Source organism: Triticum urartu, chromosome 7 (assembly GCF_003073215.2).
Source record: "Triticum urartu cultivar G1812 chromosome 7, Tu2.1, whole genome shotgun sequence".
Taxonomy (NCBI): Eukaryota; Viridiplantae; Streptophyta; class Magnoliopsida; order Poales; family Poaceae; genus Triticum; species Triticum urartu.
In genome coordinates, this window is record NC_053028.1 from 133,231,285 (window position 1) to 133,303,373 (window position 72,089).

The following is a 72,089-nucleotide window of genomic DNA, read 5'->3' on the forward strand; positions in this document are numbered from 1 at the left end:
TCCGAGGTCGGATCTTTCCCAAGGGAGGGGAGATGATGCGGAGCATCCTATGGACATCACCATGTCAAGAGTCCGTTTGGCAAGTGACATATGTGACATCTACTTCACATACACAAAGGTGAATCATCTCCTTTACACGTGCTCACTTGACCCCTTCGAGGATGGTATACTACTTGACACTTCTCCCATGTGCATGCATAGGTATTGTCGGAACACTACGGACGGTGAGGAGGAGTGCGAGTGCAAGTGTACAACTACACCATCCGCGAGGGAAGCGTGGAAACGAAGAGGCAAGAAGAAGAGCTGCCGAAGAAGCTCCAGCGAGCGGACGTCTGGACGACACCAGACAACCGACCCCTCCCAGCGAGCGGACGTCCGGCCCCCACCGGACGACCGGTACATCTACACCCGAGCCAATTCAGCGGAAGACCGACGACACCGGACGACCGCCAGCCACCGGATGTCCGGTGCCACCTCAACCGAGCCAAAGTGAGCAGAAGTCCGGCAACTACCGGATGTCCGGAAGCCCACGAGCCACCGGACGACCGGTCCCTAGCGGACGTTCGGTACCTGTCTGCGTACAGAGATCGGGCATGAAGCCCATGGATCCCTCTCCCACTTACCCCTTGGTGGACCTAGACTATATATACTCCTCCACCTCCTCCTAGTTAGGGTTAGCGTTGGTTTAGCTCATTTGAGAGATAGAGCTACGCTCATCCATATCAGATCTCCTCCGTGCGAGAGACTGCGGCCTCTTCGGAGAAGATCCCTTTGGATTCAAGCCCCCTTTCTAAGGGAAGACCCCCCCGTGGATTCAAGACCTCCTCACGGAGAAGACCGGCTACCTATGTATCATCCCTAGTTGATTGTGGATCGTGTATCTTCTCTTATGTATTCGAGGATCTAGCGCATGTGTGATCATTTCTTGTTGGTTGAGTGATTCTCTCGTGTTTCCCCTCATGATTTCCCTCGTTTTCCCCTCGTGTTCCTCGTGTTCTTCGCGGGATCCGCTCCTTTCGTGAAAGATCGGGCGATTAGGGTTCTACCCTACATCAACGAGACATAGTGACAATGCCAACAATTTGCACAAAACAGGTCCAGGGCCCACAAAACAAAACAAAACATGATAGGAGTAGGTTTTGACTATTCTCTATTCACCTGACATGGTCAAGCACACTTTCATAGTACATTGACATGATGTGTGAGTGGTGCATGCACGGAAGATAATCTGCTCTCCAACGGCCTGTCTCGACGAACGAAAAGACAACGCCCCGCTAGCGAGCACGAGACAGAAAACTGAGTTTGCACGAATCTTACATAGTTGAGATCCAATGGCTCAGAGATTAGATGTGACATAGTTACTTTTTCATGGAAATACGTGTCGCATTCATATAATAAAGAACAAAGTACAAGTCACGTAAAGACCGACATGACAAAACTGAAAAGATAGCAAAATATCTCTGAGCTTGATACCAACACCCATCACCTGCCTCCGGTACCACCATAGCAGCCATCGAAGAAAAGAATGATGAATCACCTCCTCACCCGAGCTCAACGCGGCTTCATCGCTGATATGCAGCTTTGCAGACCTTCAAGGTGGCTCATCAAAAATGAAGCCTTTGCCATTGAGCGAACCAGAACGGGTGATGTAGGGTGGAAATCTATATGGCCGATCTTTCACGAAAGGAGCGGATCCCGTGAAGAACATGAAAAACACTAGGGAAAATCATAAAGGGGAACACAAGAGAAACACTGAAACCAACAAGTATGATCACACATGTGCTAGATCCATGAACACAAAGGGAGATACATGATCCACGATCAACAAAGGACGATACACGGTAACCGGTTCTTCTCCAAAGGAGGTCTTGATGGGTCCACCCAAAAGAGGGTCTTGAATCCAAGGGGATCTTCTCCGAAGAGAGGCCGCGGTCTCTCTCGTGGAGTAGATCCGTAATGGATGAGCAAAGCTCTATCTCTAATGAGCTACTACTTTGCTAACCCTAGAAAAGAGGAGGAGGAGGTCTATATATAGTCTTAGGGGTCGAAGGGGTACATGGGCTGCGGCGCAACACGCAAACAACACACAGGCGTCGGACGTCTGGGAGTTACCGGTCGTCCGGATGCTCGCGAGGGTCCGGACGTCCGGTGCTCTTCGGACTTCCGTAGATTTGGCTCGGGTGGGCTTCGGTCAGACGTCCGTTCGGGGTTGGACGTCCGGGGCGTCGGTTGTTCGGAGGCCTTCGGAAATCCGGTGATTTGGCTCAGGTGTGGGGGCGCCGTTCGTCCGGAGAGGGCCGGTCGTCCGGTGCCTGGTGGTCGTCGGACGTCTAGAGTTTGCCGGTCGTCCGGAGCCTGGGAGTTTCAAGCAGTCCTTCTTGTCCATCGAGCATGGCGTCCACACCGTCTTGTCTGTTGTGTGTATCGGATCCGCGGCTTTCCTCCAAGTACCTGATCACACATAGGGTTTCCACTTGAGGTAGTAGCCAAGTCTCATGCATAGAAAGTGGTACTTCGGAGAGGAGTGAGTTCACCTTATGTTCGATAGCCTTGGCTCGTGCTCTTGTCATTGGTCCAAGTGGTGTCGTGGGAGACGTAGGTAGTTCCATGGCGATGACCTTGGGATGCTCCGCATCATCGCCCCCCCCCTTGGGAAAGATCCAACCTCGGATCGAATTCTTCATCACCATGGTAGGGCGAGAGATCCTTGACATTGAAGACGTCGCTCACGTTTTACTTGTCGCGCGGGAGGTCGATCTTGTAAGCGTTGTTGTTGTAGCATGCAAGCACCTTGAAAGGTACATCCGCTCGTGGTAGGAGTTTGGACTTGCGTTCAGTGGGGAAGCAGTCCTTGCGAAGGTGTAGCCACACAAGATCACCAATGTTGAATACCATGGGGTGCTTGTTGATGTTGAGCTTGGTCGCAAGTCGTTGTACCTGGCGCTCGATGGTGTGCCTTGTATCTTCATGCACCTTCTTAAGATGGTTCACACGTGCACTTGCGTCCATATTGATGCGCTCTTGTAGTGGTTGAGAAAGAATGTCCAATGGGGACAATGGGTTGAATCCATAGACGACCTCAAAGGGGGACTTGCCGGTAGTTGAGTGTCTTGCACGGTTGTAGGTTAACTCGGCGATAGGTAGTGAGGGAGTCCTGGATTAGGGGGTGTTCGGGTAGCCGGACTATACCTTCAGCCAGACTCCTGGACTATGAAGATACAAGATTGAAGACTTCGTCCCGTGTCCGGATGGGACTTTCCTTGGCGTGGAAGGCAAGCTTGGCGATGCGGATATTCAAGATCTCCCATGTAACCCTAACCCTATCCGGTGTCTATATAAACCGGAGGGTTGTAGTCCGTAGGCAATCAACTCCATACACAACAATCATACCATAGGCTAGCTTCTAGGGTTTAGCCTCCTTGATCTCGTAGTAGATCTACTCTTGTACTACCCATATCATCAATATTAATCAAGAAGGAGTAGGGTATTACCTCCATCGAGAGGGCCCGAACCTGGGTAAAAACATCTTGTCCCTTGTCTCCTGTTACCATCCGGCCTTGACGCACAGTTCGGGACCCCCTACCCGAGATCCGCCGGTTTTGACACCGACATTGGTGCTTTCATTGAGAGTTCCTCTGTGCTGTCACAATCAGGAAGGATGCCTCCTCCCATCTTTAAAGACGGCGCCGTTGCTAAGGGAGCCTTGGCTGTTGGCCAAACCCTCCGGCTAGGTGGTTTCCTCATGACCGCCTGTTCGGCTGTTGCGCCGACGGTGACCTCTCGGGTCATCAAAAGCAACCTACACGTCAGCTCGGAGCTCGTCGAGCAACTAGATCCAATGGAGCTCTCTTCCGTAAACGAGCTCTTGGATTGCATCGCCGCCCTGGGGGTCGCTACGGATTATGACCAGGTTGGGCTTAAACCCGATCTAAGAGAAATTAACTCTCCCCAAGTCACCCACCACGTTGCTGTGGTAGAGGCGCAGTGCGGCGACCCTTCATCTATTTTAAGGACTAGCTACGTCCGAATTCCCGACTCCTCCAAGCCGGATACCCGCGAAGAGGAGGATGTAACTCAAGACCTAAGCTTAGGATCAGGCAACGGGCTAGATTCGTTGGACAACATCCAAGAATCCGAACTTCAGAGTTCGGAAACTCTTCAGCCTCCGAATCTTGGATTGGGCGAGGTTTCAGATTCAACGACACCCGCCTACCCGAACATAAGCGATCTCTCCCAAATCAGGCAGAGGCCCGAGGAAACAGTACATCATTACTGGGCCAGATTCCTCCTGGTTATGAACAGGATAAAGGATTGCCGCGAGGGAGACGCAATCTCAATTTTCTGCAGTAATTGCATGGACGAGGGAATCCTTAACGCCGTAAGTCGTCGTGATATTACACGCTTCGCTGACTTGGCGTCCATAGTACAAAAATACTGTGCGATGGAAAGCGCCTGGAAAACCAAAATAAAGTTTTGGGATAATCCGGCCTTGAATAGTAATCCCGTCCGAACTAAGAGGGTGCACCCGGGATAAACACCAAAAAACCAAAACCCTCTACAGGGCATGGAACCGTACTGGAAAGGTGGCTTGATGGACCCTATAGAATTCACAATACAGAGGATGCCACACCAACTCACAGCCTTAGAGCATGTTGGATACTCCGGCAGGTGGCCAAAATTGGCGAGGACCTCTTAATTCTGGAGGCCGCAGAAAGCCAGCCCGAGGACACCAGTACCGTTCTCACACTCTTCGAGACTTTCGCATCAAACAATATGCGAAAAAGAACACTCCGCAGCCTCGCCGAAGTCTATCAAGTTGCAACAATAAATCCATGGAGCGACACTGCTATTACCTTCAACGCAAGTGATGAACCTAGATTCCGAACAGCCCGAGCACCAGCCACATTGGTCCTCAGTCCCATAGTGGATGGCTTTCGCCTCACCAAGGTGCTCATGGATGGAGGCAGCGGACTGAACCTCATTTATGAGGAAACCCTTCAAAAAATGGAAATAGACTGGAACCGCATCGAGCGAAGCAGCACAACCTTTAGAGGAATAATCCCCAGTCGGGAAGAATCACAGGAAAAATCACACTAGATGTGGTGTTCGGCACGCCGGATAATTACAGGTCCGAAGAAGTCACGTTTCAGGTGGCCCCGTTTAAGAGCGGATATGACGCTTTACTAGGGCAAGAAGCATTCACAATCTTCCAAGCAATACCCCATTACGGGTACATGAAGCTTAAGATGCCCGGGCCGAATGGAATTATCACTCTAGCTAGTGATCCGGACATAGCACTCCGCGCCGAAAACAAGACGGCCGCATTAGCCCTTGAGGCGCTATCCGAAGCCTTAGTGGCCGAGGAACTGACTGCGCTGCGCTCCACGGTTAACAGGGATGATGTGATACTCGATAAGAGATCCAAATCCACATCCTTCAAGCCAGCCGACGAAATAGTCAAATTCCAGGTCCATCCAACGGACCCCAATAAAACAGCTTCAATCGGGGCACGACTGAACCCTGATGCAGACGCCGCCCTACGAGAGTTCCTACGAGAGAACTGGGACATCTTCGCCTGGCACCCTTCAGACATGCCAGGGATCCCACGTAGGCTGGCCGAACACAGCTTAAATATCCTAAAAGGATTTAAACCTGTCAAACAAGCCCTTCGGCGTTTTTCCGAACCCAAGAGACAGGCTATGGGAGAGGAGCTAGCCAAGCTATTGGAGGCCGGATTCATCAGAGACATAAAACATCCGGACTGGCTAGCAAACCTAGTGATGGTGCCAAAGAAGGACAAATCCTGGCGCCTGTGTGTCGACTTTAAAGACCTTAACAAGGCTTGCCCAAAGGATCCCTTCCCCCTCCCCCGCATCGACCAAATTATCGATGCCACCGCAGGACACGATTTGTTGTGTTTCCTCGATGCATACTCCGGTTACCATCAAATCAAGATGGCAGAATCAGACCAAGATGCAACAACATTCATCACACCATACGGCCCATTCTGCTTCAACACAATGCCCTTCGGGCTAAAAAACGCCGGCGCAACATATTAGCGCATGATCCAGACATGTCTGGCAAATCAGATCAGCAAAACAGTGGAGGCGTATGTGGACGATGTGGTCGTCAAATCAAGACATGTCGAATCTCTAGTAGAAAACTTGAGGCTTACATTCGATAACCTCCGAAAATATGACATCAAGCTCAACCCGGAAAAATGCATCTTCGGCGTTCCATCCGGAAAGCTCTTGGGCTTCATTGTATCCGGTAGAGGAATTGAAGCAAATCCAGCCAAGATCCGAGCTTTGTCACAATTGGATATCCCAAAGGACCTCAAACAAATACAAAAATTAACCGGATGCATGGCGGCTTTAAGCCGCTTCATCTCCCGCTTGGGAGAAAAGGCACTACCCCTCTATCGCCTCCTTCGGCGCACCGAACACTTCGAGTGGACGGAGGCCGCCACGGCCGGACTTGATGAAATAAAATCCATATTGGCAACAAACCCAGTCCTGGCCGCGCCGAACACTGACGAACCAATGTTATTGTACATTGCAGCAACACATCAAGTTGTCAGCGCAGTACTCGTTGTCGAGCGGGAAACGGATGGACACAAATTCCCCCTTCAAAGGCCGATCTACTACGTATCCACCGTCCTCACTCCATGCAAATCACGGTACCCGCATTATCAAAAGATTGCATACGCGGTATTCATGGAATCCCGGAAGCTACGACACTACTTTCAAGAGTGTTCCATAACAGTAGCCTCGGAAGTACCACTCAATGATATTATCAACAACCGCGATGCAACGGGCCAGATTGCAAAATGGGCCATCGAGCTTCTCCCATTCGATATAACCTATAAGCCACGGCGAGCTATTAAATCGCAAGTTTTGGCCGACTTCGTCGCAGAATGGATGGAGGCCGAGCTCCCTAAAGAGTACGACACATATTCAAACTGGATTATGCATTTCGACGGCTCCAAAATGTTGGCTGGACTGGGGGCTGGCATCGTCCTGACGTCCCCCACAGGAGACACAGTCCAATATGTGCTCCAGATCATGTACATGGATTCCAACAATGCAGCCGAATATGAGGCCCTCCTACATGGCCTCCGGATAGCAGTATCCATGGGTATCCAGCGCCTAGAGGTACGCGGGGATTCAAACCTCGCGATATCCCAAATAAATGGAGACTTCGACGCCAAGGACCCAAATATGGCAGCTTACCGCAACGCCATCCTAAAAATGTTAGCTCGGTTCGAAGGGCTGGAGTTTCACCATATAGCCCGAGAAAACAATCAAGCAGCGGACGTCCTGGCACGCATCGGAGCAAGACGCGATGCAGTCCCCCCAACATCTTTTTGGAAAGATTGTTCAAGCCATCCGTAGCATGGGAGGGGGAACCCGCAAATAACAGCCCGGACCCAGCCGCACCACTCAACGCCGAACAATCTGACACAATTGGAGGCTCTGCCAATGAAATTACACCTTCAGCCCACGTAATAATGGCGGTCATCGCCCCGTGGAAAGAACCATTCCTAGCCTACCTTACTAGGCACGAACTCTCAGAAGACCAAAATGAGGCCCGCTGCATAGTGCGGCGATCTAAAGCCTATAGAGTCCATGAGGGAGAGCTTTATAAGAAAAGCACTACCGGAGTCCTTCAAAGGTGCATCTCCGAAGAGGAAGGGCGGAACCTTCTGGCTGAAATTCATGCCGGACTTGGTGGTCACCACGCCGCTGCTCGGTCCCTTGTTAGCAAGGCTTTCCGTACAGGCTTTTATTGGCCGACGGCCCGGGCAGACGCTCAGGACCTAGTCCAACGATGCGCTGGTTGCCAACTTTTTGCCAACCAAAGCCATATGCCACCCACCGCACTCCAAACTATACCCATCACCTGGCCTTTTGCGGTCTAGGGGCTTGACATGGTCGGACCCCTTAAAGGTGGGACCGATAGGAAAAAATACTTACTGGTCATGGTGGATAAATTCACCAAATGGATAGAAGCCAAGCCTGTTAAAACGGCCGAATCCGGACCTGTGATAGACTTCATATCCGGGGTTGTACACCGTTATGGCGTCCCCCACAGCATCATAACCGATAACGGTACAAACTTTACCGCCGACGAGGTAAAACTCTAGTGCAAAAACATGGGCATCAAGCTCGGTTATGCTTCCGTCTATCACCCACAAACCAACGGCCAGGTCGAACATGCAAATGGTCTTATCATGAGCGGCATTAAACCCAGACTGGTGCGGTCCCTCAAGGAATCTAACACGCACTGGGTAGAGGAGCTCGACTCCGTGCTATGGGGGCTGCGGACCATGCCAAATCGCACCACCGGACACACACCATTTTTATGGTCTACGGCGCAGAGGCAGTTCTGCCCTGCGACATAATTCATGACTCACCTAGAGTGCGCATGTACGAAGAAAGAGAAACCGAGCTCGATCGGCAGGACAACTTGGACGCCCTGGAGGAGGAGCGTGACGTGGCAAAAGCCCATTCCGCATTTTATCAACAGCAGGCCCGAAGATATCAAAGCAGAGAAGTACGGGCCAAAAATTACAATGTTGGCGAACTAGTTCTACGCCTGCCGGATAAGAAAAAGGACAAACTCAAGCCCAAGTGGGAAGGTCCATTCATAATCGACCAAGTCCTGACTGGCGGGGCGTACCGCCTGCGAGATGCGTCGCATAACCGACTCGAGCCGAACCCGTGGAACGCCACCCGTCTCCGAAGATTCTATGCCTAGCGCGGACTCTGTGTTTGTCTCCTTCCTCTGTCCATTTTTTGCATTTTTCTGTCTTACATTTCTCTCCTTCCCCTCTTTTCTTTTATAGCCCTTAAAGGCTCATCTAGTGATGCGCCACTCGCGCTCATTAAACCTGGGGGCTTCTTTAACAGAAGCTTATTTATACGGGCTTCACGCCCAACACATGCGTCAAACTTCCGCATGTACCCTTTTTTTCACCATTATATGCATCGATATGACTTAAGTTTTGGCCAAGCTGGGTTGCCTGGCTCCTGTGCTTACCCCTACGTTCCCGATTGTTCGGCTAGGCGGTAAAGGGAGCACCTCTGCGATTGTTACTGCTGGGTCAGCCGGATGTGTACCTCAGACTGGCTGAAGCCGAAAGCTAGCGTTCTTAAGGGAATATTCGGTCGGTGAGATAAAAGATGATCTTTTTACTCATTCTATGCGCCCCCAGATGCTTTTTTCTGCGTCTTTTTACGCAGTCCGGACATGCACTTTAGGGCATGCCTCCCAGCGAAAGGAACCCCTAACGGAACTATTCTCTCTGGAAGATGTTTCTTACTAACCATGTAATATAACATAACTAGTTGGGCACTTGTCTGATAAAGCACTAATGACCCCTACGCCTGGTCTCCACGCATACCACGGTTCTTATATAACGGCTATGGTATTCGGACACACTCCGGACCGTCAGGTCCCGAGGTTGAAGCGAAAAGGTCGGCAACGACAAACGATCTACAATCCGGCTAGAAGGCATAACACATGTCAATTCAAAATTACATAGTAATTCTGACTGATTGTATTCCTCTTCTATACCATCTAACAGGCTGTCTAATTTACAGTCCTGCTGGGAATACTTCGCGGCCAACTCTACTTGGCCGTATACTAAGCTCACATGGATCTCCTTCCCGTTAGGCCCCACTGGTCCGACCTCGGCCATGTGGTTTGGGCCAGACTTCGTAAAACGGGTCTTCACCATGGCCCAGGCTTCCCTAGCGCCTTGTCGGCAGGCCGATATCTTCCACAACTGGAAGCGCCGCCGAGCTCCCTACAGCTTCTCCGCAAGCTCTCCAAGGCCCTCGGGCATGGAGTGGGCAGGCCATAAGGCTTGGGCAACACCTCGCATCGCGTGCCGAATTCGCTCGTGCAGTTGCATGAGTTCGGGAAGAAGGTCACCCGTAGAACCGGGCATCTCCTCTGCAGGACGACCTGTGAGCATACCTACAGACATTACTCTGTTAGTCGACTTCCTTGCCGAACTCTTTTTTCAAAGTTCATTCAAGAACTTACTAAATATGCCGCGTCGAAGACGCTGATTCTCCTTCGTGGAGTCCGACAGCTGGCCACGAACATATTTAAGTTCGACGTCCAGTCTGGTGTTGGCATCCTGAAGATCATTCTTCTCTCGCCTCACCTTTGTCAACGTACTCTCACCGGCCTTTAGCCGGCGTAAGAGTTGTTGCTTTTCCGGATCGAGTCCGGCGCCATCTGCAACATGATTTGTCAGATTTGCACCCACACCGCACAATACTAATCTTTCAAAGTGTATCTTACCTGAGGGGGTCTCTTTGGACTCCCCTGCTGCGGCTAGTGCGGCCTCTAGTTGGGCCTTGCACTTTTCCAGCTCCTGTGACAGTACATTATTCTTCTCTATAAGAACCTAAATATTAAATGATCCTTAAATCAGTTGCTCTAACTGTTTCAAGTCTCGGGGGCTACGGGTATATATATATTTGACCAAAATTTTCTTACCCGTATGTCTTTTACATACTGCTCCGTGGCTCTAGCTAAACCATTTTGAGCGGCACGGAGGTACGCATCTCCCGAATTAAAGGCATCTAAAGCCTCTTGGGAGAAACAAGCGTCGCGTAGAACTGTCCGGCGACGCCTGTGGTTCATGGCACTCTCCACTTCAGAATTTGTGGCAGACAGCCAGTCCGCATCCTCTGTCGGAGGAGCATCCGGTGCGTGCCTTGTGCTCGCCTCCGCTTCCTGGCCAGACGTTGGAGCCTAGCTGGTGGAGGCGCGATTGGCAACCTCTCCGGATATAGTCCGGCGAGGTCTCTTCGTTCTGAAGATAGCACGAACGTTAATACGCCCGGACAGAATAACACCAGGGAAGCAGAGGGTGCGCTATACCTTTGCGCCGGCATCTCAGTCCAGACTACATTCCTTTTTGCCCCACGGGGCCCTGCGGCCCCTCGTTGGCTAGCCGCCGCAGGTTCGGCCTCCTGCCTCGGAAATCTCCCCTGCAAAACACGGTTGTCATCAGAAACACCGGAATACGTGAGAGTGGAATCTCTCTCAAGGGAATGAGACTCCGGTTTCTGTCACCTGGGAGGCCGGGATTAACCCTGGGTAATCAGCCGTGATGGCTACCAAGGTATTGTCCTGGCTTAGCTGATGGAACACCCCGTCGATAAGCTCCACCGATATGTCCGGATCCTCTTCGGAGTTCGGATCGAGGGACCGTTCTGGGTCCTCGGGTTGTGGAGGGCGGCTGTTTATATCCTTTACCACCTGTTGCAGTTCCTGCATTGAAGTCGTTAGACTACATATCTAACCGTGGGAGTACAAAACAAACGGGCAAGCACAGTTGTTCACTTACCCAACTTGGAGGATCGTACATAGTAAATCCGGCCTGCGGGTTGACGCGGAGGAATTCCTCCTTTTCTCCCTTGTACAAAGAGGATAAGATCTTTACTATGGCGGCAGCTGAAGCCGGCCCCTTACGACCGTAAGGGTGGCGTCATCCTCCCCGTTGAAATCCCACATGGGGTGGCCTCTATATTGAAGTGGCTGCACCCCCCGCATAATGCATGCGGCCATGACTCCAATCATGGTTAGTCCGGAATGAGCCAACAGTCTTATCTGGCCCATCAGGTAAAGGACGTCTCTGTCGCTTTCTCTCTGAGAGCTCCGCGGACGCCAGCTCAAGCGTTTCTTCAATGGAGCACTGTTGAACTCAGGGAGACCGACCCGGATAGGGTCCGGTAGCGGGACGTCATCTATATAAAACCATTCCGAAGGCTAGTCCTTGGACGCCTTCTTCGGGGTTCCGGATAGGTATCCGGTCCCGGCGATGCGCCATACTTCGGCTCCGCCCACTTGGTATATAGACCCCTCTTTAGAACGGGGCACCAGGCAGAATAACCTCTTCCACAGCGCGAAATGAGCCTCAATGCCTAAAAATAGCTCGCAAAGGGCGACGAAACCCGCAATATGCAATACGAAGGCGGGCGTGAGGTTGTGCAGCTGGAGGCCGTAGAACTCCAGAAGCCCACGGAGAAATGGGTGAATTGGAAATCCCAGTCCCCTTATTAGATAGGGGACGAGGCACACCCGCTCTCCTTTAGAAGGATTGGGGGTGCTCTCCGCTTGTTTTCCGCCATTATAGGTGGCGAGACTGGCTCGGACCGGGGCCATGTATGCCTGAGGGAGAAATCCCTTAGCCTGAAGTGACGCTAACTCGCTATGCGGGATGGTGCAACTCTCCCAGTCCCCGGGTTTGGGACCGGAGGGGCGAGGGGAGGAGCTGCGAGGCTGGTCATGTTGGAATGGACCTTTGCTGCAAGCGCTCTGATGATAACTCGCGGAACGGAGAAGATGTGGTTTGGACCTAAATCCCCATCCCGTTAAATAGGCGGCTCGTTTATACGGCTAGGGGTGTGGATGTAAAAACACCCCGGCTTTTCGCATTCGTTTGAACACGTGGAAGACGGCCATTATTGGGCGTGGAAGCCGAGGAGCACTACATTACAAAAATCGGACATTATTCCTACAGGTACACAAGATTTGGAGAGGAACCCGCCTTGCAATGCCGAACAATCTGCACGCCGGACTCATCATCATTGAAGCCTGGTTCGGGGACTACTAAGGGAGTCCTGGATTAGGGGGTGTTCGGGTAGCCGGACTATACCTTCAGCCGGACTCCTGGACTATGAAGATACAAGATTGAAGGCTTCGTCCCGTGTCCGGATGGGACTTTCCTTGGCGTGGAAGGCAAGCTTGGCGATGCGGATATTCAAGATCTCCTACCATTGTAACTGACTCTATGTAACCCTAACCCTATCCGGTGTCTATATAAACTGGAGGGTTGTAGTCCGTAGGCAATCAACTCCATACACAACAATCATACCATAGGCTAGCTTCTAGGGTTTAGCCTCCTTGATCTCGTGGTAGATCTACTCTTGTACTACCCATATCATCAATATTAATCAAGCAGGAGTAGGGTATTACCTCCATCGAGAGGGCCCGAACCTGGGTAAAAAACATCTTGTCCCTTGTCTCTTGTTACCATCCGGCCTTGACGCACAGTTCGGGACCCCCTACCCAAGATCCGCCGATTTTGACACCGACAGGTAGACACTCCTCCCACTCCTTTGTGTTCTTCTTGATTAGCATGCGAAGTAGAGCGGAGAGTGTGCGGTTGGTCACCTTCGTTTGGCCGTCGGTTTGTGGATGGTACGCCGTGGAGAAGAGTAGCTTGATTCCGAGCTTGACGCATAGGTCTTCCAAAAGTAGCTTAGGAACTTGACGTTGCGGTCCGAGACAACCGTCTTTGGCACTCCATGTAGACACAATATTTCCCTACAAAAGAGATTCGCAACATGTGAATCATCATCTATCTTGTTGCATGGCATGAAATGTGCCATCTTAGAGCATCGGTCCACAACAACAAATACCGAATCCTTTCCATTTCTAGTTCTAGGCAATCCAAGTACAAAATCCATGCTAATATCTTCCCATGGTTGATATGGAATTGGGAGAGGCATGTAAAGTCCATGGGATTGAGCTTTAGACTTAGCTTTGCGACATGTAGAGCATCGGTTGGTGAAGCAGTTGACGTCGCGGAACATCTTGGGCCAATAATAGTTCTTGAAGAGTGTAGCGAATGTCTTGTCGCGTCCGAAATGTCCCATTAGTCCTCCTCCATGAGATTCCTGCAAAAGCAACAAACGAAGAGAAGACTCGGGGATGCAAAGTTTGTTAGCTCTCATAAGATATCCATCTTTGATGTAATAACGATCCCAAGAGGTATGCGTCGAACACTTGGCATAAGGAATAGAAAAAGTAGGATCATGCTCATACAAGTCTTTTATGTGCTCAAAGCCAATGACATCCAATTCAAGTTGAGTGACAAGCATGCATATGCGGAAAGAGCGTCCGCCACAATATTTTCCTTGCCTTTGATGTACTTGATGATATAAGGAAATGACTCAATGAATTCATTCCACTTAGCATGACGCTTGTTCAACTTAGTTTGACCCTTAAGGTATTTAAGCATTTCATGATTGGTATGAATGACAAATTCATGAGGACGAAGATAATGTTCCCATTCACGCAAAACTCGCTCTAAAGCATAAAGCTCTTTTGTCATAGGTGGGGTAATTGAGTTGCGCTCCAGAAAGTCTTTCACTAAAGTAAGCTATGGGGCGCTTCTCTTGCGTTAACACACCTCCTATGCCATTACCACTAGCATCGCAATGAATCTCAAAGGGTTTGTCAAAGTTGGGTAATGCAAGCACGGGAGCATGAGTAAGCAAATTCTTAAGCTCATTGAAAGCAGTACCTTGCGATGGTCCCCAAACAAAGGGTGCATTCTTCTTGCTCAAAGCATGCAAAGGTGAAGCAATGGTGCTAAAGTCCTTCACAAACCTACGGTAAAAACCGGCTAAACCAAGGAAGCTACACACTTGTTGCAAGTTGGTTGGTTGGGGCCAAGTTTTAATAGCATTGATCTCAGAGTCATCAACATGAACACCCTTAGAGGATACAACAAAACCCAAGAAAACGAGCTTATCAATGTCAAAAAGGCATTTTTCCATGTTAGCATAGAGACACTCTTTTCGAAGAGTTTGCAAAACGGTTTGAATATGGGTGACATGATCTTTGATGGATTTGCTAAAAACAAGGATATCGTCGAAGTAGACCACAACAAACTCACCAATGTAAGGGTGAAACACATGATGCATAAGACGCATGAAAGTACCCTGTGCTTCCGATAAACCCATAGGCATGACTAACCACTCATACAAACCAAACTTTGTTTTGAAAGCGGTTTTCCATTCATCACCCTCTTGTATGCGGATTTGATAGTAACCACTTTTAAGATCAATTTTGGAAAAAAATAGTGGCACCACTAAGTTCATCTAGCATATCATCAAGGCGTGGAATGGGATACCTATAGCGAACGGTGATAGCATTGATAGGTCTACAATCGGAACACATGCGAAAGCTACCGTCTCTTTTTGGCACAAGAATGACCGAAATGGCACAAGGACTCAAACTTTCGCGCACATGTCCATGGTCTATGAGATGTTTTACTTGCCTTTGTATTTCTTTGGTTTCTTCTAGGTTGACGTGGTAGGGAGCTTTGTTTGGAAGTGGTGCTCCGGGGATGAGGTCGATGGGTGCTCGATGCCTCGTAGTGGAGGTAGTCCCGGAGGTAGCTCGTCGGGGAAAACATCTTGGAATTCATGCAAAAGAGAAGACAACACTAAAGGTAGAGTGTGAGAGGTGTTAGCTTTTGGTGTCTCGTCCTTGCACAAAAGGATATAGTGTATCACGCTAGATGGGTTCTCACACACTTCTTTTATCTCACGTTTGGTGGAAAATAGAACTAGGTTCTTCTTTTCACTCATCGTGGAGGCACTCAATTTGGGCTTGTGGCGCTCACTCTCTTTTTGGTGGCTCTCTCTCTCACTATTCTCTCCACGATGGGTGGCTTGCTTGTCGATGATCACTTGGCTTGGAGACATAGGGCGAAGTACATACTCCCTTCCTTGCATCTTGAAGATGTAGTGGTTCGTTCGGCCGTTGTGGATGACACCTCTATCAAATTGCCATAGTCGCCCGAGAAGAAGGTGGAAAACGGTCATTGGAATGACATCACACTCCAAAGTGTCTTCGTAAGCTCCGATTTTGAAGGAGACTTGCACTCTATGCTCGACTTGGATAGTGTCGGAGTCACTTAGCAATTGAACTTTGTAAGGATGTGGGTGCTCCGTCTTGAGCAATTGGAGCTTGGAGCAAAGTTCTTCACTTGCTAAGTTATGACAACTCCCTCCATTGATGATGACCTTGACGGACCTTCCATTGATGCCGGCCTTGGTATGGAATATGTGGAATCTTTGGTCTTCTTTTTGGTGATGTTGAAGGGTTAAGACCTTGGAGACAATGAGAGCGGGACTTGAATATTCATCAAAAAAGACTTGTTCCTCTTCATCGTTCACTTGCCGGTGCATGGCGACTTGCTCAAGTGCTTCCGTTTCTCCTTCACTAATGGAGTCGTATGTACCATCGTCGTTGAGGATCATGGTCCGCTTGTTGGTACACTCAAAGGACTTGTGGCCTCGGCCTCCGCATGTGAAGCATTTGAAGGAACTTGTCTTGATGGTCTCATCGATTGGGGTAGATGATGATGAAGCTCTCGGCTTGAAGTTGCTCATTGTAGGAGGATGACTTGAGGTTGTCGAAGCTTTCTTGTAACTCGACTTGTCGACGTTGCTTGTAGAAGGCTTGGTTGAGGTAGACGGTGTTGGAGTCGTTGAAGCTTGGGTGTTGGAGAAACCACAAGACTTGGATGAGAACTTGGCATACTTGAAGTCATCTTGCACTTGACGTTCCGCTTTGGTAGCTTGATGCACTAGCTCGATGAGGTTCGAGTATGGTTGGAAGTCGGCGATCTTCTTGATAGGGTGATTGAGTCCATTCAAGAAACTTGCCATAGTTTTCTCATCATCATCTGCTGTTGGTTCCTTGCTTGAGTAGTTGGAGTTTCTTGAAGAGGTCGTGGTTGTAGTAGGTAGGCATGAAGCGTGATCTCATGACATCCTTCATTTGCGCCCAAGTAGTGATGATGGTTCACCTTTTGCCTCTCGGTGCTCAATGACTTGTTCCCACCAAATGAGGACATAGTCTTGAAACTCAAGGGATGCCATGGCGATCTTCTTCTCTTCTTCATAGTTGTGCAAGCGGAAGATTTTGTTGACCTTCAATGCCCATGAAAGGTACTCTTCGCGATCATTGCTTCCATTGAACTTGGGCATGCTGAACTTTAGCTTTCCGTAGCGTTGCTCTTCATTGTGTTCGGGGCGGGGATGATGGCGTCCTAGACGAGGAGGATCGTCTCTCACAACTTGCTCTTATCGTGGAGAATTTCCAATGTCTTCTTGCTCTTGTTGAACTTGATGTTCTTGGCGAGCTTGTGGAGGAACTTGTCGAGCTTTACGATGCACGCGAGCTTGATATATTCGTTCATGGACTTCATCACAGAGCGCTTCTTGATGCTCACGAGCTTGTTGGCCTCGGTTGGCTATGGCTCGACTTGATTCTCGAAGGGCTTGTTGCGCCTCAAATGCTTGAGCTTCTCGCATTTGTTGTTCTTGACGTTGTGCCTCGGCATCTTGTGCTTCTTGGTGTATACGCGCTCTCTCTTCCTCTTCGTGTTGGCACTGTCGTTGCCGTTCTCGTGCTTGCACAAAGGTAGCTTGGTTTTGACGATGCCGTTGTTCTTGAGAGTTGTTGTCATGTAGAGGGTTGCGGTTGGCGTGACGATCTTGGCGTGCGGCATGACAAAGAGTGTTCGAAGTTGGTGTACTTGAGCCGGAGATGGTGTAGTCGGAGTGTCGACTTGAGTGGCTCCGTCTTGATGAGGACGAAGTGGAAGAAGAGCGGTTGAGCAACAAAGCACGAATCTCGTCCATTCTCGCGTCACTCTCTTGCTTGTGGTCGTCGAGCTTGTGGTCGAAGTAATCTCTTGTGCATTGCGCGGAGAGTCACAAGTCGGTGGCGAGGTTGTCGATGCGTTCACTCATTGTTTGTTGCTCTTGATGCAAAGCACGTTGTGCACCAAAGAGGTGGCTCTTTGTGACGTAGGAGTTCATGCCGTCATCTTGCCCGATGAAGAGTGGGTTGGTAGAAGTACTTGGCCTATCCATCATTCCAAGGGAAATATGTGAGTGGGAGAAAGAGAAGAACGTATACCAAATGTACCTTGACCGATGTTGAAGATGGATCAAAGATCACTCCAATGCGGAACAAGGAAATAGCACAATTGGTACCAATTCTTGTCGATTTCTCACACCTACATAAGTAAAAGCTTATGGTGGAGCTCGGTTAGGATGGTGGCACAAAATTTGATGCAATTGTTAGTGAGCTTCAATAATGTTGGAAAAGATTCGCAAGTTTGCAATGCAACAAGTAGACCAAGCAAAATATGGTACACGGAAACACACACGCAAAGAGATAAGTGGGGTCGTGCAACCAAGGATGAGCCAAAATGTGGAATCCACGAAAATGTTCTTGTTGCACAAAACTAGAGAGACACTAGCATGATTGCACAATAGGCGGATACGAAGACTTGTGCACAACCTACTAAGCAAAAATGCAACGACTTGTATCCCAAGTATGCTCTATGTATGGTATTCCGATGGTATGATCCAAGATGATCTAGTATGACAATCTTAATGTTGTATGATGCTATGGTTGTTGCTTAAAAGCTCTTTGCTTATCTTTCCCTTTTGCTTAAAAGCTTGTTTGGCTCTTTGTGTTTGAGCTCTTTTCTCATGCAATGCTTCACGAACCAAGATAGCACTTGAGTATGCGATGACACTTTGTGACACAAGAGATGATATGCACCAATGATATGTATGTATGCTATGAGAAGTATGATCACTAATGTGCACAAGTCACGTTGCCGGCAATACTCAAAGGCTAGTCTCGATGGGTAAAGCGACGCAAAAGAGTAAGGCTATGATGGCTATCAATGTAATGGCAAGAATGATGTATCACGATACCAAGATGAGTTTACCGCTCTTGCTTTCGGTATGGTGTCAAAATGGTGTAGTGGTTGTTGTCGATGATGCGTCCGTGTCGAAGATGAGCGGCGGTGATGTTGATGCCGAACCGTACCTAAATAGCCGAAACATAATAGGACACGGAACCGCAACTCAAATTCTCAAAGCACAAAGTGGCAAAAGCGTATCAGAGTGCGAAACGAGTAAGCAATGGTGGTTGCGGAAAGTGGTGGTGGTATGGGGCTGTGTATGCGGAAGTGCGGCGGTGGCTGAAATTTTCCCCGGGGAGGGGGGGGAGTTTAGTTTCGTCAGGGTTTTACGGATGTCCGGAGGTTTACGGTCATCCGGTCATCAGACATCCGGAGGCGGTTGGACGTCTGGTGCCTAGGCGAATTTCGGGCACGTGCAGAACAACTAGGGTTCATGGAGGAGAGGTCAAAATCCGTCGAATCCGAGCAATTTTGTGGATGAAAAAGGTGGAGACGAAGGGGAAAAGCTAGATCCACTCAAGACGAAGCAAATCCACGGATCAAATCCCATAAAATTTCATCACACCAACAAATCACAAAAAAATTGGGGCTATTTTTGTGAGGAATTTTCGAATTAGGGACAAAATCAACAAAACAAGGCTAGAAAACACAACGGGGAGGCTTCGAAATCGTGATTAACGTGGCTCTGATACCAAGATGATGTAGGGTGGAGCCCTATATGGCCGATCTTTCACGAAAGGAGCGGATCCCGCGAAAAACACGAGGGGAAACACTAAGGAAAATCACAAAGGGGGACACAAGATAAACACTCAAACCAACAAGTATGATCACACATGTGCTAGATCCATGAACACAAAGGGAGATACATGATCCACGATCAACAAAGGACGATACACGGTAACCAGTTTTTCTCCAAGGGAGGTCTTGATGGGGCCACCCAAAAGGGGGTCTTGAATCCAAGGGGATCTTCTCCAAAGAGGGGCCGCAGTCTCTCTCGTGGAGTAGATCCGTAATGGATGAGCAAAGCTCTATCTCTAATGAGCTACTACTTTGCTAACCCTAGAAAAGAGGAGGAGGAGGTCTATATATAGTCTTAGGGGTCGAAGGGGTACATGGGCTGTGGCCCAACACGCAAACAACACACAGGCGTCGGACATCCGGGAGTTACCGGTCGTTCGGAGGCTCGCGAGGGTCCGGACGTCCGGTGCTCTTCGGACTTCCGTAGATTCGGCTCGGGTGGGCTTCGGTCAGACGTCCGGTCGGGGTCGGACGTCTGAGGCGATCTGTCATCCGGAGGCCTTCAGAAATCCAGTGATTTGGCTCGGGTGTGGGGGCACCAGTCGTCCGAGAGGGTTGGTCGTGTCATCCGGTGCCTGGAGGTCGTTGGACGTCCGAAGTTCGCAGGTCGTTCGGAGCCTGGGAGTTTTGAGCAGTCCTTGTCCATCGAGCTTGGCGTCCTCACCGTCTTGTCTGTTGTGTGTATCGGATCCACGGCTTTCCTCCAAGTACCTGATCACACATAGGGTTTCCGCTTGAGGTAGTAAGCCAAGTCTCATGCATAGAAAGTGGTAGTTCGGAGAGGAGTGAGTTCACCTTATCTTCGATAGCCTTGGCTCATGCTTTTGTCATTGGTCCAAGTGGTGTCGTGGGAGACGTAGGTAGTTCCATGGGGATGACCTTGGGATGCTCCGCATCACCGGAGCAACACGCCGGACACGCCATCAAACTCCAGATCTGGTACCCCCACCACGACTAAAACGCCGAGGGAGGAAACCATACATGCCATCCACGAACCACGAGCCCAGCACATGCTCTGTTTTCCAGATGTCGTCGATGCAGACCACAATCTGCATCTGCTACTAGACTACTTCCCAAGCTTCGAGCCAATGCTAGAGCAAACGCTGTCGCAACGGCGGAGCCCGAGGACACAAGTCCACCACGAGGATGCCGCCGCCACGTTATCCTTACTTGAACAAACTTGTGCACAACCTACTAAGCAAAAATGCAACGACTTCTATCCCAAGTATGCTCTATGTATGGTATTCCGATGGTATGATCCAAGATGATCTAATGACAATCTTAATGTTGTATGATGCTATGGTTGTTGCTTAAAAGCTCTTTGCTTATCTTTCCGTTTTGCTTAAAAGCTTGTTTGGCTCTTTGTGTTTGAGCTCTTTTCTCATGGCAATGCTTCACAAACCAAGATAGCAATTGAGTATGCGATGACACTTTGTGACACAAGAGATGATATGCACCAATGATATGTATGTATGCTATGAGAAGTATGATCACTAATGTGCACAAGTCACGTTGCCGGCAATACTCAAAGGCTAGTCTCGATGGGTAAGCGACGCAAAAGAGTAAGGCTATGATGGCTATCAATGTAATGGCAAGAATGATGTATCACGATACCAAGATGAGTTTACCGCTCTTGCTTTCGGTATGGTGTCAAAATGGTGTAGTGGTTGTTGTCGATGATGCGTCCGTGTCGAAGATGAGCGGCGGTGATGTTGATGCCGAACCGTACCTAAATAGCCGAAACATAATAGGACACGGAACCGCAACTCAAATTCTCAAAGCACAAAGTGGCAAAAGCGTATCAGAGTGCGAAACGAGTAAGCAATGGTGGTTGCGGAAAGTGGTGGTGGTATGGGGCTGTGTATGCGGAAGTGCGGCGGTGGCTGAAATTTTCCCCGGGGAGGGGGGGGAGTTTAGTTTCGTCAGGGTTTTACGGATGTCCGGAGGTTTACGGTCGTCCGGTCGTCGGACATCCGGAGGCGGTTGGACGTCTGGTGCCTAGGCGAATTTCGGGCACGTGCAGAACAACTAGGGTTCGTGGAGGAGAGGTCAAAATCCGTCGAATCCGAGCAATTTTGTGGATGAAAAAGGTGGAGACGAAGGGGAAAAGCTAGATCCACTCAAGACGAAGCAAATCCACGGATCAAATCCCACAAAATTTCATCACACCAACAAATCACAAAAAAATTGGGGCTATTTTTGTGAGGAATTTTCGAATTAGGGACAAAATCAACAAAACAAGGCTAGAAAACACAACGGGGAGGCTTCGAAATCGTGATTAACGTGGCTCTGATACCAAGATGATGTAGGGTGGAGCCCTATATGGCCGATCTTTCACGAAAGGAGCGGATCCCGCGAAAAACACGAGGGGAAACACTAAGGAAAATCACAAAGGGGGACACAAGATAAACACTCAAACCAACAAGTATGATCACACATGTGCTAGATCCATGAACACAAAGGGAGATACATGATCCACGATCAACAAAGGACGATACACGGTAACCAGTTTTTCTCCAAAGGAGGTCTTGATGGGGCCACCCAAAAGGGGGTCTTGAATCCAAGGGGATCTTCTCCAAAGAGGGGCCGCAGTCTCTCTCGTGGAGTAGATCCGTAATGGATGAGCAAAGCTCTATCTCTAATGAGCTACTACTTTGCTAACCCTAGAAAAGAGGAGGAGGAGGTCTATATATAGTCTTAGGGGTCGAAGGGGTACATGGGCTGTGGCCCAACACGCAAACAACACACAGGCGTCGGACATCCGGGAGTTACCGGTCGTTCGGAGGCTCGCGAGGGTCCGGACGTCCGGTGCTCTTCGGACTTCCGTAGATTCGGCTCGGGTGGGCTTCGGTCAGATGTCCGGTCGGGGTCGGACGTCCGAGGCGTCTGTCGTCCGGAGGCCTTCAGAAATCCAGTGATTTGGCTCGGGTATGGGGGCGCCGGTCGTCCAGAGAGGGCTGGTCATCCGGTGCCTGGAGGTCGTCGGACGTCCGGAGTTCGCAGGTCGTTCGGAGCCTGGGAGTTTCGAGCAGTCCTTGTCCATCGAGCTTGGCGTCCTCACCGTCTTGTCTGTTGTGTGTATCGGATCCACGGCTTTCCTCCAAGTACCTGATCACACATAGGGTTTCCGCTTGAGGTAGTAGCCAAGTCTCATGCATAGAAAGTGGTAGTTCGGAGAGGAGTGAGTTCACCTTATCTTCGATAGCCTTGGCTCATGCTTTTGTCATTGGTCCAAGTGGTGTCGTGGGAGACGTAGGTAGTTCCATGGGGATGACCTTGGGATGCTCCGCATCACCGGAGCAACACGCCGGACACGCCATCAAACTCCAGATCTGGTACCCCCACCACGACTAAAACGCCGAGGGAGGAAACCATACATGCCATCCACGAACCACGAGCCCAGCACATGCTCCGTTTTCCAGATGTCGTCGATGCAGACCACAATCTGCATCTGCTACTAGACTACTTCCCAAGCTTCGAGCCAATGCTGGAGCAAACGCCGTCGCAACGGCGGAGCCCGAGGACACAAGTCCACCACGAGGATGCCGTCGCCACGTTATCCTTACTTGAACAGACTGGTTTCCAAATCTATCCCCAACCATAGGACCAATGGCCTCATCAGGGAAGGATCCGAAGAATCTTTATTCAGTGTTGGCATTGTCGCCGCCGAAGCAAAGACGATGAACAACCTAAAAACCTAGACTACAAGGGAGTAAAAACGATCCACACGCATGGATCCGGCGACCCCCCCTCACCACCACGACCGAGATCGCCGGTGGAGGGGAGCAGCCGGAGAACGGCGTTGGAAGATCGACCTCCCCTGACGACGGCTAGGGTTGCAGCGCCAGGGACGAGAGGAAAACAGCGATGCGTTTGTCTCTCTTCAGCTTTCTAACGAATCGCTTATGTGAAATAGTTATTTCACATCTATATGTGAAATAGTAAATCTGTTTGCAAATAGGTATACCGCAATACACCTACGTATAGCTGTACCGTCGTCAGTGGCGGAGGCAAGGGGGGCCAGCCAGGGCCCGGGCCCTCCCCAACATCTTAATTTTCTTGATAATCTGCATATGAACAATGACATCTTTTTACTGTTATATGCAGACGGCCCTTCCTAACGTCCAATTATATGCATTTCTGCCTCCGCCACTGACCGTCGTCGACCATGTTGAGAGATGTGCCATCTGCTAATATGTGATGTTTTGACAGTTCTCTCTGCCTGCCACTATATGGTTACAGTAAATAATCCAAAACTGTGTGCTGTCGCATCATTCTCTGCGGGAATGACCCATGAATGGCTGTACAAGCAAATGAAATATTCTGCTCTCTCTACACGATCAAACGAGAGGATCGGCCGAGCGGCGCCGGTCGGCTAGCGTGCCCCGGCGGTGCGGCGCAGCGCGTGGGTGTGGTTGAGGATGGAGTTGATGCGCTCCAGCTTGAGCTCCTCCCGGAACTGCCGGATGAACTGCTCCGCCCGCGCGTCCACCTCCGCCTTCCCTTGGACGTCCTCCGTTCCCCGCCCGCATCCGTAGGCTCCTCGTCCCTTGGCCTTCTTCGGCACCGTGGCCACCGTGTCGGCGGCGGACTGCCGCCCTGCGCGCGCCAGCGCGTACGCCTCGTCCAAGCTGATGGACTCCCCGTCTTCGACCTCGCCCTGAGTCGCCGTCGCTGACGCGTCGAGTGCTGCCGGTGCCGCGCTCTGCGGCGAGGTGGTTGTTGTGGCCGCCGCTACAGTTTCTTCTTGGGCGTCTGACGCTGGCTCGGGCTCCATCCTGTTCACCTCCTCTGCCACGGCAGGCGCGCTCTGCGGCGAGGTGGTCGTTGCGGCCGCCACTACAGCTTCTTCTCGGGCGACTGATGCCGGCTCGGGCTCCACCGCGCTCACCTCCCGCGCTTCTTGCTCTTGGATCATAGCACTATAGTACTGCGCTTGCATGTGGTGGAGCTGCGACGACGCCGGTGCAGAGCACGCGACGCTGTAGTCGCCCAGTGAGTGGAAGGGGAAGTTGGAGATCGAGCGCAGGCTCTCCAGCACGACGGTCGAGGCCGTGCGAACGAGCTTGCGCCGGGCGGCCGGTTCCGGCCCCCGGGACGACGACATGACCGCGATGGCGCCGACGAGGACGTTGAAGAAGATGAACGACGCCGTGCCTGGGCTCAGCCACGGCGACATCGGCCACCACCCAAACTCCGGCGCCATCGAATCAAATGGCGATCAAACTCCGACCCTCCTCCCGATCTTCTTGCTTGCTTGCTCTGGGTGAGGACTCGCTCTGTGTCGACTGTCGGAGCGATGAATAATGCAGTGCTTTTGCTCAGCTCAGGTGAGCTGTGCGTATATATAGGCTCTGGATCCTGGACCGTGACAGCTCCTCTCGCGGCCGGCCTGCCAGCTGCCAATAAACAAGGCAAAGGATGGGGGCCAAAGGTGGGAACACCGAACACCCAGGATGGAATAGCTGCATTCCTGCGCCGCGTACGGCACATCGCTGTTGCTCTCTGCTTTGCTCCTCGCGGCATGTGGTGTGTGGCATGCGGCAACTTGGGCCGGCCAGGTGGCCAGGTGGGCGGCCAGCGAGAAGGTTCGCCGCACCGGCGCTTGAAAATTGCTCGACCATCGTGCTCTGCTCACTCACGTGTCTCCCTCTTCAGGCGTGTTTCAACCTTAATTACTACTCGCCGTCGCCGTCGGCCGCGTACACACGGTGAGCGTCGTCGGCCGGTCCGTGTCTCTCTGACTCTGTTCCCCGTGCCATGACAGGTCCTACTTGGTGTATCTGCCGATCTTATTTTACTGTACTGCCGATTTGCTCGTGGCGACGAGGCAGGAGGTGAAATCGACATCTGCATGGAGAGGAGAGCGGTTTGGACTTTGGAGTCTCGTGGCGCAGGTTGGAGTTGGACTGGCGTGAAGGCACAGCGCTGTGCGCTGTGGGGAGGCTACTGACGAGTGGTCAACGTGTGCAGGAAAGATCTCTTGCGTCTCGATCAGAGACCGAAAAACATCAGCGCGTACTGGTGGATTCCGACCTAACTTCACCTAGCAACGAAGAGCTGTCGCATTTGTGGAGTCCTGATTACGCGTATCCGCGTTAGAAATCTAGTGGCGGCCAGCGTAGCGTGCGCCTTGGCCACGCATGTCATCGCCCACGGGTGCGTGGTCTGGTGACGACGGGCAGGCAAATTAGAGCAACTCTAGCAGGTCATACGTATATGAAGGGCATGTACAAATGATGGGCGTGGCCACAGGTAAGTCGACCAAGTTTTGAATTAGGGTTAGTCGACCGTTTTGGGACGTCGGATCAGATCCAACGGCGTGCGGCCCTTCTTCTTCCTCCATCTCCTCCCAACGTACCACTGGCTGAACCGCCGGCCACCACCACCCGCGGCCGGCAGCGCTCCCGTGCAGCCTCGCCGCCTCGCCCGCCCAGAAACCTCCTCCCACTGCCGTGCTGCTGCTGTCCCCGGCCATCCCTCTAGCCCCGCCGATGACCGGTTTTTTCTCCGATGAACTTGCACCACCACCATGCTGCTTGATGAGTCCCATTTACGTGACAATTTTGGTGGTTATTATGTGCCTATATTATAGGCTTTGTGAAATTTTGCTGCTTTCGCGCACTTCTTTTTGTCATTTCCTCCCGGAAACACTTTTGGAGCAAATAAACGCATATAGAAGGGTTCCTAGAAAATTATGATGGAATCACGTTATTTAATGAGATAATCTTCTACGATAAAATAATAAAGTAAAGGGACTAAAGAAGAGGCGCTTACAGCACCTCCAGAGCCAAAGACGGCCAACCATACGAGCGCGACCGCTTATATGGGCGGTATGAGGTGCCAGGAGGACCGCCTCGTCGACTATTCTCACCTCGTGGAATCGGATCGTGGATCAGATGGACACAGACACCAGAAACGCGTCCCGAATGAGAAACCCTAGCCTCCGAAGTGATCCGGAGGGGGAAATCGGCAAGGAGGAGATCACCATCTTCACCACCACCATTGTCATCATCATTCACACTCTTTTCACCGTAACATATCAAGAACCCTAGTGGATCAACTTGTGTGTCACATGTGTAATCCGTTCATGTTCACCGTTATCACTCGTATGATGTTTGTTGCCTTCGTGTGTGAGTAGTTCTTGTAGTTCTCAGGGATATGGACAAACCCTAGCGTGTAGTAGATCGTTTGACACTAGGATCTAATATCCTCTTTGCATGTTTATGTTAATAGTCTTCTTGATGTTGGGTAAAGTTGACCATCCAACAGATGCCAATTTTGGACGGAAGGGTATTACTGTTGGCGAACCGGCTGGTTGTGGAAGTAGGTGCGTGACAGGCCCTATATCTCTTCGTCCCGGACCATTGCAACAGCGGTAAAACAGAGACCGCGTATAGGCTGTGTCCACGGGGACTCTTTCCTCTTAATCATCCGTTGGTAACCGGAGTGGAGAAAAATGATCGTGGCATATGACATACGGGGCTGCCGCGTGTATGCACGTATCTGTACCGGCTCAGCCCATAAATAGAAATATGTAAAGTGGCTTAGGAATCCGACGTAGCATTGTATTTAGGCACCGCTATAGGAGCACGCTAGTGGGGAATCTAGACTCCGTGGAAACACCTTAATCCTATTGGTTTCAACACTCTTTTGTGCAACCATTATTATTTACTTCTCTTGCAGTATTTACTTTTATGCTCGCTACACCATTTCCATTATATCACCACCGCTTTGGATAACTCACAACTTGCAGGCACATTATTTAAATCCTTTAAGAAACAAAAGGTTGATTCCTGCTCCATGTGGGATCGATACTCTTACTTCGAAAAGGCTACAAGTAAACTCTGAGCACTTGCAGGACATCAAGCTTTTTCTGCCGCCATTGTCGGGGAGTTGGGCGCTTTTGATCTTCGTCTTAAGTTTGGTTTGAATTACACGTACTAAGTTGTTTACAGACTTAGAGCAATCATGGATGAGTTCGGGCACCATTACCAGATCGAAGCCATGTGCCTGACTGGACCACCTATGCAAGAGATGTTCACAACATTGGGTCTCAACCCCACCGGTGTAGCTTATGAGGCGAATCCAAGTGCCCTTGAATTATTGCACAGTAAGCAATTGATGGGTGAGGACGGTGATGATCCTTACTAACATTTGCAATTTTTTTATGACATATGTGGACATTCAAATTAAATGCTTTTGGCACAGATGATATGAAACTTAAGATATTCTCTCACACTGTGGCTGATGCAGCCAAAACATTGTTAGTGTCTCACCCCGTAGGTACCTTTGATACATGGGATAAATTGACAGCAGCATTCTTATCAGACTAAGAAGTCTTATAAGGCTAGACGTTGGATTTTAAACTTTCGGCAGAGGCATGGGGAAAGTCTGGTAAACACATGTCAAAGGTGTCGAACTCTACTAAATGATTGCCCACATCATAAACTCCTGATTGGCTTGTGTTATATCTCTTTTATGGAGCACTTTGGGATGATTCCAAAGAAGAATTAGATTTAGCTTCTGCGGGTTCTTTTATTACTAGCTTGGGAATTATTAGATGGTAAACTTGCTACATGAAGCTTGGGGGAGTGATGAGGAAGAAGAGGGTAAAGTTGAGATAGTTTTTGATTGCATAAAAGCTTATCTTAATTCACGGAGAGTTAACAAGGTTAGTGATACACTTTATCTTGACCCTGATGTTGTTTTACGATTTGTTAAAAGTTATGCAAAGCATATGGAACTTCCAAAGAAGAAAATGAGAGTGTTACATAGATGAGGATCCCGATGAAGAGGTCGTTGTGGATACCTTGGAGGTAGAATCATCAATAACTCCCATTGAAGATGAATATGAACTAGTGCATGCATTGCCCTTTACAATGAGAAAGGCATAATTGGGACACATGAGTAAGGTGCAGAAAAATGGAGGAAAGTAAAAAGTGTATGTTATATCCAGGTGAAGCCAGAGGAGAAGAAAAGGAAGGGAAAACCAATAGAAACTATGGAGAAAGAGGTAACATCTTTTGTAAAAGGCCGTGTTAAAGTAGCTGACACGGGTAAACCAGTGGTACCTTGCCCATTTGGTAGTACTTCTTATTTTGGGCTTTTCAATATGGGCTCCTCCATTAGTGTAGTACCTTATACTCTTTATGCAAAATTTACATGATGAAATCTATTCTTGTGACTTGCAGCCCACCGATATGGAGGTGAAATTAGCAGATGAACTTTGAGGAAACCCTGTGGCATAGTACCTGATGTCTATGTCATTCTAGGAACCTTTACTTACCCAGTAGAGTTTGTTGTTATGGAAAGTCCTAAATATCATTTTTCCCTATTATATTTGGAAGACCTTTTCTTAGCACTGCAGGTGCAAATATCGATCATAAAAGGGAAGTTGTCTCTGATATGTCCATTTTGCATCATGTTTTCCTACTGTTATTTATGATGTCTTTATGCATAATAATGCTTTTTGGAGTAATTCTAATGCCTTTTCTCTCATATTATGCAAGGTACACACAAAGAGGGAGAATTCCAGCAGTTGGAAATCTGGACCTGGAAAAGCTACGTCACGCCACCTATTCTGCACAGCTCTAAACAAGTTGAAACTTTACGGAGATTTTTTACGGAATATATGAGGAATATTGGAGCCAATAAGTACTAGAGGGGGCCCACCAAGTGGGCACAACCTACCTGGATGCGCCAGGGAGCCCAGGCGCGCCCTGGTGGGTTGTGTTCCACTCGGCCGACCTCCGGTGCCCATCTTCTGGTATATAAGTCATTTTGACCTAGAAAAAATAAGGAGAGGACTTTCGGGGCGGAGCGCCGCCGTCTCGAGGCAAAACTTGGGCAGGAGCACTTTTGCCCTCCGACAGAGCGATTCCGTCGGGGGAACTTCCCTCCTAGAGGGGGAAATCATCGTTATAATCATCACCAACAACTCTCCCATCTTGGGGAGGGCAATCTGCATCAACATCTTCAACAACACCATCTCATCTCAAAGCCTAGTTCATCTGTTGTGTTCAATTTTGTATCGGAACTATAGATTGGTGCTTGTGGGTGACTAGTAGTGTTGATTACATCTTGTAGTTGATTACTATATGGTTTATTTGGTGGAAGATTATATGTTCAAATCCAATATGCTATTTAATACCCCTCTGATCTTGAGCATGGTTATCATTTGTGAGTAGTTACTTTTGTTCTTGATCTCACGGGAGAAATCATGTTGCAAGTAATCATGTGAACTTGATATGTGTTCGATATTTTGATAGTATGTATGTTGCGATTCCCTTAGTGGTTTCATGTTAACGTCGAATACATGACACTTCACCATATTTGGGCCTAAGGGAATGCATTGTGGAGTAGTTATTAGATGATGGGTTGCGAGAGTGACAGAAGCTTGAACCCTCGTTTATGCGCTATTCCGTAAGGGACCGATTGGATCCAAAAGTTTAATGCTATGGCTAGAATTTATGGAGGGCATCATGCGGGAGACATAACTGCTCACAAGGTATTGCAATCTGGATTTTATTGGCCTACTCTCTTCAAGGATGCCCGTAAGTTCGTCTTATCCTATGATGAACGTCAAAGAATAGGTAATATCGATAAGCGTCAAGAAATGCCTATGAATTATTCACTTGCTGTTGAACCATTTGATGTTTGGGGATTTGATTACATGGGACCTTTTCCTTCCTCTAATGGGTATACATATATTTTGGTTGCTGTTGATTATGTTACTAAATGCGTAGAAGCTATTCCAACTAGTAGTGTTGATCACAACACCTCTATTGAAATGCTTAAGGAAGTTCTTTTCCCAAGGTTTGGAGTCCCTAGATATTTAATGACTGATGGTGGTTTACACTTTATTCATGGTGCTTTCTGTAAAATGCTTGCCAAGTATGATGTTAACCATAGAATTGCATCACCTTATCATCCTCAGTCTAGCGGTCAAGTTGAACTGAGCAATAGAGAAATAAAATTCATTTTGCAAAAGACTGTCAATAGGTCCCGGAAGATTTGGTCTAAGAAATTAGATGATGCACTTTGGGCTTATAGAACAACATAGAAAAATCCTATGGGCATGTCTCCTTATAAAATAGTTTATGGAAAAGCTTGTCATTTGCCTCTTCAGTTAGACCATAAAGCATATTGGGAAATTGAAAGTGCGTTAAGTCGACTAGAGGGGGGGTGAATAGGCGATTTTTATGAATTCTTCACTGAGGTATTTTAGGGTGAGGAAATTCCTAAGCGAAGAACTACTTGCAGCGAAATAAGTACTCAGATGCAAACATAACAGAACACAGGCATGGTCATCATGATGAAATGAAAACAAGCACAGAGTATAGAAAGCGTAAGCACATGATAAACAGGATTAAGACAAACAAACTGAGGAAATTGAGAAAGTCTTTAGTCAAAGTCTTCAAACAGATATGAACAAGTACACAACACGGTAATGAGGAAATGGAAGGGTTGAGGAAATAGAACCAGTAGGCTTGGTGAAGACAATGATTTGGTAGACTAGTTCCAACTGCTGTGACAGTTGTACGTATAGTTAGGGTGGCTAGGTATTCAAACCTGAGGACACACGGTCCCGGACACCAAGTCCTGAACATGCAGCTCAAGCCACTTAGTCCTTACCGTATTCCCCTTGAGCTAAGGTCACAAAGACCTCGCCCAATCACTCGTGGTAATTCTTCAGGTGACTTCCAAACCTTCACAGACTCGGTCACTCGGTGATCCACAATTTCCTCTTGGATGCTCTAGACCATGACGCCTAACCGTCTGGAAGATGCACAGTCTTCAAAGGTAACAAGCGTCGGATCCACGCAGGATCAATCTCTTCAGTGATGCTCAATCACTTTGGGTTTGTAGGTGTTTGGGTTTGGGTTTTCCTCACTTGATGATTTTTGCTCAAAGTCCTTGGAGGATGGGATGCTCTCAAATGACAAGTGTCAGTTTCTCTCGGAGGAGCCAATCAGCTAGTGGTTGTAGGGGGCGGCTATTTATAGCCTAGGGAGCAGCCCGGCATGATAAGATATAAATGCCCTTTAATGATATGACCGTTAGGTGGGAAGATATTTTGGGACAGCTGGCGTGTAGCACAGTAATGGTTGAAAATTTGACTATCAAATTCCTCAGGGCTATCATGTTCCTCATTTGTAGGCAATCCGCACTGGCGAATTCCTAACTCCTCAGCTAGAACAAATTCCTCAGAGTCCAGAAGATCTTCATCTCTGTCACTGAAGAAATTTGACTGAACTGCATGAGATTTCCAATGGCTTCACTCGAAGGGATTGGTAGGTGTAGGATTTCGAGTTGAGCATCACTTGGAAACTTTTCGTTAGTATTTCCTCGACCCCCTTTAGCAGTACGGTGTTTCCTATGACTCAAGAAAGAGAAAATGAAACTACGAAAACAAAAGTCTTCATGCTTCATGTTCCTCGAATGAATATCAAGTCTTCATGGTCTCACCAATTTCTTCACTTTCAAAGTCTTCAGAAATCCAAAGTCTCCAGTCGAAGAACTTCATTTTTAGGTGCCGACTTTCTCTGTAAATATCAAACTCATCATAGACTCATAGACTTGTGTACACTCACAAACGCATCAGTCCCTTAACTTATAAGTCTTCAATACACCAAAATCACTAAGGGGCACTAGATGCACTTACAATCTCCCCCTTTTTAGTGATTGATGACAATATAGGTTAAGTTTTCAACGGGGATAAACATATGAAGTGTAAATACTGATATTGAGGAATTTGATTGCAAGATATAGAAGAACTCCCCCTGAAGATGTGCACAGTGAGGAATTTGCTTTTGAAGCAATGCACACTTGAAGAGTAGAATCATGGAGATCTCCCCCTATATCTTGTAATTCATACACACATTTAACATATAATATGAAGAATTTGAAATGCATGATGAAATATGGTGACTGATGTAATTCAGCATGCGTGCATTAACATATATGAAGAATAAGCATGCAGAAGAACACAGCAAAAGTATCAGACCACCATCGGGTTTTAAGTTTACAACTCGATCCAACAAAGTCTTTAAAAGAACGAGAGTTGTAACTTAGAAAAAACACCCTTATAAGTAGACCCGCTTGAAGACTAACTCAAATTTCTCCCCCTTTGTCATCGAATGACCAAAAGGGACAAAAAATGAGGACTAACGCCCCTGAAGAATATCATCACGGAGTCGATGAAGGAGCACCAGCATTGTTGGGGTCGGTTGTTGAGGTAGGGCCTGCCGCAGTGTCGTCCAAGTCTTCATGTTCATCAGTTGCACGTGCTGAAGAATATGAGCTGGCTACTAAGGAAGGAACTTTGGTCTTCTTGAATTTCTTCGCTGGTGGCTGAGACCAGTCAAAGTCCTGCTTGAAACCCATTTCCTTCAGATCATCTTCACCATACAGATGTGACAAAATAGCCCAGGTGCGACCGAAGACTTCATGGAGGTAGTACTAGTTTTTCTTCACTACATTGTGTGTAGCAGTCATGTTGTGAAGAATTGAACCAAACTGACGATTAACCCATTTATAGTTGTGATCGACCTTCTGGTGAAGACTGGGGAGAAGCTCACGATCAGTCATCACCCTTGGAGCTGTGCCTTGAGGATTTTGCTTTGAAGCATTTGCAGCAGATTCATGAGTGGCGGAGTCATCATTGGTGGAGTAGGATGCAACTTTGCGGAACAGACCATCCAAGGGACGAATGCCTTCATCAATGATTGCAGTAGCCTTGCCCTTTTCATCAGATGAGGAAAATGTTCGCTTCAGGACTTTTATTTGGGGCAGGTAACTGAAGTCATTCTAAAAATCAGCCTTGTAGTTGAGTGAAGACCTTGTTCTGAGGAATCTCATAATCCAAGGAGCATAAGGCTTCAACTCAAATGGAGAGAGTGCAACATTTGCAAGAGTCCTCATGAAGAAATCATGATAGTTGATAGGAATACCATGTATGATATTGAATAGCAGATTCTTCATGTTGCCAACAACTTCTTTGTCATTTGAATCGTGGCCTTTAATAGGACTCAATGTCTTTGTTAGAATGCGATAGACAGTTCTAGGCACAAACAACAATTCCTTCATGAGGAATTTGGTCCTCGGGGCTTGACCGGGCTTCAGTGGCTTCATCAACACTTGCATGTAGTGAGCGGTAAGTTCAGGTTCATGGTATATGCAACGAGCGCCTTCAAGGGGAGGACTGACAGGCAGGGCATGAAGTAATTAAGAGGCTTCAAGGGGAGGACTGACAGGCAGGGCATGAAGTAATTAAGAGGCTGTTGCTTTGAAATGAGTGTTCTCTATCATCCACTCCAATACCCAAGAGTTCACATCTTCAGCTTCTCTGATGAAGTGCAGCATGGCATAGAACTGAAGAATTAGCTCTTCATTTCAATCAACAATGTCAGTGCAAAAGTTGAGCAGTCCAGCGACATGAAGAACACTGAGGACTGGCGTGAAGCAAGGCAGTGATTCCATGTCCACGTGAGGAATATGCTCGTGGTCGAAGACTTTGTCTTTGTTGAAAAGCAGCGAAGAATAGAAGTTTTCTTGGTTGGCAGTCCAGAAACGCTTCCTTCTAAGATGAGTAGAGTCATAGGGGTTGTAGTCCATGAAGAATACATGCTCGTGGAAGAAGTCGACAGCCTTGAATTTTTGCTTCTTTGAGAAAGGATCCTTTGGCTTGGGCCGAGGAGTATCAATCAGTTGCATCACAACCTCAGGAACCGCAATCTCAGGATTCGCAGGCTGAGGATTTCAGTTTCTTCTTCAGTGGCAGCCTGGGTCTTCAATTCTTCACCAGCAATTTCGTTAGCACTAGTGGCTGGAATCTCTTCAGGGATAGACAAAATGGGGTGTGGTTCTTCAGAACCCATTTGAATTTCAGTAGTCAGCGGGGACTGAGGAATTTGTTGCAGAGGAGTGAAAGAAGGAGAATTGGGGTGCTGACTTTCCCAAAAGTCATCATTCATCATTGGCGTTGTGCACCCAATGTCCACATCCTCATCTTCATTTATTTCTTCAACGCCGGCCTCTTCAGCGGTAAACTAAGGCATCGGCGATGAGACAACTGGTGTTGAAGGGATTGCATCCACTTCAATTTCTTCATCCAACTGCTCTGAAGAAGAAGCAGAAAGAATATCTTCATCGGATCCGCTTGGGATCATGTATTCTTCATCAAAAGGAACAAGTTACTTTGATGGCATGCTTGAGACTGGAACAGCATCAATCAGATTTTCAAACGAGCTGGTCAATTTCTTCATCTTCTTCGGAGCTGAAGAGTATGATGAAGTTGATGCTTTCCTTTTCTTCATAGCTGCACGCTCCGCAACCTTGGTCTTCTTCGCTTCTGATGCAGAAGGAAGAATTGGACTTGGTGTAGGTGCAGGAGGAGCAGAGGAAATTGGTTCAGTTTCTTCAGGCACAACTGATGCAGTTGCCCTGGCATGATCAGTTTCTTCAGGCACATCGGTTGAAGCTTCAGCTATCCTGACAGTTTCTTCAAGCGCAACACTAGTGGTTGCCCTAGCAATTTCATCAGTGGCTGGAATGCAGTCATCAGCCTTGGTAGTAGCATTTTCTTTAGCAGCCTGATTTTCATCAGCGGTGCTGGCATTTTCTTCAGTAGGCCGAGCAGATGCTTCAGTCTGAGGAATTTCTTGTTGCGTTGGAGCTGCAACATTAGTAGTGAAGTTTTCAGCTAACTTCACAAATCTAACCTTGGCTCCAAGCCAGTCTGTGCGGTAGACGTTGAATTCATCACTGAGTCCTTTGATCTCAGTTTGAATAGACAGAAGTTCATCAGATGTCATATTGACAACATTTTTCTTTAGGTAGCGCTCTTTCTTGTATTGCGCCTTCTTCAGCTGCCTGGCCTTCTCAAACTTCCATTTCTCTTCATCAATGAAGGCAGACAATACACAACTTTGACCAGGAGTGAGGTTCATCTCAGGCAGAGGTGTGTTGCGGTCCTTGTGCCACAGGTCGATGAAGTCGAGGATCAACTTTCCAGCAGTGGCCTTTGTCTTCAGGAAAGTGGGGCTAGTGGAAGAATGCATAGGAGCCGATGAACTTGCAGAGGCTCCTGAGGCAATAGAGATGCATGTTGTCCTTTGGCATGAGGCGAGATGCGCAGGTGCTGAGGACTTTGACGGAGGAGCTGAAGATTTTGCAACTTGAGGAACTAGGGCGGCTTGAGGAAATGCCCGTGAGGGCTTAGAAGAAGTTGGCCGTGAGGGCATTGTAGAGGAGCTTGGCCGTGAGGGCATTGAAGAAGAAGGGGCACTAGGCTTGTGTGCAGGCTTCTTAGGCATGACCTTCTTCGGCTTGCTAGCAGAGGCCTCAGCAGTGGTAGCAGCAGCAACAGAGTCTTCATTGAATTTCCTTGCCGCCTCTTTTGCTACTCTGGCCAACTTAGCTTGACGCTTTGCCCATTCACCAGGATAGTCCTCACCGCGCTTGAGGCTAGTGGGATCAGCTTCTTGGCTAGGTGCCAACGGAGGTCTTGGGCAAGGAGGGTGAAGAGAAATTTTCTTCATATATTTTGGAGTGACATATCTATATTCTCTCCATTCTCGTGCCCATCTCCTCTCTATCCTTTATATGTGCACCTTGCGCTGATTTTTGTCCTCCTTTCCATATGTGGCCTCATCAGGAGTGCAATAATCCTTGTAAATGTCATCAGGGATCTCAAAAGCGGTGTTGACTTCCAGTTTCTTTCCTCCCTTCTGAGGTTTCTTTCCGTCAGCCATTTTCTTCAGCTAGGGATTCTGAACGGTTGAATTCTCTAAAGAGGTATGCAGTTTTTCTTCGAGGAACGCTGCAAATGAGTTAAGTTGATGAGAACCTAGAGATTCAGCAACAGACATGTGTACCTGTGAACAGAGTATAGGTGCGAAGAATTTGGAGAGGCCATATGCGTTCTCAGAAGTTTTTGCAAAAAGAACAAGTTTGAGGAATTTGACTGGATGAGTCTTGAGGAATTTCACTAAGCGTTCTCTGACTTAGGTTCTAGAGTTGTATAGATTTGAAAATCCACACAATTGAGGAATCTTGAAGAGAAATGTTGCTTAGAGAAACAGATCAAGAACAGATGATATGTGAGGTGTTTAATGTGTGAAGATTTGAGGAATAAACACCTTTTGAAGATTTGAAGAAAATATCAGAATCAACAAGGGCACTAAAAGTAACTTTTAATTACCCTTGATGAAGAACACGACAAACTGTGAACAGTAGATTTAGAAGCTCGTCAGTTGGATCTTCCACACCCTAACTTGGCTAAGGAAGACATCTACGGCGGCGGCGGAGTGAAGAAATCCGCAACCGGCGCGAGTACGACGACGAGGAGGTCGAGGCAGTGAAGCTCTTCCTCACCGGCAATGACGGAAGTAGCAACGGCGCTAGGGTTTGAGAGCTCGAGCGAGGGAGTGAGGTCGAGCGGAGTAAAAAGGAAGTGAGGAAGGGAGGGGGTTATTTATAGCCGAAGTGAAAAACTGCTCGCCCAAGGAAATTGGACGAACGTGCCCCTGACCCTTCTCATTCGCGTGACATGTGTCACCCACGTACAGAGATATGACGATCGTGTGTGATCGTGGGCGAATAGAATAACATATCATGAAAGGTGGAACGGTTTGAGCGGCAAAAGCCGAAAATTTAGATAAGATAAGTTTAAAGTTCCATTCGCAAATTCTTCAGCTGACAAGGACACAGTGAAGATTTTGAACGAGTTTCAAATAGAACACACATGAAGAATTTGTGAATAGACTTGGTTGAGTTTAGCATAGAGGGGGAAGGGTCCGATCACATTCACTTAGCAGAACAAGCAACTTGAAGAAATAGCAATAAGTGAATGTTGTAGAGGACATAAACTCATATATATCTATATTGCCAATGAAGAACAACAACGGAAAGAGTGAATGCATTGCAAATATGAAGAAAATGAACAACTGAGGAATTTCAAAAACTCAAATTGAAGACTTTCAACTTTTGGTGGTGGCGTGACCCATCGTATAAGAATGATGATTTTAGACACCGCATACAATTGTCATAGGGTTCTGAGAATCAAATTCTTCGTTAATTTCTTCACACTTAGAAGGTTAGTCTTCATTGATTGAAGAAAAACGTTACTTCGTGTGTTGCACATCTAAGTCATCAATTTTGCATAAGTGTTAGGATGTGTGTCCTTTTCAAAGGACATTTGAAGATTCCAAGATATTTAGCTCACACCTCAACTTGCTAAAAATCTTCTCATCCAAGGGCTTTGTGAAGATATCGGCTAGCTGTTCTTCAGTCTTCGCATGCTCAATAGCGATGTCGCCCTTCAACACATGATCACGAAGAAAATGATGACGAATTTGAATGTGCTTTGTCTTCGAGTGCTGAACTGGGTTATGAGCAATCCTGATGGCACTCTCATTGTCACAGTAGAGAGGCACATTCTTCAGGTTGATGCCGTAGTCCTTGAGGGTTTGCTTCATCCACAGCAATTGAGCACAGCAAGAACCATCAGCAATGTACTCAGCTTCAGCAGTAGACAGTGATACGCAGTTCTATTTCTTCGAGGACCAACAGACCAAAGGATCGTCCGAGGAAATGGCATGTGCCTGATGTTGACTTGCGGTCCACACGATCACCAACATAGTCAGAATCTGAATATCCAGTGAGATCAAAAGCCGAGCCCTTGGGATACCATAATCCAAGTGTTGGTGTGTGAGCTAGACATCGAAGAATATGCTTCACAACCTTATGGTGTGATTCCTTCGGTGTAGCTTGAAATCGGGCACACATGCAAACACTAAGCATAATATCTGGCCTAGATGCACATAAATACAATAAAGAACCAATCATGGAGCGGTATACCTTTTGATCGAAGTCAATACCATTTTCATCAGTGCATAGATGGCCATTTGTGGGCATCGGGATTTTGACTCCTTTGCAATCTTGCATGCCGAATTTCCTCAGTACATCCTGAGGTATTTCTCCTGAGATATGAATATGCCATTGCGCTGTTGACGAATCTGAAGACCTAAGAAGAATTTCAATTCTCCCATCATAGATATTTGATATTCTTTACTCATCATATAGGTGAATTCATCACTGTAATGTTGGTCAGTACAGCCGAAAATGATATCATCAACATATATTTGGCACACAAACAATTCACCATCATAAGATTTAGTGAAAAGAGTTGGGTCAAATGAACCGGGTTTGAAGCCTTTCTTCATGAGAAATTCCTTCAAAGTATCATACCACGCCCGAGGGGCCTACTTGAGGCCATAGAGGGCCTTATTGAGTCTGAAGACTTTATCAGGATGCTTTGGATCTTCAAAACCTGGGGGTTGAGCAACATATACTTCTTCCTTAAGCTTACCATCGAGGAATGCACTTTTCACATCCATTTGATGTAAGATGATATCATGATGGTTAGCATAAGCAAGTAATATGCGAATAGCCTCAAGTCTAGCAACAGGTGCAAAAGTTTCATCGAAATGAATTCCTTCAACCTATGTGTAGCCTTGAGCTACAAGTCGTGCCTTATTCCTCACCACAATGCCATTTTCATCTTGCTTGTTGCGGTAGATCTACTTTGTGCTAATGATATTGTGCTTGCGAGGATCTGGACGTTTGACCAGTTCTGAGACGTTGTTCAACTCAAATTGATGTAATTCCTCTTGCATAGCTTGAATCCACTCAGGCTCCAGAAATGCTTCATCTATCTTAGTGGGCTCTGTGATAGAGACGAAAGCAAAGTGCCCACAAAAGTTAGATCAATGTGAAGCTCTTGAGCATGTGAGAGGACCTGGAATGTTGATGTCGCTGATGATTTTCTCAATCTGCACTTCATTTGCAACGCGAGGATGAGCTGGTTGGCGTTGAGGAATTTGATCAGCATTTTCTTCAGTACCATTTTCCTCAAATGCATCAACATGACGTTCTTCATGTTCCGGAATGACTTCTTCAGCAGATTCCTCAGTAGGAATGACATCCTTAGTAGCCTTGAACTTGATGGATTCCTCAGGAGGTATTTCATGTGTCACAGGAGGTAGGTGCTCTCTTTGCGAGCCATTAGTTCCATCGAACCGCACATCTACAGTTTCAACAACCTTGTGGTGATAAGTGTTGAAGACTCTATAGGTGTGCAAGTCCTTACCATAACCAAGCATAAAACCTTCATGTGCTTTCGGTGCAAATTTAGAACTGTGATGAGGATCTCTAATCCAACATTTAGCACCGAAGACTTTGAAATAACTCACATCGGGTTTCTTGTCAGTGAGGAGTTCATATGAGGTCTTCTTGAAGACTTTGTGAAGATATACCCCATTGATGATGTGGCACGCAATGTCAATTGCCTTAGGACAGAAGCGAGTAGGCGTCTTGTACTCATCGAGCATAGTGTGAGCCATCTCAACAAGAGTCCTGTTCTTGCGCTCCATGATGCCATTCTGTTGAGGAGTATATGGAGCAGATAACTCATGAGCGATACCAAGTTCATCAAGATAGTCATCAAGACCAGTGTTCTTGAACCCAGTTCCATTGTCACTTCTGATGTGCTTGATCTTCACACCAAAGTTGGTTGGAACCCTCGAGGAAAATCGTTTCAAGACTTTCTGCACTTCAGTTTTGTAAGTGATGATATGCACCCATGTATATCGAGAATAACCATCAACAATGACAAAGCCATATAAAGATGCAGCATTAATAAATGTGGCATAGTGAGTAGGGCCAAAGAGATCCATGTGAAGCAATTCAAATGGACGAGTGGTAGTCATGATGGTCTTTGAGGGATGCTTGGCCTTGGTCATCTTTCCGGCTTCACAAGCTCCACAGAAATGGTCCTTGAGGAATTTGACACCCTCGATGCCAATGGCATGCTTCTTCTTCGCGAGCGTGTGCAAGTTCCTCATCCCAGCATGACCAAGTCATCGATGCCATAGCCAGCCTTCTGAAACTTTTGCAAGTATACATGTAGCAGGTTGTGGTCCTGTAGAGAAATCAACAATATACAAATCTTCTCTCCTAAAGCCTTCGAAGACTTTGGAATTTGTCAGCTTCCATGATCACAACACAACGATACTTGCCAAAGACAACAACCATATCAAGATCACAAAGCATTGAGACAGACATGAGGTTGAACCCTAAGGACTCGACAAGCATGACTTTGTCCATGTGTCGATCCTTTGAGATTGCAACCTTACCTAGACCCAATACCTTGCTTTTGCCCTTGTCAGCGTAGGTGATATGCTTCAGATGCGATGGAGATAAGGGAGCGTCCATCAACAGATTATTGTCACCAGTCATGTGATTTGTACATCCACTATTGAGGACCCACTCAGTGGCTTTGGGTTGATCATCCTGCAGATGAATTAGTGCAGCTTACGAACTCATATACTTCATCAATGAAGAATATGATATCAATTTCATCAGATCAATTTCATCAAGCAATAGAACAGATAAAGCAGTATGAGGATGAGAGAAATGAGAATTCATTTATTCATGATTAGCTTGTGTCCTTTCAAACATGTTCAGGTCTCTAGCAAATTCTTCAGACGTTTAAGTTCGTCTGGAGACCTGACCTTGCATAAGAGATTAGTTCTTTTTCTTCACCACCCACATCTAAAGGTGTGGCAAAGACTTCATCATTCTGTGAGATCCATAAGAGAAAGGTGGCATAGATGCCAATCCACTTTGTTTCACATAAGAAGGGTTAGGGTAAGCATAATAGTCAGCAGAGAAATTCTTCGAGGACTTATGAACATAATGATTTGAAGAATGATGCACATATACATAATCCTTAGATTTTCCTTGCGAAACAGAAGGGTTAGCACGAAGATGTTCATATGAGGACTTTGATCCTTTTGAGGAATTTGATCCACGTGAGGAATTTGGTCCGTATGAGGACTTGGATCCATATGAAGAATTTGGTCCATATGAAGAATTTGATCTGGGGTTCCTATTCTTCACATGTGGTGTCATGATGACATTCACCTGAAGACTTTCAAGGCACCTTTTGGGAACCCAAATTTTCTTCATAGGAGGACCATTCCTGCAGTTAGTGCCAACATATCTAGCAAATGCTTCACCATTATGATTTTTGAACAGTTTACAGTTGGAGTCAAATAACTCATCAGAAGAATATGAAGATTCACATGTAAAGCCAGATAAAGTAGATGGATCCACTGAAGATCCCTTTGCAGCAACCCATGAGGTTTTGGGATACTACTCAAGTTTCCAGTAGATCCCATCAGCATTGAGTTTCCTCTCAAAGGCAATACCCTCTTTTCTAGGGTTCCTGTTGAGGATCTGCTTTTTAAGCACATCACAAAGAGCCTGATGCCCTTTGAGGCTTTTGTACATGCCTGTCATATACAATTCCTTCTGCCCTGCATCATCAGTGATACTAGTAATGTCCTCAGATGAGGAATTAGTGATAGCAGAGGCAGTTGAAGAATTTGCAGCAATGGAAGCATTTGAGCATTTAGGTGAAGAATTAGCAGATTCACGTTCAATGCACTTCAAACATGGAGGAATAAATTCTTCCTGAGTAGCATTCATTTGTTGAGCAAGTAATGAATCATGGTCCTTCTGAAGATCTTCATAACTCACTCTTAACTGCTCAAGATCTTTCTTTCATTAAAGAAATTCATAAGAAAGCTTCTCATGATCAGACAAGAGAGTGTTTGTAGCGACCCGACCTCAGATGGTCAAGTCTCCGTGCTTCAGTGTCATCCCTAGATCGGTAATGCTGACACACATAGTACTCGAAGGATTTATAACAGAGTAGCAATCACACACTTATTACATCGAACGTCTCAAGAGAGAACTTATTACAATAATATGGCTTAAGGCCATCTAATACGATAACAGCGGAAGGCTTGGAAGATAAAGTGAGTCCATCAACTCCAACGGCATAGCTGAGCTGCACGGCAACGACCTAACGAACTTTACTCCTTGTCTGAAAAGTCTGCAACATAATACGTTGCAGCCCGAAAATGGGTCAGCACATGGAATATGCTGGCAAAGTAACACAGTAGAGCAAGAACAAAATAATGCTATCACTACATGCATATTTGGCTGGTGGAAAGCTCTATGGTTACAGTTTTGCGAAAAGCCAATTTTCCCTACAACAAAGGAATAGATTTTAATTTAACTATCATGGTAGTTGAAACATCATTGAGAAGGTTCCTCCAACTCAATCCCAATTAAAGTGATTAACAACCCAACAATATTAGTTAAACATGATGAGATACTTTTCATAACCCAAGTACCAGATACTCAAGAATTGTCCATAATCGAGGACATGGCTAACCATGATTAGATTGTACACTCTGCAGAGGTTTGCGCACTTTTCCCCACAAGACTCGATCTCCTCCGTTGGATTTCTCGCACTACAGGGTGTTTGAGAAACGGATGACCGAGACACAGTCTTTCAGAAACATTAACTCTCTACTCCGGGCAGACCATACCAAACCTACAACCCACTACCTGCTGATCCACCTCTTCAAGAGCTTCACGTAACTTACTCAACTATGCTAGAGCCCATAATAGCTTGTGGCTGCACACGGAAGTTTCTAGCATGAATCATTTCAGTTCCCTTTGAGCCTGGGTGGCGGTCCATAGGAAGATCACACGGGTACTCCGGGATTTCCAAAAATATAGGCAACACTAGGTACTCCAGGTGCCTCAATCCACCCAGTTGTTTGATTAAGTTGCCACCTTAAGTTGAACCATTAATTAACAAACTCACATCTGTCATGTATTTCACTCAAATCCAAACCACGTCTACGAGCATAGCATAGCATAGCATAGTATATAAGCAACGCATAGAGTAACTCCCAAGGGTTTGAATGTAACAGGGCAGTAGGTTCTACCTCATCAACTACTTCCCAACCCACAAGTTAATGACATCCTAATCATGCAATGTTTGAGGATTTGAACTAATGCATAAAAACTGGGTGATAAAAGGGTATGATCAAAGTGTTACTTGCCTTGCTGACGATCTGTGAAACCTAGGGACTCGTAGTAGCATGCTTCGCACTCCGGGTGTTCTATCGCAAGCAAACAATAACATACATAAGCAACAAGCAAAGATGCGCAAGCAAAACTCAAATAAAAGAGGTTGACCAGAAAGTTCAAATTAAGAACTCCGGTTCGCAAAAAGAATCAAATCAAATGGAGCAACGAAACTCAAACGGCGAAAGAAAGAAGCTTCGTTTACTAATCTGAAACTGGGTCAAATTTTACAGTAGAGAAAACTTGTTTGAGTTGGTTAAGCGGATAGAGGGTTTCGAGACGAAACTCTAGGCGCTTGAATCGCCTGATTCCGACTAACAAGCGAAAAGATAAACAGAAACTAAGATCGGATTAGAAATCGCGATCAGAGAAAATCGCGGAATAAATCCGATAAAAGAAAACTGACGAACAGACTAACGAACGAGCGTTCGTTAGCTGTATCTAACGGGCGAAGAACCGTTCGTTAAAACGAACGTTCGGACAAACGTCCGCTAACTAGAAGAACCGAGAAAAACCGGCGAATCCGAAAAAAACGGATCTAGGGTTTCTAAAAAAACCAAACGGTCTTTTAAAAAAACTGGCGGCGGGGCGCGGCGGCTACCTCCGGCGAGAGGTCCGGCGAGGCGAGGCGAGGCAGCGGCGGGGCGGCGGCGCTCGGCAAGCGGCGGCGGCGGGTAGGCGGCGGGCTAGGCGGCGCGGGCGGCGGGCTTGGCGGCGCGGTGCAGTGGGGTGTTGGGGCGGCGGGGCGGAGGTATATAAAGGGCGGGGCGGGGCGGCTTGGAGGAGGGGGCAAGGCGCGACGGCGGAGAGGAGTTCGGCTCGGACTCCTAGTCCGAGTCGGCGGCGGCGGCGCGCGCGGGGAGGGCGGCGGCGGCGGCCTGGCTCGGCTGGGCCTTAGGCCCAGTCGGGCGCGGGAACCATTTTTTTAAATAATTTCGCCGACCGAAATAAAATCGTAGAAAAATAAATAAAAATCTAAAAATGCCAAAATAAATTTTCACCGTCTAAATAAAATATTTAGAACGAGATGAACATTTTCTTAGCTCTAAAATGCAATTTTGGAAAATGTGCAATTTTTCTAATGCAAACAAAATTGCAATAAAATCCAAATAAAACAGATATTTGATTTTAATATTTTTCGTCCAATATTTCAATTATCTTGGAGAAGTCATATTATCTCCTCTCATATATTTTTGTATGAAATATTTTTGGAGAGAAAATAATTAAAACCAAAAATCCTCGTTTCAAAATTTGATAAAGATCAAATTTGAAAACCGGGAAATCCCCAACTCTCTCCGAAGGTCCTTGAGTTGCTTAGGATTTTGAGGATCGCGGGACGAAATGTGAATAAAATATGATATGCATGGATGACTATGTATAACATTCCAAATTGAAAATTTGGGATGTTACAGTGTTATGATGACCTTGAAGATTGTCAAACTTGGACTGAAGTCTCTGAAGATTTTCAGTCAAAATTTTAGTGCGATCCATTTCTTCACCCAACATATCATCGCTTTTATCTAGCATGTTTTGAACTTTTTCCAGAGCCTTTTGCAGTTTCACAGCAATCTTAGCAAGTTTAGAATAGCTGGGTTTGAGGTTTTCATCAGATTCATCCTCACTTGATTCATAGGAGGGATATTTGAGTACCTTTGAGCCTTTTGCCATGAAGCAATAGGTGAGAGCGTAGTCAACATCGCCATCATCAGTAGTGTTGGGGAGGTCCTTTTCCTCAGAGTTGAAGATAGACTTCCTAATGAAAGCGGTAGCGAGGTCTAGGCTCCCCACACCAGAGTCTGACTCCTCAGACTCCTCCTCTTCCTCATTTTCCTTAGATTCAGCCTCAGAGTATATTTCTTTGCCAATGAATGCCCGAGCCTTCTTGGAGCTGCTCTTCTTGTGAGATGAAGACCTTGAAGGTTTTAATGAAGAGGACTTTGAAGATTTCTTCTTCTTCTTTGAATCATCAGAACTGTAGTCCTTGTACTTCTTCTTCTTTGATTCCTTTTCCCACTGAGGACAATCTTGAATGTAGTGACCGGGTTTCTTGCACTTGTGACAGAGTCTCTTCTTGTAATCATGGGATGAGGAATCTGATCTCAAGTCACCACTGCTTGAGGATTTTCCAAAACGACCACGTCTTGAGAACTTCTGGGATTTCCTCATGAGCATTGCTAGCTCCTGGCTCAGTTCTTCAGGGTCACCAAGGCTACTACCAGAATCTTCACCTTCAGATTCAGACACTGCCTTGGCCTTCAGAGCTTGTGATCTTCCATAACCTGGTCCATAGAGATCTCTCTTCTCAGCAAGCTGGAACTCACGAGTGTTTATTCTCTCGAGGATATCAGCGGGATCAAGTGACTTATAGTCTCCACGTTCTTGTATCATCAATGCCAAAGTATCAAATGAGGAATCAAGCGATCTCAGCAATTTCTTCACCACCTCATGGTCGGTGATGTCAGTGGCACCAAGTGCTTGAAGCTCATTTGAGATGTCAATGAGGCGATTGAAGGTTTGCTGAACATTTTCATTGTCGAGTCTTTTAAAGAGGTTGAAGAGATTGCGAAGAACGTCAACTCGAGAGTCACGCTGTGTTGAGACTCCTTCATTGACCTTGGACAGCCTGTCCCAGATAAGCTTTGTTGTCTCCAAAGCACTCACTCTGCCATACTGCCCTTTGCTTAGATGGCCACATATGATGTTCTTCGCTTGAGAGTCGAGTTGCTTGAATCTCTTCACAACAGCAGCGTTGATGGTAGGAGTGATAGAGGGAACGCCATTTTCCACAATGTACCAGATATCGTTGCCGATTGCCTCAAGATGCATGCGCATCTTATTCTTCCAGTAGGGGTAGTCCGTCCCATCAAAGATAGGACACCCAGCAGAAACCTTGATCATACTTGTGGTCGACATAACTAAAACTACAGGCAGTTAAACCAAAATCACACAGAACAAGGGAGTACCTTGCTCTAATACCAATTGAAAGTGCGTTAAGTCGACTAGAGGGGGGGTGAATAGGCGATTTTTATGAATTCTTCACTGAGGAATTTCAGGGCAAGGAAATTCCTAAGCGAAGAACTACTTGCGCGGAACAAGTACTCAGATGCAAACATAACAGAACATAGGCATGGCCATCATGATGAAATGAAAACAAGCATAGAGTACAGAAAGCGTAAGAACGGGATAAACATGATGAAGACAAACAGACTGAGGAAAATGAGAAAGTCTTGAGTCAAAGTCTTCAAATAGATATGAACAAGTACACAACACGGTAATGAGGAAATGGAAGGGTTGAGGAAATAGAACCAGTAGGCTTGGTGAAGACAATGATTTGGTAGACTAGTTCCAACTGCTGTGACAGTTGTACGTCTAGTTAGGGCGGCTAGGTATTCAAACATGAGGACACACAGTCCCGGACACCCAGTCCTGAACACGCAGCTCAGGAAACTTAGTCCTCACCGTATTCCCCTTGAGATAAGGTCACACAGACCTCGCCCAATCACTCGTGGTAAGTCTTCAGGTGACTTCCAAACCTTCACAGACTCGGTCACTCGGCGATCCACAATTTCCTCTTGGATACTCTAGACCATGACGCCTAACCATCTGGAAGATGCACAGTCTTCAAAGGTAACAAGCATCGGATCCACGCAGGATCAATCTCTTCACTGATTCTCAATCACTTTGGGTTTGTAGGTGTTTCGGTTTGGGTTTTCCTCACTTGATGATTTTCGCTCAAAGTCCTCGGAGGATGGGATGCTCTCAAATGACAAGTGTTAGTTTCTCACGGAGCAGCCAACCAGCTAGTGGTTGTAGGGGTGGCTATTTATAGCCTAGGGAGCAGCCCGACATGATAAGACATAAATGCCCTTCAATGATATGACCGTTAGGTGGGAAGATATTTTTAGGACAGCTGGCGCATAGCACAACAACGGTCGGAAATTTGACTATCAAATTCCTCAGGGCTATCATGTTCCTCACTTGTAGGCAATCCGCACTGGCGAATTCCTAACTCCTCAGTTAGAACAAATTCCTCAGAGACTAGAAGAGCTTCATCTCTGTCACTGAAGAAATTTGACTGAACTGCGTGAGATTTCCAATGGATTCACTCGAAGGGATTGGTAGGTGTAGGATTTTGAGTTGAGCGTCACTTGGAAACTTTTCCTTAGTATTTCCTCAACCCCCTTTAACAGTACGGTGTTTCCTATGACTCAAAAAGAGAAAATGAAACTAAGAAAACAAAAGTCTTCACACTTCATGTTCCTCGAATGAATATCAAGTCTTCATGGTCACACCAATTTCTTCACTTTCAAAGTCTTCAGAAATCCAAAGTCTTCAGTCGAAGAACTTCATTTTTAGGGGTCGACTTTCTCTGTAAATATCAAACTCCTCATAGACTTATAGACCTGTGTACACTCACAAATGCATCAATCCCTTAACTTATAAGTCTTCAATACACCAAAATCACTAAGGGGCACTAGATGCACTTACAGCAATCAAAGGACTCAACTATGATTTCAAACTTGCCGGTGAAAAGAGGTTATTTGATATTAGCTCATTAGATGAATGGAGAACCCAAGCTTATGAAAATGCCAAGTTATTTAAAGAAAAAGCTAAAAGATGGCGTGATAAAAGAATTAAAAAGCGTGAGTTTAAAGTTGGAGAATATGTTCTTTTGTACAACTCTCATTTTAGATTCTTTGCAGGAAAACTCCTCTCCAAATGGGAATGACCCTATGTTATCTAGGAGGTTTATCTGTCTGGAGCTATCAAAATAAATAATGCTGAAGGTACTAACCCGAAGGTTGTTAATGGTCAACGAATAAAACATTATACCTCAGGTACGCCTATTAATGTTGAAAGTAATATTATCCAAACTTTGACACCGTAAGAAGAAATAAAAGAGACCTTCCGGAACACTCCAGAATCGTAAAAAAGAGGAGGTACATGATACGGTAGGTAAACTGACTCCGAAAAAACCGCAAAAATATTTTCTGTCTGTTTTGGAAAATAACAAAAATTAGGAAAATAAGAAACTACCGGGAAGCGCACCCTAGTGGGCATAAGACACCAGGCGCGCCCAGGTGGGTTGTGCCCACCTCGGGTACCTTCCGGACTCCGTTTTTCTACAGCTTGCTTGTTTCCCAAGATAAAAAATCTTTATATACCCCCCGAACCTATTGACCACCGTATCACGGAGAAATCTTTTGTTCTCTTTTCTTGCTGTTTTTGGTCAGATCTGTTGAGCCAGGCATCATGTCTTCTTCTTCCTCCAACAACATGGAATAGGATGCTTGGTCGATGAAGATCGAGCTAAAGAGAGAAGAGCTCGTAGAAGCCGTCAAAGGGGACAAGCGTAAGGAGACTACCGGAGATCAAGCACCGATGGTTGAGTAGGCCTGGCCTGCTGGGGAAGAGGAAGAAGATATCCTTAAACCTTATTATGCTCATCTTACCCCGACTGAGATTGAATCCTTTCGAATTATTGAAACGGTTCGTGTGCAAAATAAATATATCACTCGTGAAAATATTCTACATCAAGAGCACATCATCTTCCTCCGGAGCGTCATCCGTAGATTGGAGAATCTCTTGATCTTGAAGGACAGGGTCTCCTCTACTTCATCATCACCACCACCTTCTTCTTCATCACCAAAATAAAACTGAGTATCGGGTATGGGCACTCCCCTTGGCTTCCGCCAAGCTTGGGGGAGGTGCCCCGGTATCGTATCACCCCCACTATCTTTTGCCTTTACTTATTTTTAGTTTGATCTTTTGCTTTAGACGAATAAAAGTTTAGTTCGATCCTTTCTTTTCGAAAGTTAGCTTAGTGATGTATCCTTGTAATTGTGTGCAAGATATATAATAAAGTTTAGTTTGAGTTTTTCCTTTCCTTACTTTCAGGTTGAAATAAAAAGAAAGGAAATAAATTAAAAATACCATATACTAATCTTATAGTAGGTGATGACACCACATAAGGAAAAGTATAAGTAGGAAATTTTATTAGAGATTGACAAACATAGCATTGGTCAATGATGCAATTCATGAAAGAATTAATAAGGGAAGAGAAGATTCACATATAAATACACTATCCTGGAAATATTTTGTGATTGTGAGCCCCCATCAAAATACTATATGCTAAAATTGTTGACGTTGGACAAGGAAGACAACATAATGGTTTATGTTTGTTCATATTCACATAGAAGTTATATTGTCATAGATCCTTCAACATGTGGTGATTGCCCCCTATCTTTGCTAGCCAAAAATTCCGCACCAAGTAGACTACTTATGCATCCAAAAACCCTTAAACCCAAATCTTATTTTCAAGAGTCCACCATACCTACCTAAGGATTTAGTCAGATCCTTCAAGTAAGTTGTCATCAGTGCAATAAGGCAATAAAAATTGCATCTAAAAGTGTGAGATCTTTTAGTGTTAGAGAAAATTGAGTGTTGTACGAACTTGTGATGGTGAATAATAAAAGTGACATACTGCACAATAAAGGTTGCCATCACAAGGGGCAATACAATGTGACGTTCTTTTACATTAAGGGGTTGAGCATACAAACAAATAAGCGCATGGCAACCTCTGCTTCCCTCTGCGAAGGGCCTATCTTTTACTTTTATGTATTTACTTTTATGCAAGAGCCAAAGTTTTTCTCTCTATTCCTTTTTATTTTTCTCCTTTGGCAAGCATCATGTGGTGAGGAAAGATCTAGGCACATATGTCCAGTTGAATATGGGTAGCATGAGTTATTATTGTTGACGTCACCCTTGAGGTGAATACGTTGGGAGGTGAAACTATAAGCCCCTATCTTTCTATGTGTACGGTTGAAACGTTTTGCTCATGTGTATGCAGTGAGTGTTAGCAATCATAGAAGACTATATGATGGTTGAGTATGTGGACTTGCCTAAAGGCTCCGATACGTGACCCTTCGTGAAAAGATGATGAATTGTAGTTGCAAAGTTGATTGAGAACATAGTTTGTTGGTTTCTAATAGAGTTTATGCTTTATACTTCGATAGTGTGATGAATTGTTACTTATTCATGAGAAGTCTATGATAAAAGTTTTATGTTTAAATTTATTGTTGTTATAATAATCTACATGATGTTTCTATGTCCGTATTTTTTTTATCGACACCTCTCTCTCTAAGCATGTGGACATGTTTTTCGATTTTGGTTTTCGCTTGAGGAAAAGCGAGGTCTAAGCTTGGGGGAGTTGATACATCCATTTTGCATCATGTTTTCCTACTATTATTTATGATGTCTTTATGCATAATAATGCCTTTTGGAGTAATTCTAATGCCTTTTCTCTCATATTATGCAAGGTACACACAAAGAGGGAGAATTCCGACAGCTAGAAATCTGGACCTAGAAAAGCTACGTCATGCCACCTATTCTGCACAACTCCAAACAAGCTGAAACTTTACGGAGATTTTTTATGGAATATATGAGGAATATTGGAGCCAATAAGTACCAGAGGGGGCCCACAAGGTGGGCACAACCCACATAGGCGCGCCAGGGAGCCCAGGCGCGCCCTGGTGGGTTGTGCTCCCCTTGGCCCACCTCCGGTTCCCATCTTCTGATATATAAGTCATTTTGACCTAGAAAAAATAAGGAGAGGACTTTCGGGACGGAGCGCCGCCGTCTCGAGGCGGAACTTGGGCAGGAGCACTTTTGCCCTCCGGTGGAGCGATTCCGCCGGGGGAACTTCCCTCTCGAAGGGGGAAATCATCGTCATCATCATCACCAACAACTCTCCCATCTTGGGGAGGGCAATCTCCATCAACATCTTCAACAACACCATCTCATCTCAAACTCTACTTCATCTCTTGTGATTGGTGCTTGTGGGTGACTAGTAGTGTTGATTACATCTTGTAGTTGATTACTATATGGTTTATTTGGTGGAAGATTATATGTTAAGATCCAATATGCTATTTCATACCCCTCTAATGTTGAGCATGATTATCGTTTGTGAGTAGTTAATTTTGTTCTTGAGGTCACGGGAGAAATCATGTTGCAAGTAATCATGTGAACTTGATGTGTGTTCGGTATTTTGATAGTATGTATGTTGTGATTCCCTTAGTGGTGTCATGTGAACATCGACTACATGACACTTCACCATATTTGGGCCTAAGGGAATGCATTGTGGAGTAGTTATTAGATGATGGGTCGTGAGAGTGACAGAAGCTTAAACCCTAGTTTATGCGCTATTCCGTAAGGGACCGATTGGATCCAAAAGTCTAATGCTATGGTTAGAATTTATTCTTAATACTTTTCTCGTAGTTCCGGATGCTTGTGAGGGGGTTAATCATAAGTAGGAGGTTTGTTCAAGTAAGAACAACACCTAAGCACCATTCCACCCACATATGAAATTATCAAAGTAGCGAACATGAATCGAATCAACATCATGAAAGTGACTAGATGAAATTCCCGTGTACCCTCAAGAATGCTTTGCTTACTATAATAGACCGTTTTGGCCTATCCTTTGCCTCAAAAGGATTGGACTACCTTGCTGCAGTTTTGTTACTACTGTCATTACTTGCTCGTTACAAATTGTCTTGCTATCAAACTACTATGTTACTTAGAATTTCAGCACTTGCAGACATTCCCTTGCTGAAAACCACTTGTCATTTCCTTCTGCTCCTCGTTGGGTTTGACACTCTTACTTATCAAAAAGAGCTACAATTGATCCCATATAGTTGTGGGTCATCAGTCTCTCTCAAGTTCGGGGAAGAGGTAAGAGAATTTCATTTTCAAGGTTTAAAAACCGCCGCCAACCAAGAGAGCATGATGACAATGAAGAGAAAACTATTGTGTTACTGGCTACAATTTACTTTGGGATCCCAGAAGATGAATTGGAGAGAAGTTTAATTGATTATGAACAGAGCCCTGAAGACCTAGCTAAAGTGGAAATCGATCAACATCTGAATGAAGCACCAATACAAGATCTAGTTGCTAACGAACAATACGAAGTACCAGAAAAGAAGGGAGATCAGGAACTTCCACCTCCAGAATTAAAACCTTTACCAAACGAATTAAGGTGCATATTTTTAGATGAACAAATAGATATCCTGTGATCATAAGTGCTAACCTTTTAGATGAAGAAAAAGAGAGGCTAATTAAAACTCTGTGGAAGCACTAGAAAGCCCTTGTGTATTCAATGGATGACTTGAAGGGTATAATCCCCTCCATATGCACACATTGTATATATATGGAGGAAGGGGTTGAACCAGTGCGCGAATACCAAAGGAAATTGAATCCCAAAATGAAGAGGTGGTAAGAAAATAAATAGTTTGCTTACTCGATGCAGGTATTATATACCCAGTGTTTGGAAGTAAGTGGGCGAGTCCGGTTCATTGTGTGCCTAAAAAGGAGAGTTTACTATAGTACCTGATGTCTACTACACAACCTTCTTCTTGTAGACGTTGTTGGGCCTTCAAGTGCAGAGGTTTGTAGGACAGTAGCAAATTTCCCTCAAGTGGATGACCTAAGGTTTATCAATCCGTAGGAGGCATAGGATGAAGATGGTCTCTCTCTCAAGCAACCCTGCAACCAAATAACAAAGAGTCTCTTGTGTCCCCAACACACCCAATACAATGGTAAATTGTATAGGTGCACTAGTTCGGTGAAGAGATGGTGATACAAGTGGTATATGGATGGTAGATAATACTTTTTGTAATCTGAAAATATAAACACAACAAGGTAACGAATGATAAAAGTGAGTGTAAACGGTATTGCAATGCATTGAAACAAGGCCTAGGGTTCATACTTTCACTAGTGCAAGTTCTCTCAACAATAATAACATAATTGGATCACATAACTATCCCTCAACATGCAACAAAGAGTCACTCCAAAGTCACTAATAGCGGAGAGCAAACGAAGAGATTATGGTAGGGTACGAAACCACCTCAAAGTTATTCTTTCCAATCAATCCGTTGGGCTATTCCTATAGGTGTCACAAACAGCCCTAGAGTTCGTACTAGAATAACACCTTAAGACACAAATCAACCAAAACCCTAATGTCACCTAGATACTCCAATGTCACCTCAAGTATCCGTGGGTATGATTATACAATATGCATCACACAATCTCAGATTCATCTATTCAACCAACACATAGAACCTCAAAGAGTGCCCCAAAGTTCCTATCGGAGAATCACGACGAAAACGTGTGCCAACCCCTATGCATAGGTTCATGGGCGGAACCCGCAAGTTGATCACCAAAACATACATCAAGTGAATCACGTGGTATCCCATTGTCACCACAGATACACACGGCAAGACATACATCAAGTGGTCTCAAATCTTTAAAGACTCAATCCAATAAGATAACTTCAAAGGGGAACTCAATTCAATACAAGAGAGTAGAGGGGGAGAAACATCATAGGATCCAACTATAATAGCAAAGCTAGCGATACATCAAGATCGTATCACCTCAAGAACACGAGAGAGAGAGAGAGAGATCAAACACATAGCTACTGGTACATACCCTCAGCCCCGAGGGAGAACTACTCCCTCCTCGTCATGGAGAGCACCGGGATGATGAAGATGGCCACCGAAGAGGGATTCCCCCTCCGGCAGGGTGCCGGAACGGGTCTAGATTGGCTTTCGGTGGATACGGAGGCTTCTGGCGGCGGAACTCCCGATCTATTGTGCTCCCCGATCGTTTTAGGGTATATGGAGATATATAGGCGGAAGAAGTACGTCATGGGAGCCATGAGGGGCCCACGAGGGTGGAGGGCGCGCCCAGGGGGCTGGGCGCGCCCCCTACCTCGTGGCCTCCTCAAAGCTTCCCTTACGTGGACTCCAAGTCTTCTGGGCTTCTTCTGATCCAAAAATAAGTTCCGTGAAGTTTCAGGTCAATTGGACTCCGTTTGATTTTCCTTTTCTGTGATATTCTAAAACAAGGAAAAAAACAGAAACTGGCACTGGGCTCTGGGTTAATAGGTTAGTCCCAAAAATCATATAAAATAGCATATAAATGCATATAAAACATCCAGGGTTGATAATATAATAGCATGGAACAATCAAAAATTATAGATACATTGGAGACGTATCAGTACCTAATAAGCATAATGAACTATTCCCCAGTATAACAATAGTTGGGTATAGAATGTAAATTGATTTCAGGAAACTTAATAAGGATACATGCAAGGACCATTGTCCTCTACCATTTATTGATCAAATGCTAGAAAGGTTAGAGAAACATATCCACTTTTGCTACCTAGACGGATATTCAGGATTCTCACTGATAGCAGTGCACCCTGAGGACCAAGAGAAAACTACCTTCACTTGCCCCTTCGGTATGTACTCTTATCGTCGTATGTCATTTGGCTTATGTAATGCACCTACTACCTTTTAGAGATGTATGAATGTTATATTTGCCAAAAAAAATGAAGAAAGCATGGAAGTTTTCATGGATGATTTTTTGTCTATGGGACTTATTCAATGATTTCCTTTACAACCTTGATAAAGTTTTTGCAGAGGTGTGAGGACACCAATCTCGTTTTAAACTGGGAGAAGTGTCATTTCATGGTTAATGAAGGTATTCTACTAAGGCATAAAATATATGAGAAAGGTATTGAGGTGGATAAGGAAAAAATAGATGCCATAGAGAAGCTCCCTTACCCTCGAGACATAAGAGGAATAAGGAGTTTTCTTGGACATGTTGGTTTCTATAGACACTTCATTAAAAATTTCTCTAGTATTTCAAAAACTTTGACTAATATCTTGTAGAAAAGTGTTTCATTTGTGTGCAACGATGAGTGCAAGGCTTCTTTTGAGAAACTCAATTGTGCCTTACTCAATGCACCCGTTATTATACCTTTGAATTGGGACCAACCTTTTGAGGTAGTGTGTGAGACTGATGACAATGCGGTAAGTGTGTTGTTGGGCCAGCAGGAAGGTAACAAGTTTAACATTATTTATTATGCTAGTAGTCACACTCTTACGGAAGCTCAAACAAATTATGCTAAGAATGATAGGGAGTTGTATGCGGTAATTTTTTCTTGTGAAAAATCCAGGCCCTACATCACCGACACCAAAGTCAGATTCTACACGGATCGTCAAGCAATAAAGGAAGTCCTAGGTAACAAAGATACGAAGCCTCGATGGATGAGTGATGGGGAACGAAGCATGAAAATCAAAAAAATTCCTACGAACGCCCAATATCTAATCTAGGAGATGCAAATCAACGAGAGGGTGGTGTGTTTACATACCCTTGTAGACCGAAAGCATTAGCATTGTAATGCAGTTGATGTAATCTTACTCTTCACGATCCAATCGTGATCCAATCTGCTCTAGTGCTGAACGGACGGCACCTCCGAGATTAGCACACGTTCACATGACACCACTAAAGGAAGAACAACATATTACTCCGCAGTGCCTTCCCTTAGGCCCAAGTATGGTGAAGTATCATGTAGTCGACATTCACATGACACCACTAAAGGAAGAACAACATGCATATCATCAAAATATTGAACGAATACCAACTTCACATGGTTACTTACAACAAGACTTCTCCCATGTGAAGGAAATATGCCTTAGAGGCAATAATAAAGTTGTTATTTATATTTCCTTATATCATGATAAATGTTTATTATCATGCTAGAATTGTATTAACCGAAAACTTACTACATGTGTGAATACATAGACAAACAGAGTGTCACTAGTTTGCCTCTACTTGACTAGCTCGTTGAATCAATGATGGTTATGTTTCCTAACCATAGACATGAGTTGTCATTTGATTAACGGGATCACATCATTAGAGAATGATGTGATTGACTTGACTCATCCGTTAGCTTAGCACGATGATCATTTAGTTTGTAGCTATTGCTTTCTTCATGACTTATACATGTTCCTATAACTATGAGATTATGCAACTCCCGAGTACCGGACGAACACTTTGTGTGCTACCAAACGTCACAACGTAACTGGGTGATTATAAAGGTGCTCTACAGGTGTCTCTGATGGTAGTTGTTGAGTTGGCATAGATCGAGATTAGGATTTGTCACTCCGATTGTCGGAGAGGTATCTCTGGGCCCTCTCGGTAATGCACATCACAATAAGCCTTGTAAGCAATGTAGCTAATGAGTTAGTTACGGGATGTAGCATTATGAAATGAGTAAAGAGACTTGCCGGTAATGAGATTGAACTAGGTATTGAGATATCGACGATCGAATCTCGGGCAAGTAACATACCGATGACAAAGGGAACAACATATACCGTTATGCGGTTTGACCAATAAAGATCTTCATAGAATATTTAGGAGCCAATATGAGCATCCAGGTTCCGCTATTGGTTATTGACCGGATACATGTCTTGGTCATGTCTACATAGTTCTCGAACCCGTAGGGTCCGCACGATTAACGTTCGGTGACGATCGGTATTATGAGTTTATGTGTTTTGATGTACTGAAGGTAGTTCGGAGTCCCGGATATGATCACGGACATGACGAGGAGTCTCTAAATGGTCGAGACATAAAGATCGATATATTGGAAGCCTATATTTGGACATCGGAATAGTTTCAGGTGAAATCGGGATTTTACCGGAATACCGGGAGGTTACCGGACCCCCCCCCCCCCCCCGCGGTAAATGTATGGGCCTTATTGGACCATAGTGGAGAGAGAGAGGAGACCAGGGCAGGCCGCGCGCCCCCTCTCCCTCTGGTCCGAATTGGACTAGGAGGGGGCGGCGCCCCCCTTTCCTTCCTCCCTCTCTCCCCCTTCCTTCTCTCCTAGTCCAACTAGGGAAGGGGGGAATCCTACTCCCAGTGAGAGTAGGACTCCTCCAGGGTGCGCCATAGGAGGGCCGGCCCTCCCCCCTCCTCCACTCCTTTATATACGTGGCCAGGGGCAGCCCTAGACACACAAGTTGATCATTGATCTTTTAGCCATGTGCGGTGCCCCCCTCCACCATAATCCACCTCGGTTATATCGCAGCGTTGCTTAGGCAAAGTCCTGTTCCGGTAGCATCATCATCACCGTCATCACGCCGTCGTGGTGATGAAACCCTCCCTCGAAGCTCTACTGGACCATGAGTTCGTGGGACGTCACCGAGCTGAACGTGTGCAGATCATGGAGGTGACGTACGTTCGGTACTAGGATCGGTCGATCGTGAAGACGCACGACTACATCAACCGCATTGTCATAACACTTCCGCTTACGGTCTACGAGGGTACATGGACGACACTCTCCCCTCTTGTTGCTATGCATCACCATGATCTTGCGTGTGCGTAGGAATTTTTTTGAAATTATTGCATTCCCCAATAGTGGTATCAGAGCCAGGTTTATGCGTAGATGTCATATGCACGAGTAGAACACAAAGGAGTTGTGGGCGTGGGTATATACATATTGCTTGTCGTCACTAGTTGATTCTCGATTCAGCGGCATTGTTGGATGAAGCGGCCCAGACCAACATTACGCGTATGCTTACGCAAGACTGGTTCTACCGACATGCTTCGCACACAGGTGGCTAGTGGGTGTCTTTCTGAAGATCAAAAAGCAATCACTATACCGTGTTGTGGTTTTTTGATGCATAGGTAAGAACGGTTCTTGCTCAGCCCGTAGCATCCACGTAAAACTTGCAACAACAAAGTAGAGGATGTCTAACTTGTTTTTGCAGGGCATGTTGTGATGTGATATGGTCAATACATGATGCTAAATTTTATTGTATGAGATGGTCATGTTTTGTAACACAGTTATCGGCAACTGGAAGGAGCCATATGATTGTTGCTTTATTGTATGAAATGCAATCGCCATGTAATTGCTTTACTTTATCACTAAGCGGTAGCGATAGTTGTGGAGGCAATAGTTGGTGTAACGACAACGATGCTTCGATGGAGATCAAGGTGTCAAGCCGGTGACGATGGTGATCATGACGGTGCTTTGGAGATGGAGATCACAGGCACAAGATGATGATGGCCATATCATATCACTTATATTGATTGCATGTGATGTTTATCTTTTATGCAACTTATTTTGCTTAGATTGATGGTAGTATTATAAGATGATCTCTCACTAAATTTCAAGGTATAAGTGTTCTCCCTAAGTATGCACCGTTGCGATAGTTCGTCGTGCCGAGACACCACGTGATGATCGGGTGTGATAAGCTCTACGTTCACATACAACGGGTGCAAGCCAGTTTTGCACACGCGGAATACTCGGGTTAAACTTGACGAACCTAGCATATGCATATATGGCCTCGGAACACTGGAGACCGAAAGGTCGAGCGTGAATCATATAGTAGATATGATCGACATAGTGGTGTTCACCATTGAAAATTACTCCATCTCACGTGATGACCGGACATGGTTTAGTTGATGTGGATCACATGATCACTTAGATGATTAGAGGGATGTCTATCTAAGTGGGAGTTCTTAAGTAATTTGATTAATTGAACTTTAATTTATCATGAACTTAGTACCTGATAGTATTTTGCATGTCTATGTTGTTGTAGATAGATGGCCCGTGCTGTTGTTCCGTTGAATTTTAATGCGTTCCTAGAGAAAGCTAAGTTGAAAGATGATGGTAGCAACTACACAGACTGGGTCCGTAATGTGTGGATTATCCTCATTGCTACACAGAAGAATTACGTCTTGGAAGCACCGCTAGGTGACAAACCCACTGCAGGAGCAACGCCAGATGTTATGAACACCTAGCAGAGCAAAGCTGATGACTACTCGATAGTTCAGTGTGCCATGCTATACGGCTTACAATCGGGACTTCAACGATGTTTTGAACATCATGGAGCATATGAGATGTTCCAGGAGTTGAAGTTAATATTTCAAGCAAATGCCCCGATTGAGAGATATGAAGTCTCCAATAAGTTCTACAGCTGCAAGATGGAGGAGAATAGTTCTGTCAGTGAACATATACTCAGAGTGTCTGGGTACCACAACCACTTGACTCAACTGGGAGTTAATCTTCCTGATGATAGTGTCATTGACAGAGTTCTTCAATCACTGCCACCAAGCTACAAGATCTTCGTGATGAACTATAATATGCAAGGGATGGATAAGACAATTCCCGAGCTCTTCGCAATGCTAAAGGCTGCGGAGGTAGAAATCAAAAAGGTGCATCAAGTGTTGATGGTCAACAAGACCACCAGTTTCAAGAAAAAGGGTCAAGGGAAGAAGGGGAACTTCAAGAAGAACAGCAAGCCAGTTGCTGCTCAAGTGAAGAAACCCAAGTCTGGACCTAAGCCTGAGACTAAGTGCTTCTACTGCAAAGGAACTGGTCACTGGAAGCGGAACTGCCCCAAGTATTTGGCGGAGAAGAAGGATGGCAAAGTGAAAGATATATTTGATATACATGTTATTTATGTGTACCTTACTAATGCTCATACTAGTGCCTGGGTATTTGATACTGGTTCAGTTGCTAACATTTGCAACTCGAAATAGGGGCTACGGATTAAGCGAAGATTGGCTAAGGACGAGGTGACGATGCGCGTGGGAAATGGTTCCAAAGTCGATGTGATCGTCGTCGGCACGCTACCTCTACATCTACCTTCGGGATTAGTATTAGACCTAAATAATTGTTATTTGGTGCCAGCATTGAGCATGAACATTATATCTGGATCTTGTTTGATGCAAGACAGTTATTCATTTAAATCAGAGAATAATGGTTGTTCTATTTATATGAGTAATATCTTTTATGGTCATGTACCCCTGATGAGCGGTCTATTTTTACTAAATCTTGATAGTAGTGATACACATGTTCATAGTATTGAGGCCAAAAGATGCAGAGTTGATAATAATAGTGCAACTTATTTGTGGCACTGCTGTTTAGGTCATATTGGTGTAAACCGCATGAAGAAACTCCATTTTGATGGACTTTTGGAATCACTTGATTATGAATCACTTGGTACTTTCGAACCATGCCTCATGGGCAAGATGACTAAAACACCGTTCTTCGGAACAATGGAGCGAGCAACAGATTTGTTGGAAATCATACATACTAATGTATGTGGTCCGATGAATATAGAGGCTCACGGCAGGTATCATTATTTTCTCACCTTCACAGATGATTTGAGCAGATATGGGTATATCTGCTTGATGAAACATAAGTCTGAAACATTTGAAAAGTTCAAAGAATTTCGGAGTGAAGTGGAAAATCATTGTAACAAGAAAATAAAGTTTCTACGATCTGATCGTGGAGGAGAATATTTGAATTATGAGTTTGGTCTTCATTTGAAACAATGCGGAATAGTTTAGCAACTCACGCCACCCGGAACACCACAGCGTAATGGTGTGTCCGAACGTCGTAATTGTACTTTACTAGATATGGTGCGATCTATGATGTCTCTAACTGATTTACCGCTTTCGTTTTGGGGTTACGCTTTAGAGATGGCTCCATTCACGTTAAATAGGGCACCATCTAAATCCGTTGAGACGACGCCTTATGAACTGTGGTTTGGCAAGAAACCAAAGTTGTCGTTTCTTAAAGTTTGGGGCTGTGATGCTTATGTGAGAAAGCTTCAACCTGATAAGCTCGAACCCAAATCGAAGAAATGTGTCTTCATAGGATACCAAAAGGATACTGTTGGGTACACCTTCTATCACAGATCCGAAGGCAAGATATTCGTTGCTAAGAATGGATCCTTTCTAGAGAAGGAGTTTCTCTCGAAAGAAGTGAGTGGGAGGAAAGTAGAACTTGACGAGGTAATTGTACCTTCTCCCTTATTGGAAAGTAGTTCATCACTAAAATCAGTTCCAGTGATTCCTACACCAGTAAGTGAGGAAGCTAATGATGATGATCATGAAACTTTTGATCAAGTTACTACCGAACCTCGTAGGTCAACCAGAGGAAGATCCACACCAGATTGGTACGGTAATCCTGTTCTGGAGGTCATGTTACTTGACCATGAAGAACCTATGAACTATGAGGAAGCGATGATGATCCCAGATTCCACAAAATAGCTTGACGCCATGAAATTTGAGATGGGATCCGTGTATGAGAACAAAGTATGGACTTTGGTTGACTTGCCCGATGATCGGCAAGCCATCGAGAATAAATGGATCTTCAATAAGAAGACTAACGCTGACGGTAATGTTACTGTCTACAAAGCTCGACTTGTTGCAAAAGGTTTTCGACAAGTTCAAGAAATTGACTACGATGAGACGTTCTCACCTGTAGCGATGCTTAAGTCTGTTTGAAACATGTTAGCAATTGCCGCATTTTATGATTATGAAATTTGGCAAATGGATGTAAAGACTACATTCATGAATGGATTTCTGGAAGAAGAGTTGTATGTGATGCAACCTAAAGGTTTTATCGATCCAAAGGGAGCTAACAAAGTGTGCAAGCTCCAGTGATCCATCTATGGACTGGTGCAAGCATCTTAGAGTTGGAATAAACGTTTTGATAGTGTGATCAAAGCATATGGTTTTATACAGACTTTTGGAGAAGCCTGTATTTACAAGAAAGTGAGTGGGAGCTCTGTAGCATTTCTAATATTATATGTGGATGACAGATTATTGATTGGAAATGATATAGAATTTCTGGATAGCATAAAAGGATACTTGAATAAGAGTTTTACAATGAAAGACCTCGGTGAAGCTGCTTATATATTGGGCATCAAGATCTATAGAGATAGATCAAGATGCTTAATTGTACTTTCACAAAGCACATACCTTGATAAAGTTTTGAAGAAGTTCAAAATGGATCAAGCAAAGAAAGGGTTCTTGCCTGTGTTACAAGGTGTGAAGTTGAGTCAGACTCAATGCCCGACCAGTGCAGAAGATAGAGAGAAAATGAAAGGTGTTCCCTATGCTTCAGCCATAGGCTCTATCATGTATGCAATGTTGTGTACCAGACCTGATGTGTGCCTTGCTATAAGTTTAGCAGGGAGGTACCAAAGTTATCCAGGAGTGCGTCACTGGACAGCGGTCAAGAACATCCTGAAATACCTGAAAAGGACTAAGGATATGTTTCTCCTTTATGGAGGTGACAAAGAGCTCGTCGTAAATGGTTACATCGATGCAAGCTTTGACACTAATCCGGATGACTCTAAGTCACAAACCGGATACGTGGTTTTATTGAACGGTGGAGCTGTCAGTTGGTGCAGTTCTAAGCAAAGCGTCGTGGCGGTATCTACGTGTGAAGCGGAGTACATAGCTGCTTCAGAAGCAGCAAATGAAGGAGTCTGGATGAAGGAGTTCATATCCGATCTAGGTGTCATACCTAGTGCATCGGGTCCAATGAAAATCTTTTGTGACCATACTGGTGCAATTGCCTTGGCAAAGGAATCCAGATTTCACAAAAGAACCAAGCACATCAAGAGACACTTCAATTCCATCTGCGATCAAGTCAAGGAGGAAGACATAGAGATTTGCAAGATACATACGAATTTGAATGTTGCAGACCCGTTGACTAAGCCTCTCTCACGAACAAAACATGATCAGCACTAAGACTCCATGGGTGTTAGAATCATTACAATATAATCTAGATTATTGACTCTAGTGCAAGTGGGAGACTGAAGGAAATATGCCCTAGAGGCAATAATAAAGTTGTTATTTATAGTTCCTTATATCATCATAAATGTTTATTATTCATGCTAGAATTGTATTAACTGGAAACTTGATACATGTGTGAATACATAGACAAACAGAGTGTCACTAGTTTGCCTCTACTTGACTATCTCATTGAATCAATGATGGTTATGTTTCCTAACCATAGACATGAGTTGTCATTTGATTAATGGGATCACGTCATTAGAGAATGATGTGATTGACTTGACCCATCCATTAGCTTAGCACGATGATCGTTTAGTTTGTTGTTATTGCTTTCTTCATGACTTATACATGTTCCTATGACTACGAGATTATGCAACTCCCGAGTACCGGAGGAACACTTTGTGTGCTACCAAATGTCACAACATAACTGAGTGATTATAAAGGTGCTCTACAGGTGTCTCTGATGCTACTTGTTGAGTTGGCATAGATCGAGATTAGGATTTGTCACTCCGATTGTCGGAGAGGTATCTCTGGGCCCTCTCGATAATGCACATCACAATAAGCCTTGCAAGCAATGTAGCTAATGAGTTAGTTATGGGATGTAGCATTACGGAACGAGTAAAGAGACTTGCTGGTAACGAGAATGAACTAGGTATTGAGATTCCGACGATCAAATCTCGGGCAAGTAACATACCGATGACAAAGGGAACAACGTATACCGTTATGCGGTTTGACCGATAAAGATCTTCGTAGAATATGTAGGAGCCAATATGAGCATCTAGGTTCCGCTATTGGTTATTGACCAGAGACATGTCTCGGTCATGTCTACATAGTTCTCGAACCCGTAGGGTCCGCACGCTTAACGTTCGGTGACGATCGGTATGATGAGTTTATGTGTTTTGATGTTCCGAAGGTAGTTCGCAGTCCCGGATATGATCACGGACATGGCGAGGAGTCTCGAAATGGTCGAGACATAAAGATCAATATATTGGAAGCCTATTGTCGGTGTCAAAACCGGCGGATCTCGGTTAGGGGGTCCCGAACTATGCGTCTAAGGTCGATGGTAACAGGAGACAAGGGACACGATGTTTACCCAGGTTCGGGCCCTCTCTATGGAGGTAATACCCTACGTCCTGCTTGATTGATATTGATGAATATGAGTATTACAAGAGTTGATCTACCTCGAGATCCTAATGGCTAAACCCTAGAGGTCTAGCTTGTGTGGCTATGATAATGAATATCTCCCATCCGAACTAAGTCCTCCAGTTTATATAGACACCGGAAGGATCTAGGGTTACCCAAGGTCGGTTACAAATAAGGGAATCTACATATCCGGTCGCCAAGCTTGCCTTCCACGCCAAGGAGAGTCCCATCCGGACATGGGTGCAGTCTTCGGTCTTCGTATCTTCATAGCCCATCAGTCCGGCCCATGGCTAACAGGCCGGACGCCCGAGGACCCCTTAGTCCATGACTCCCTCAGTAGCCCATGAACCTAGCTTCAACGACGAGGAGTCCGGCGCGCAAATTTGTCTTCGGCATTGCAAGGCGGGTTCCCTTCTTTCCGAACTCCAAGACAATCTTCGGTCGTACCGATGTATCCGGACCTGTAACTCACACCACACACAATCATAGAGAGAATATAATATTTTACGAATCAAATCTGCTGATAGTTTTTTTCACAATATGACATCACGTCTGCCCGGTCACTATATCGAACCATTTTGTCTGCCATCCCGTGTTTCGAGATGCGGTTTCCATTGGCACGTCTTGTCAAAGTAGAGATCGTGTCCCCTTATTACAGGATTCTCATCAATACGGGCGTGGGTAACCCAACCGTGCCATTTACACAACCCTCAGGAGTAGGCGAGTTTTAAGGTGAGAAGGAAGGCGTTTGATATTCACGGCTTTTATAAGGGGATAAGGATTCGTCCTCACTCACCCCTGCCTTCTCCTTCCTCTGCCCATCCATTCTAGAGCTCCAGCGCCCAAGCCCTAGCTTCCCCTGCCGGAGAAAACACTCCAACCATGTCCGGATCCGGAGTTGGTGGCAAGTGGATGGCTTCTTCTGTCAAGAAGAAAGACATCAAGGAGCTTCGAGAGGCCAGATACCTGGCCAGGGAGATCGTTCACCGTCTCTCGGTCGAAGGACAGATCGTCCCTACCCCAGAGCCCCATGAGAGGGTTGTATTTCTCGCACATTTCGTCCGTGGGCTGGGATTCCCTCCCCACCCGTTTGTCCATGGACTAAGTCAATAATCCAGATTTCACAAGAGATCCAAGCATATCAAGAGATGCTTCAATTCCATACGGGATCAAGTCCAGGTGGGAGACATAGATATTTGCAAGATACATACGGATCTGAATGTTGCAGACCCGTTGACTAAGCCTCTTCCACGAGCAAAACATGATCAGCACCAAGACTCCATGGGTGTTAGAATCAATACTGTGTAATCTAGATTACTCACTCTAGTGCAAGTGGGAGACTGAAGGAAATATGATCTAGAGGCATGATGTCTACTACACAGCCTTCTTCTTGTAGACGTTGTTGGGCCTCCAAGTGCAGAGGTTTGTAGGACAGTAGCAAATTTTCCTCAAGTGGATGACCTAAGGTTTATCAATCTGTAGGAGGCGTAGGATGAAGATGGTCTCTCTCAAGCAACCCTGTAACCAAATAACAAAGAGTCTCTTGTGTCCCCAACACACCCAATACAATGGTAAATTGTATAGGTGCACTAGTTCGGCGAAGAGATGGTGGTACAAGTGCAATATGGATAGTAGATAAAGGTTTTTGTAATATGAAAATATAAAAACAGCAAGGTAACTAATGATAAAAGTGAGCGTAAACGGTATTGCAATGTGTGGAAATAAGGCGTAGGGTTCATAATTTCGCTAGTGCAAGTTCCCTCAACAATAATAACATAATTGGATCACATAACTATCCCTCAACATGCAACAAAGAGTCACTCCAAAGTCACTAATAGCGGAGAGCAAACGAAGAGATTATGGTAGGGTACGAAACCACCTCAAAGTTATTCTTTCCAATCATTCCGTTGGGCTATTCCTATAAGTGTCACAAACAGCCCTAGAGTTCGTACTAGAATAACACCATAAGACAGAAATCAATCAAAACCCTAATGTCACCTAGATACTCCAATGTCACCTCAAGTATCCGTGGGTATGATTATACGATATGCGTCACACAATCTCAGATTCATCTATTCAACCAACACAAAGGACCTCAAAGAGTGCCCCAAATTTCTACCGGAGAATCACGACGAAAACGTGTGCCAACCCCTATGCATGGGTTCATGGGCGGAACCCGCAAGTTGATCACCAAAACATACATCAAGTGAATCACGTGATATCCCATTGTCACCACAGATACGCACGGCAAGACATACATCAAGTGTTCTCAAATCTTTAAAGACTCAATCCGATAAGATTACATCAAAGGGGAAACTCAATTCATTACAAGAGAGAAGAGGTGGAGGAGAAACATAAGATCCAACTATAATAGCAAAGCTCGCGATACATCAAGATCGTGCCAAATCAACAACACGAGAGAGAGAGAGAGAGATCAAACACATAGCTACTGGTACATACCCTCAGCCCCGAGGGAGAACTACTCCCTCCTCGTCATGGAGAGCACCGGGATGATGAAGATGGCCACCGGAGAGGGATTGCCCCCTCCGGCAGGGTGCCAGAACGGGTCTAGATTGGTTTTCAGTGGCTACGGAGGCTTCTGGCGGCGGAACTCCCGATCTATTGTCTGTTCTGGAAGTTTTAGGATACGTGGGTATATATGGGTGAAAGGAGTACGTCGGTGAACCGAAGGGGTGGCCACGAGGCAGGGGGCGCGCCCCAGGGGGGTGGGAGCGCCCCTACCCTCGTGAGCTCCTCCTTCATCTTCTGACGTAGGGTCCAAGTCTATTCGGTAGGTTTCCTTCCAAAAATAACTTCTCTAGTTGATTTCGATCCGTTTCGACTCCGTTTGATATTCCTTTTCTTCGAAACACTGAAATAGGCATAAAACAATGAATCTGGGCTGCGCATCCGGTTAATAGGTTAGTCCCAAAAATAATATAAAAGTGGAAAATAAAGCCCAATATTGCCCAAAACAGTAGATAATATAGCATGGAGCAATCAAAAATTATAGATACGTTGGAGACGTATCAAGCATCCCCAAGCTTAATTCCTGCTCGTCCTCGAGTAGGTAAATGATAAATAGATAATTTTTGATGTGGAATGCTAGTTGGCATAATTTCAATGTAATTCTTCTTACTTGTGATATGAATATTCAGATCCGAAAGATTCAAGACAAAAGTTCATATTGACATAAAAATAATAATACTTCAAGCATACTAATAAAGCAATTATGTCTTCTCAAAATATCATGGCCAAAGAAAGCTATCCCTACAAAATCATATAGTCTGGCTATGCTCTATCTTCACCACACAAAGTATTTAAATCATGCACAACCCTGATGACAAGCCAAGCAATTGTTTCATACTTTTGATGTTCTCAAACTTTTTCAATCTTCAAGCAATATATGAGCGTGAGCCATGGACATAGCACTATAGGTGGAACAGAATGGTGGTTGTGGAGAAGACAAAACAGGAGAAGATAGTCTCACATCAACTAGGCGTATTAATGGGCTATGGAGATGCCCATCAATAGATATCAATGTGAGTGAGTAGGGATTGCCATGCAACGGATGCACTAGAGCTATAAGTATATGAAAGCTCAACAAAAGAAACTAATGGGTGTGCATCCAACTTGCTTGCTCACGAAGACCTAGGGAATTTTGAGGAAGCCCATCATTGGAATATACAAGCCAAGTTCTATAACGAAAGATTCCCACTAGTATATGAAAGTGACAACATAGGAGACTCTCTATCATGAAGATCATGGTGCTACTTTGAAGCACAAGTGTGGTAAAAGGATAGTAGCATTGCCCCTTCTCTCTTTTTCTCTCATTTTTTTATTTATTTTTTTGGGCCTTATCTTTTTTATGGCCTCTTTTCTTTTTTTATTTGGGCTTCTTTGGCCTCTTTTATTTATTTATTTTCGTCCGGAGTCTCATCCCGACTTATGGGGGAATCATAGTCTCCATCATCCTTTCCTCAGTGGGACAACGCTCTAATAATGATGATCATCACACTTTTATTTACTTACAACTCAAGAATTACAAATCGATACTTAGAGCAAGATATGACTCTATATGAATGCCTCCGGCGGTGTACCGGGATGTGCAATGACTCATGAGTGACATGTATGAAAGAATTATGGACGGTGGCTTTGCCACAAATATGATGTCAACTACATGATCATGCAAAGCAATATGACAATGATGAAGTGTGTCATAATAAATGGAACGGTGGAAAGTTGCATGGCAATATATCTCGGAATGGCTATGGAAATGCCATAATAGGTAGGTATGGTGGCTGTTTTGAGGAAGGTAAATGGTGGGTTTATGGTACCGGCGAAAGGTGCATGGTACTAGAGAGGCTAACTAGGGTGGAAGGGTGAGAGTTCGTATAATCCATGGACTCAACATTAGTCATAAAGAACTCATATACTTATTGAAAAAATCTACAAGTTATCAAAGCAAAGTATTACGCGCATGCTCCTAGGGGGATAGATTGGTAGGAAAAGACCATCGCTCGTCCCCAACCGCCACTCATAAGGAAGGAAATCAATAAATAAATCATGCTCCGACTTCATCACATAACGGTTCACCATACGTGCATGCTACGGGAATCACAAACTTCAACACAAGTATCTCTCAAATTCACAACTACTCAACTAGCATGACTCTAATATCACCATTTCCATATCTCAAAACAATTATCAAGTATCAAACTTCTCATAGTATTCAACACACTCATAAGAGAATTTTATTATTCTTGAATACCTAGCATATTAGGATTTTAAGCAAATTACCATGCTATTTAAGACTATCAAAATAATATAAGTGAAGCACTAGAGCAAATGACAAACTACTCCGAACGATATAAGTGAAGATCAATGAGTAGTCGAATAATTATGCAACTATGTGAAGACTCTCTAACATTTAATAATTTCAGATCTTGGTATTCTATTCAAACAGCAAGCAAAGCAAAATAAAATGACATTCTAAGAATGGCAAACATCATGTGAAGAAGCAAAAAACTTAGGATCAACCGAAACTAACCGATAATTGTTGAAGAAGAAAGGTGGGATGCCAACCGGGGCATCACCAAGCTTAGACGTTTTAGACTTCTTGAAATATTATCTTGGGGTGCCTTGGGAATCCCCAAGCTTGAGCTTTTTTGTCTCCTTAATTCCTCTCATATCACGGTCTCCCTAAATCTCAAAAGCTTCATCCACACAAAACTCAACAAGGACTCCTGAGATAAGTTAGTACAAACCATTGCAAAAACCTTATCATACTCTACTGTAGCAAATCACTAAAATTATTATTCAACATTTCATACTAAATTCCTCTGCATATTTAATAGTTCTATCCTCAAATAGAATCATTAAAGAAGCAAACATATGCAAACAATGCAAACATAACAGCAATCTGCCTAAACAGGATAGTCTGTAAAGAATGCTGCAACATCCATACTTCCCTAACTCCAAAAATTATGAAAGAAAATTCCCAATGTAGTAAATTTATCAGAGATTAATATTCAAAAGGTCTCAACATTTTATCACATTCTGACTTTTCTAGGGAATTATTGCAACAGCGGTAAACTTTCTGTTTTCAAACAGCAACATGTGGACTTCTAAAATAGGCATAGTAAAGGCTATCAATGCCACTTTTATTGAAATAAAAGATGCAAAACATTGTTATAAATAACAGCAAGCAAATCCTAACAAAATAAATTGATGCTTCAAGCAAAACACATATCATGTGGCGAATAAAAATATAGCTCCAAGTAAAGTTACCGATGAACGAAGACGAAAGAGGGGATGCCTTCCGGGGCATCCCCAAGCTTAGGCTCTTGGTTGTCCTTGAATATTACCTTGGGGTGCCTTGGGCATACCCAATATTAGGCTCTTGGCACTCCTTATTCCATAGTCCATCGAATCCTTACCCAAAACTTGAAAACTTCACAACACAAAACTTAACAGAAAACTCGTAAGCTCCGTTAGTATAAGAAAGTAAATCACCACTTCAAGGTACTGTAATGAACTCATTCTTTATTTATATTGGTGTTAAACCTACTGTATTCCAACTTCTCTATGGTTTATAAACTATTTTACTAGCCATAGATTCATCAAAATAAGTAAACAACACATGAAAAACACAATCTGTCAAAAACAGAACAGTCTGTAGTAATCTGGATCAAACGTATACTTATGGAACTCATAAAATTCTCAAATAAATTTCTGGACATGAGTAATTTATCTATTAATCATCTGCAAAAATAATTAACTAAATATCACTCTCCAAATAAAAATGGCATCAACTCTCGTGAGCGCTGAAATTTCTGTTTTTTACAGCATGATCAACAAGACTTTCCCAAAGTCTTCCCAAAGGTTCTACTTGGCACAAACACTAATTAAAAGCATAAAACCACATCTAAACAGAGGCTAGATGAATTATTTATTACTAAACAGGAACAAGAAGCAAAGAACAAGAATAAAGTTGGGTTGCCTCCCAACAAGTGCTATCGTTTAACGCCCCTAGCTACGCATGATGATTTCAATGATGCTCACATAAAAGATAAGAATTGAAACATAAAGAGAGCATCATGAAGAATATGACTAGCAAATTTAATTCTAACCCTCTTCCTATGCATAGGGATTTTGTGATCAAACAACTTGTGGGAACAAGGATCAACTTGCATAGGAAGGTAAAACAAGCATAACTTCAAAATTTTAAGCACATAGAGAGGAAACTTGATATTATTGCAATTCCTACAAGCATATATTCCTCCCTCATAATAATTTTCAGTAGCATCATGAATGAATTCAAAAATATAACCAGCACCTAAAGCATTCTTTTCATGATCTACAAGCATAGAAAATTTACTACTCTCCACACAAGCAAAATTCTTCTCATGAATAATAGTGGGAGCAAACTCAACAAAATAACTATCATGTGATTGAAAATTAAGATCAAGATGACAAGTTTCATGGTTATCATTATTCTTTATAGCATACAAGTCATCACAATAATCATCATAGATAGCAACTTTGTTCTCATAATCAATTGGAACCTCTTCCAGAATAGTGGATTCATCACAAAATAAAGTCATGACCTCTCCAAATCCACTTTCATCAATATAATCATCATAAATAGGAGGCATGCTTTCATCATAATAAATTTGCTCATCAAAACTTGGGGGACAAAAAATATCATCTTCATCAAACATAGCTTCCCTAACCTTGTGGCTTTGCATATCATTAGCATCATGGACATTCAAGGAATTCATACTAACAACATTGTAATCATGCTCATCATTCAAATATTTAGTGCCAAACATTCTATATATTTCTTCTTCTAGCACTTGGGCACAATTATCCTTTCCATCATACTCACGAAAGATATTAAAAAGGTGAAGCGTATGAGACAAACTCAATTCCATTTTTTTATAGGTTTCTTTTATAAACTAAACTAGTGATAAAACACGAAACTAAAAGATTCGATTGCAAGATCTAAAGATATACCTTCAAGCGCTAACCTCCCCGGCAACGGCGCCAGAAAAGAGATTGATGTCTAGTACACAACCTTCTTCTTGTAGACGTTGTTGGGCCTCCAAGTGCAGAGGTTTGAAGGACAGTAGCAAATTTCCCTCAAGTGGATGACCTAAGGTTTATCAATCCGTAGGAGGCGTAGGATGAAGATGGTCTCTCTCAAGCAACCCTGCAACCAAATAACAAAGAGTCTCTTGTGTCCCCAACACACCCAATACAATGGTAAATTGTATAGGTGCACTAGTTCGGCGAAGAGATGGTGGTACAAGTGCAATATGGATAGTAGATAAAGGTTTTTGTAATCTGAAAATATAAAAAAAAGCAAGGTAACTAATGATAAAAGTGAGCGTAAACGATATTGCAATGTGTGGAAATAAGGCGTAGGGTTCATACTTTCGCTAGTGCAAGTTCCCTCAACAATAATAACATAATTGGATCACATAACTATCCCTCAACATGCAACAAAGAGTCACTCCAAAGTTACTAATAGCGGAGAATGAACGAAGAGATTATGGTAGGGTACGAAACCACCTCAAAGTTATTCTTTCCAATCAATCCGTTGGGCTATTCCTATAAGTGTCACAAACAG

At 45.1% G+C, this 72,089-nt stretch overlaps 1 protein-coding gene across 1 annotated transcript; it reads right to left on the reverse strand.

Annotated features, from left to right (window-relative positions):
• Positions 1-23,537: 23,537 nt before the first annotated feature.
• On the reverse strand, positions 23,538-24,676 carry LOC125524663. Its single transcript, XM_048689695.1, has one exon. The coding sequence runs from the start codon at positions 24,555-24,557 to the stop codon at positions 23,727-23,729; it is 831 nt and encodes a 276-aa protein (XP_048545652.1). The 5' UTR covers positions 24,558-24,676; the 3' UTR covers positions 23,538-23,726.
• Positions 24,677-72,089: the final 47,413 nt, after the last annotated feature.

Bases quoted from the DNA above. Each gene is read 5' to 3' on its own strand.
- LOC125524663 (XM_048689695.1), bottom strand. From the start codon at position 24,557: ATGGCGCCGGAGTTTGGGTGGTGGCCGATGTCGCCGTGGCTGAGCCCA.